General features: G+C 45.8%; 1 protein-coding gene across 3 annotated transcripts; it reads left to right on the top strand.

The window, feature by feature from the left end:
• Positions 1 to 33,306: 33,306 nt before the first annotated feature.
• LOC121293773 (tripartite motif-containing protein 16-like protein) lies at positions 33,307 to 60,179 on the top strand. 3 transcript variants are annotated; one of them, XM_041217082.1, is made up of 6 exons: positions 37,371 to 38,127; positions 42,865 to 42,960; positions 50,892 to 51,125; positions 52,631 to 52,802; positions 54,881 to 54,976; positions 58,067 to 60,179. In XM_041217082.1, exons 1-6 carry the CDS (start codon positions 37,405 to 37,407, stop codon positions 58,630 to 58,632), a joined length of 1,887 nt encoding a protein of 628 aa, XP_041073016.1. In that variant the 5' UTR covers positions 37,371 to 37,404; the 3' UTR covers positions 58,633 to 60,179. The 3 variants fall into 3 exon arrangements, with proteins under 3 accessions (XP_041073017.1, XP_041073016.1, XP_041073018.1); XM_041217083.1 differs by lacking the exons at positions 37,371 to 38,127; positions 42,865 to 42,960 and adding an exon at positions 33,307 to 33,747; XM_041217084.1 differs by lacking the exons at positions 37,371 to 38,127; positions 42,865 to 42,960 and adding an exon at positions 49,880 to 50,070.
• Positions 60,180 to 72,089: the final 11,910 nt, after the last annotated feature.

The following is a 72,089-nucleotide window of genomic DNA, read 5'->3' as shown; positions in this document are numbered from 1 at the left end:
ACAAGCCCATCTCCAGGCCAATTGACGGGGCACCGCTGTAAAACTCTCAGTGAGTGACAGTTCCCCCATAACCCGGGAGTGGGTTCGGAACTCGGACATGGCCCCCGACCTCTGTTTCCTGCCCCTGGAGGGAAAATCCTTTCCTCAATCTGTTCCTGTCTCCACTGAGTGCTCCTGTATTTTTGTGGTTTTAATTGTGATCGCAGAGCAACTAATGCACCAACATGTGCTCTTGACTGAACATGATTGTGTCAATAAGACCCAGTTGAAAGAGAACAGTATAGGCCAAATATCATCCAAGGTGTTGCATGCCTGAAACTTTGCATTCATTAGATCCATAGACCGAACATCAATTAAAGACAACAGTGTTAGCTCCTTCTGTTTTTAGTGATCTGAGCGGCTATCCTCAAAAACTATTTGAAAAAAGTAGATAAAGGTAAAATACCGCTGATGCTGGAAATCTGAAACAAAAACAAAAAATGCTGGAAAAGCTCAGCAGGTCTGGCAGCATCTGTGGAGAGAGAAACAGAGTTAACGCTTCGAGTCCATGTGACTCTTCTTAAGGTTCTTCTTCTGAAGAAGAGTCATACTGACTCAAAACGTTAGCTCTGTCTTTCCACAGATGCTGTTAGGCCTGCTGAGTTTTTCCAGCGATTAGCATCCCATCTGAAAGGTGGTACACCTAATAATGCAGCACTGTCTCAGAATGACACTGAACCACCAACCTAGGTTATATACTGAAGCCCTGATGAACCAACGCCTACTGACCCTGAGGCAAACAAGCTACTAACAGAACAAAACTGGCAATTGTCGCCTACGACACTGTTAGAAACTTGCTTTCAATCAAAAGAAAGGAAAATACAGCTGGAACTTGAAATTCGAAACATCTTTTTTTCATTCAACCATGAGGCAGATAAGTCTGAGCCAGTCTTGGCCAGAGACCAGGAGCCAGAAGCCAGTCTTGCTTCACTACAGTCATTTGCTTTCCCTTTCTTGGGTCTTTGCAAACAGGGAACAACAAAAACATTTTGGCAAGGTCCAACCAGTGCTGTGATCCTATAATCCTGACATAATATATGAATGACCTTCTGAGGAAAGGGATAATACATCTCTTTCAACCTGTGGGCAACATCTCTTAGTACCAGAGAATAAACATGATTCTCGCAGCTGTGTGGAGAGTGTATAAATGAAGATTCTCTCAATTCCTGTTGCCTTGCTTCTTGTTATTCTTCAGCTTGCCAATTCTGTTGCAGTCTCCCCTGAATGCCAGTATCAAAGTCCATGACTAATGGGCTCAGCTGGAGCTAGGCTGTTTTGTTCAATAATGATTCTTGGTTTGGGACTTTCTGAAACTGTTTATGTGATTATATATGTCCTGCTTTTGAATGTGGTAATTATAAGCATCCTATGCATATTGGTGAACTCTCAGGATTTCCAGACAGATACACTGCTGACTGTCATTGTCTTCAAGCTTCTACCAGTTTTACCTACAGCTCCTATTATACTCACTTGAGAAAGAAGAGAGATGTATAAAAGTCTCAATAATCAACAGAGAGTGAAAGAGGATCAGTGAAACAAGAGAGGCCAAAAGTCAACTTTGGATTGTTTAATCTAAAAAGACAATCCGAAACTCAGGTGAGAACTTTTGTTGGTTTCCTTCTCTAACCACCTCCAGCCCTACGACTCTCCAAGATCTCTGCACTCCTCCAAATCAGCCCTTCTGCACATTCCTGATTTCCATCACTTCACCTTTGCTAGTCATTCCTTTAGCTCCCTAGTTCCTAAGCTGCGGAATTCATTCCCTGAACCTCTTCTGCTCTCCACCTTGCTTGACCAAAATGTTAACCTATTCTTTGAAAACTAATTGACTTGGAGAATTTCCAGTGTTTTCAGAGTTCCAGAATATATTTTGGGCTTATTTTGAAATTCATAGAATCATAAAATCATAGAATGGTTACAGCAGAGAAGGCCATTTGGTCCATCCTGTCTGTGCTGGCCCTCTGAAGGAGCAATTCACCTGGTGCCACTCCCCTACCTGTTCCCCATAGCCCTGAACATTCTCCCTTTTCAGATAATAAATAATTCCCTCCTGAATGCCTTGGTTGACCTGCCTCCAGCACACTCTCAGGCAACATTCCAGATCCCTACTACTCGCTGCATGAAAAGGTTTCTCCTCATGTTGTTTTTGCTTCTTTTGCCAATTCCCTCAAACCTGTGCCCTCTGGTCCTTGATCCTTCCATCAATAGGAACAGTTTCTCCCTATCGACTCTGTCCCCTCAAGATTTTGAATGCCTCTATCAAATATCCTCTCAACCTTCTCTTCTCCAAAGAGAACAATCCCAGTTTCTCCTGTTTATCTATGTAACTGAAGCTCCTCATCCCTAGAACCATTCTCATGAATCTTTTCTGCACTCTCTCTAATACCTTCACATCCTTCCTAAAGTGTTGTTCCAGGATTGGGCACATTACTCCAGGCGAGACCAAACCAATGCTTTATACAGATTTACAAAACCTACTTGCTTTAGCACTCTATGGCCCTATTACTAAAGCCCAGGATGCTGAATGCTTCACTAACCACTCTCTTTATCTGTCCTGCCACCTTCAGTGGCTTATGTACATATTCAGCCACGTCTCTCTGCTTCTGCACCCCTTTCAGAGTTATGGGAGTGGGATTTGTGAGGAGAATGCCAAGAGGCTTCAAGGAGATTTAGACAGGCTAAGTGAGTGGGCAAAAAGATGGCAGATGGAGTATAATGCGTGGAAATGTGAAGTTATCCACTTTGATAGGAAAAACAGAAGTGCAGAGTGTTTCTTAGATTGGGAAGTATTCATATCCAAACAGCCTTGGGTGAGCTTGTTCACAAGTCACTGAAAGCTTACATTCTGGTACAACAAGCAAATGGGAGGGCAAATGGTATGTTGGTCTTTATTGCTAGAGGATTTGGAGTAAAGAAGTGTTGTTGCAGTTGTATAGAGCCTTGGTGAGACGGGGCCTAGAGTATTGTGTACAGTTTTGGTCTCCTTGCCTAAGAAATGATATCCTTGCCATAGAGGGAGTGCAACAAAGGTTCACCAGACTGATTCCTGGGATGGCAGCATTTATTGCCCATCCCTAGTTGCCCTTGGGAAGGTGGTGGCGAGCTGCCTTCTTGAACCACTGCAGTCCATGTAGTGTAGGTACACTGTGCTGTAGGGAGGGAATTCCAGGATTTTGACCCAGCGACAGTGAAGGGACGGCGATATACTTCCAAGTCAGGATGGTGAGTGGCTTGGAGGGGAAGCCTTGTCCTTCTAGATGGTAGTGGTCATGGGTTTGGAAGGTGCTGTGTAAGGAGCCTTGGTGAATTCCTGCAGTGCATCTTGTAGATGGTACACACTGCTGCCACTGTGCGTTGGTATTGGAGGGGTTGAATATTTGTGAAAGGGGTGCCAATCAAGCAGTGCTGCTTTGTCTTGGATGGTGTCAAGCTTCTTGAGTGTTGTTGCAGCTGCACTCATCCAGGCAAGTGGGGAGTATTCCATCACACCCCTGACTTGTGCCTTGTAAATGGTGGACCTGACTTAGGGAGTCAGGAGGTAAGTTAATCACTGCAGGATTGTCTTATGAGGAGAGATTGAGGCGAGTGGGCTTGTATTCTCTAGAGTTTAGAATAATGAGAGGCGATCTCATTGAAACATACAAAATTCTTACAGGGCTCCACAGGGTAGATGTAGGAAGGGTGTTTCCCCTGGCTGGGGAGGGGGCGGGGTCTAGAACCAGGGGACAACAGTCTCAGAATAAGGGGTAGGCCATTTAGGGCTGAGATGAGGTGGAATTTCTTCATCAGAGGGTTGTGGAGGCTCAGCCATTGAGTACAGATATCAAGGTAAATGGGGATAGAGCAGGAAACTGGTTTGAGGGAGATCAACCATCATCTAGCTGAATGGTGGTGCAGGCTTGAGAGGCTGAAAGGCCTGCTCCTACTCCTATTTCCTATGTTCCTACGCTTTCTTTTATAACGACTCTCTGCTTTCTCCCTACCAAATTGAATCACTTCCTATTTCTCTTCATTAAGTTTCATCTGCAACTTGTCTGCCCATTTCTCCAACTTATTGATGTAATTTCGAAGTTCTGCGCTATCCTCTTCACAATTCACAATATCTCCAAGTTTCATGTCATCCGCAAGTTTTGAAAATGTGCCCCGTAAACCCAAGTTCTAGGTCATGAATATAGATCAGGTAGAACAGGGGTCCTAACACTGATGCCTGGGGAACTCCACGATAAAACTTCCTCCAGCCTGAAAAACATCCATTAACTGCTCTCTGTTTCCTGTCACTCAGCTAATTTAGCATTTCCAGGCTTTATTTCAGGGCTCATTGGTGTCTCCAAGACCCCTGGATGATTCGGGCCATGTGGACCCTTCCAGGTATCAGTCTTCTGTACCCCTAGTAATGGGGATTGTGGTCTCCGCTGATGGCACCTTCTCTGAAGAGAAAGGGGGGGTGGGGGGCAGAAGAGAGAGGAGGCCGGGTGTCCCAATGCAGCTTCCAGGGGAGGGACCTGTGGGAGGAGAGGCACAGGCACAAGGGGCGCAGGGCCAGCAGGTTGTCCAAGGCGGAAGGGGCTGCAGAAGATGGCACTATCCTGCTGCCAGGGTTTACAGGTGGCGATGCAGCTACTTCAATATGTCTGAGGTGCAGTGCTGAAGGAGGCTCCGCCTCTTCAGGGAGACCTCCATCTGTCAGCTGATGGGGCCTGAGATCAGCTCCAACTATGTGGGTGGACACCCCATGCCAGTGGCTCTGACGGTCACAGTGGCCCTCAACTTCTATGGTTCCGGCTCTTTCCAGGGTTCAGTGGGGGTTCTGTGTGGAGTGTCCCAATCAGCTGTCCACAGTCGTGTCAAGCTGGTGACAGAGGCTCTGTTCAGGCGGGTAATGACATTTATTCATTTCCGGACCGACAAGGCCAGCCAGGCTGAGCAAGCCAGAGGGTTTGCAGCAATTACTGGGTTCCCCCACGTCCAGGGTGCAATCGACTGCACACATGTGGCCATCAAGGCGCCAGCTGAGTACCTTCGCCAACAGTAAGGGTTTCCACTCGGCGAACGTCCAGATAGTTTGTGATGCAGATTCTGCAAGTCTGTGCAAAGCTCTCTGACAGCTCTCATGACACTTACTTCCTGAGACACTCCTAGGTGCTGAGGCTATTCACTGCTCCAGCCCGACTAGATGGATGGCTGCTGGGTGACAAGGACTATCTGTTGAAATGGTGGCTCATGACGCCTCTCCACCACCCAAGAACAGAGGCAGAGCAGCATTACAATGGGAATCACGTCTCCGCAAGGGTGGGTGCTAGAGAGGGCCTTAGGTCTTCTGAAGATTTGTTTCTGATGATTGGACCGTTCGGGGGAGCACCATAATACCCCTCAGAGTGGATGTGACTGATAGTGGTTGCATGCTGCACTTTCCACAATCTGGCACTGGCAAGGGGGGACCCACTGGAGGAAGAGGATCTTGACACAAATCCACAGGCCACAGAGGATGAATCCAGTTGTGAGTCAGAAGAGGAGCAGAGTGAGGAGAACACTGAGGGTGTGGATGCAGACGTCTGTAACCTCCAGGGAGGCAGGGATACCAGGGGCGACTTGATCCAACACTCCTTCAGCCAGGCTGCCAAAGATCTGCTTCCACCTCATTCCAAGGCTGTCGCCTCCATCCCAGATTCTGAAGTGACCTTTTCATTTGAACCCAAAGTCCACAGTGCCTGTGCAATAAAGTTCAGAGCCACTCACGTCCAGCATTACACACTGGCATACCCTACACCAGGATAAAAGGTGAAACATACTCAGGCTATTATGCCAAAAGCAAAATTTATGTAATTTTCACACTCAAAACAAATTAACATTACCATCTCTGGTGTTCATTTCCACACCAGTAAACATATAAACAAAACATTACAGAAGATCTCCCATGTCCAGTCCCACTTGTACTCATGGTGCCTTAAACTTACATTAACGAGTGCCACGTCTTGGTGCCCACCCACCACACCCCCACCCCACCACTCGCTGACAGCAGCTTTGGAGACAGCCCACTAACTCTGCTGTCCTGTTGGCCTCGATGACCTTGGCAGTTGTCCTCTGGCCCGTGGAGCCTATGCTGGCCCCGCCTGGGAGGGAGCTTCCAGTTCCACAGCTGGGATCTCCCCGGTTGGCACAGCCTCATCAGATGCCATGGTCAGGAGCTGCTGCCATCATCCAGAGTGCCCTGAGAGGTGCCCGCACAGATGACAAGCAGCTCGTGCCCCAATGTGAGGTCGCTCTGGACCTCCTTGCTCGCCATTGATGGACGGGCACCTAGCTGGGATACTGGGTGCCTCATCCATCTCCCACACTGACACTGACCACCTGAGGTAATTGTCTGTGTGAGGGCTTTCAGGTCCGAGCGCAACCCCAGGATTCTGGCCCTGGAACTGCCTCTCCATGAGAGTCACCGCTCTCTCAATGGAAGAGACAGTGAGCTCAGCCATGAGGATCAACACAGTGCTCACACTCCACATGGACTTCTCCACAACTGAGACCAAGGCACACAGACACTCATGAATCTCCGCCAGATCCTCCCGCACATCCCACTGGACATCCAGCATCTGTTGCCTAATGGACGATTCCAGAGGCTCATCATCTGCCTTCAATTCTGCATCATCCTGGTCTCCAGCAGTTCTCCGACTGCCGGTGCCCTGGGCACTCTCTGCCTCTGCCTGCACCTCAAGTGAGTGTGAAGTGCCCTCACCGCTGTGCACTGACAGTCTAGCCGTTGATCCAATGCCCACTGAGGTGCTAGTATCTGGGCTGGTGCCTGGTTCAGAGAGCGGGTCTGATGCAGGTACAGCTGAAGCCAGGTGGTCCTCTGGCATCAGAAGTGGCTCTTCAAGGTCCTGTGAATGAGTGCGTGCTGGAGAATCTAAGGGAGAACAATGATATATCATTAGTTTAAGTTATCGCACTGTCACTGTGTATGCCATTGTGAGACAAGGAGATCTGCATCATGGTGCCATCATCTTTCAATGATCAATGGGGACTCCAGGTTTGAGGCTCCATCAGTTAAGAGACTACACAAGAATGTTTACACAATCTGAAGCTCTCACCTCAGTGCACTGCACTCTTACCTTTGTCTGACACCCCAGCCGCTCCACGTTCGGCTGTCCGAGGTGTAGGCACCTCTCCAGCTCCAAGATGTCCTGCTCAAATCTGGTTAGGAGGTTTGGCGGGACTTCCGCCTGTCTGTGACCTCTCAATTTGGTTATGGCTCCTCTTCTCCTGAAAAGACAGAGGAGCGTTGATTAGTCCACTCTCTACCTGCAGCGCCACTGCAGCCTGGCCAACCCCACCTGAGGAACACCTCGCAGGGCACATCAAAGTCATGGCCCTCGAGCCACAAGGCACTCAGGCCAAGAAGCCAGGGCTCGCCCCCTTGGCCAGCTCAGTGTCACTGACAGTTGGCACTCAGACTCTATCACCCCTGAGCTCCATGGGGGGGGATGGCCAGCCCTTCTCCACACTGTTCCATACCAACGCGGTACTCAACCTTCCCGAACACAGCAGGTCATTGAACCTTTTGCGGCACTGCACCCATATGCGCCGCACAACATTGTGGCTGCTGACCTCGGCTCCCAAGCTTTCTTTGTCTGGTCTGGTGGCCTCCTACTGCCATCTCTGGGGACGGGGGTGTCCCTCTTGGCAGCCACCTCCTCCAAGAGCCCCAAAAATGGGGACCGAGTGCCCACCCAACCTGCCCTCCCGCCTGGCGTCTCCAGCCGCTGTTGAGGCCATAGCTTCACTCTCCGGAATGCAAAATATGATTCATCCCTGGCAACCTTCAAGGAGTTGCCTCTGCCAATTTTAAACTGCCCGCTGGGTTGCCATTGGATCAGGCGGCAGAGAGACCCCCAAAACCCGCCCAGACCTTCCTGACCATTGGGAAGACAAGCTTCATGCTGGGCCGGCCTTAATTATCCACCCAGGGTGAAATCATGGCCGTGGGCCGATCGCGATTAGGGGCCTGTTTCCTGAACACTCCCGAGCCCGCCAATCACGTGTGCCCGCCAAGGGTAAAATTCAGGCCCCAGTGTCTGAACTACCTCCTCTTTCACCATGGTGTGGGCAGCACCTCCTTCCTTGGTGAAGACAAATGCCAAGTATTCATTCACTTCCCCAGCCATTCCCCCTGCCTCCCTGCGTGAATCCCCTTTTTGGTCTCTAATCCGCCACACTCACCTTTTTGCTATTTATTTGTCCATAGAGAAGGCTTTGGGATTCCCTTTTACTTTAGCTGATGGTCTCTTTTCACACTCTCTCTTTGCTTCTCTCATTTGCTTTTTCAATTCCCCTCTGAACATTCTCTATTCAGTCTGGTTCTGCTTGGTATTATCTACCTGACATCTGTCATAAGCAACACTTTTTCTGCTTCATCTTAATCTCTATCTCTATTAAAGTAACAAGTAAAACTGGTGAACATTTTATATTGTCAAGGTAAATCAATTAATGTCTGTTTCTACCAAACTTATATTTCCGTTCTAGGAGCAGCATGTATGAATGTTCTTTAAACAATGGTTGAGGCTTTCTTTTGGAGTCGGAATGTGTTTTGAGAAGAGTGCTGATTATTTGAAAAGGAAGGCCAATGTTCCTTAAAGGTGTGTTGAGGCCAAATTTTACATTAGCAAGAACAGGAGAACAGATTGTCATTTTGCCTGTGACCTGTCCATATTACCAGAATTCTGGGAACAGTGAAGGCAGAATTTCTGGGCCACATTGAGGTCAGGAATGGAGGGAGATGGGCCTTGGAAATACTGGCAACGGCCGACATGCCATTTTCCTGACTCTACTCCTGGCACTGGCCATTTTGGTGAAGGCAGGTTCAGGACTCGGCAGTGATACCCACCCAGCAGTGGTATCCATCCAACAGTGATACCCACCTGGCAGTGATACCCACCTGGAGTGATACCCACCCAGCAGTGGTATCCACCCAGCAGTGGTATCCATCTGACAGTGATACACACCCGACAGTGATACCCACCCAGCAGTGGTATCCACCTGGCAGTGATACCCACCTGGCAGTGATACCCACCCGGCAGTGATACCCACCTGGCAGTGATACCCATCCGGCTGTGATACCCACCTGGCAGTGATACCCACCCAGCAGTGGTATCCATCCGACAGTGATACCCATCCAACAGTGAGACCCACCTGGCAGTGATACCCACTTGGCGGTGATACCCACCCAGCAGTGATACTCACCCAGCAGTGGTATCCATCCGACAGTGATACCCACCCGGCACTGATACCCACCCAGCAGTGATACCCACCCAGCAGTGATACCCACCCAGCAGTGGTATCCATCCGACAGTGACACCCACCCGGCATTGATATTCACCCAGCAGTGATACCCACCCGACAGTGATACCCACCCGACAGTGATACCCACCCGACAGTGATACCCACCCGGCAGTGATACCCACACGGCAGTGGTATCCATCCGACAGTGATACCCACACGGCACTGATACCCACCCAGCAGTGATACCCACCCAGCAGTGATACCCACCCAGCAGTGGTATCCATCCGACAGTGACACCCACCCAGCAGTGATATCCACCCAACAGTGATACCCACCCGGCAGTGATACACACCCGTCAGTGATATCCACCTGGAGTGATACCCACCTGGCAGTGGTATCCACTCGGCAGTGATACCCACCCAGCAGTGATACTCAACCAGCAGTGGTATCCATCCGACAGTGATACCCATCCAATAGTGAGACCCACCTGGCAGTGATACCCACCCAGCAGTGGTATCCATCCGACAATGATACCCGCCCAGCAGTGATACCCACCCAACAGTGATACCCACCAGGCAGTGATCCCCACCCAGCAGTGATACTCACCCGGCAGTGATACCCACCTGGCAGTGATACCCACCCGGCAGTGATACCCACCTGGCAGTGATACCCACCTGGCAGTGATACCCACCCGGCAGTGATACCCACCCGGCAGTGATACCCACCCGGCAGTGATACTCACCCGGCAGTGATACCCACCCGGCAGTGATCCCCACCCGGCAGTGATCCCCACCCCAAAGCGGCAGCAGACAATGAGGCTCATTAAGAGCCTTCTCAAGGTTACTGAAAGGAGGCCGACAGAGATTTTCAAGCTGGCCTGTTCCCTGACCTGACACTGGGCAATTTAACCACCTGGAAGTGAGCACCTAGTGGCAGGCTGGAGGGGGAGGCCGTGGGGGGGGCAGGGGAAGGTTGCCAGCACCAACAGGCAGGGCTAATGGCCTTCCCTGCCAGTCTGGTTGTGGGTGGAGCCAATGACCACTCTGTAGAGGGACTCGCCCCTCCCCCAATCCCCCACAGTGGAGGCCTGGCCATGTTTTTTTTTCCTTTAATTTACATTTTTTAGAATGTTGGTGAGGTGTCACCTCCATGTCGAAGCACCCTCTCGGTTACTTACCCTCTACTGCAGCCTATTGCTCCCCTCGAGCTGGACGGCTTCTGATTGGCCACCCAGCTTGGAGGGAGCCTGGTTCTCACCCTTCATTGGAGAGGGAGCCTGAACAAGGCGGCACCTTCCGTGGAAATCCAAGTTCGGTGACCCTGCAAGCCTTGCCCCCGGGTCGCGTTCGGCACCCTGTTTCCTACCTTAACGCAAAGATTCAGCCCTGAGTCTTTCCAATGATGCCATACACTTCAAACTGAATTACATAACATCGATTCACCAAGCACAATGTGGCTGCTTTAAAAAAAATAAGCAAAAGAAAAAAAAGTGTGGGATTAACTGCAGTGTGGATCTAATTACTGTGTTTAACTGTCCTAATTGTAGGAAAATTGCAAAACACTTTCAAAAACCAGGATAAGTTGTTGCAGATGATTGAAAAGAAGCAGCAGTGGGGTCTCACAATGGCCATAGTTCTTCCAAGAAGTCGAGAGAGGCAGAGATGTGCCTGTGCCTTGTTGACCAGCAGCTGTGAATGCAATAAATTGAAATTGAGCCAGGTCGTTCTTTGTTATTTTGGAAGGTCCAATGTGCTGGGCTGGGGGAGGGGTTTGACTGGCCACCAAATTGTTAATTCTGATGAAGTCTGAAAGGATTTAGTGAATTTATTGATTGGATGCCTATCAAGTCTACCAAACTCCTGCCCTAATCCAGTTTAAGCCTGCAGTGTCCTGCAAGCCTTTGATCAGTCATAAGCAGAAAATCCAAAGAGCCCCAGCCCAATATGGCCTGACTCTGGGGAGGATTCAGTTCTACAGTGGCATGCATTGGCTTTTAAATCATTCTGAATTCGCAAACCAGTCTCTTAGGTACAGGGCAGATTTGATGCTTGTTGCTCTGTCGGGTTCAATGCAATGGTGTCGGACGGATGAATAATCAAAGGGGATAGCAGAAAAGCCAGGCCTGTCAATCGGTGGAGGTGAAGCCTGAAAATTAACTTTGATCAGTGCTGGAGTGCCCTGTGCAGGTATCGTGGGCTGTTGCGATTTCATGACAAGTGACTCAAATGCCACTTTCCTCTTCAGCTTGTGTCATATCAGCAGAGAGGGAAAAAAAAATCACCTCCTATGTTCTTGGGGAGAACGTCCACTCTGGAAAATCAATATGAAGTTGGCTGCTTGGTATTATATCTACTCGGCAGGTCTCCACACAAGTTCCTTCCCGTCTGCACATTCGGTTCAGCGCAAACCATCCTGATTATTTCCTCTGCAGGGACAATGGGCAGGTTGGAAGGAGGCTTGTACGGTCAAGTTAAGATCTCTTTGAAAGGGCCTTTCAAAACGTCACCCGTGCACGTTTAAGATAATAAATTTATGGGTGAGAGGGGAAAGTGCTAAATTTGAAGGCAAGTCACTTTATGACCATCCGAAACCTCTTTGTTCCCCTGAGTTTGAGCAATTGCATCTGATTGTGGCTTCATTCAGAAAGCTTCCAATTCTGAAGGAATTATTTTTACACATGTGCCATGACACAGGTGTTGCCACATTCCTTCTACTTTTGGCTTTCGGTGCTTTGAAGCGACTGTTTCTCTTTGTTGACCCAGCCAGGCTGAATTTCCAAACCATTTAAAACAAAATACACAGAGAATTTTAATTTACTTACGCGAGCCTTAATGATTTTTTCGAACCGTTAAGCTGAGGTTAGCGCAACTCGATGCGAATTCCACTGCTGGGAGTTGGCAGTGGACGCATTTTCTGATTCTGTGAAGAATTAGATTTTAATCTTGGAATATACATGACACCATTTTAAATTGTGGGATGCGCAGATTGTGATCCACAGCTATCCACATCTTTGAAATAGAACGCATTTTTAAAACCTGTTCACACTACGGGGAGCAGCTCATGGTTTTCAATATTCGTCCATTCAGGTTTGTGAATGGGCAACTTCACTCAGGAGCCTAGCCCCTAGAATTCTTCTGCTTTATGCTGTAAACATTACCAGGGCACAATGAAAACGAGATGACAAAACAAACAGAGAAAAGCAGGGATAAAATATACACAACGACAACTTAGATTTTTATGGCACCTTTAATGCAGTGAAACAACTCATAGGAGTGTTATTGAACAAAATTTGACACTGAATCATAAGGTGCTATTAGAACAAGAAAGAGATTTAGGAGGAGAGAGAGGTGGAGAGGTTTGGGAGGAATTCCAAAACTTAGGGCCACGGCAGCTGAAAAGGGAAGTGATAGAATGCAGGACATCAAGAGAGCAGAACTGGAGGAGCACAGCTTCTCAGGGGGTTGTGGAGATAGAGGCAGAGGTAGGGCAGGGTGATGCCATGGAAGGGTTTGAAGATAAGGATGAATATTTTAAAATAGAAGCATTGCTGGACCTGAAACCAATACTCCATCCCCACCCCCTTTCTATTTCTTCCCCCTTCCTTTTGTTTTTTCCAATAATTTATATAGATTTTTCTTTTCCCACCTAATTCCATTATTTTTAAATCTTGTATGCCCTGCTAGCCTTTCCACCCCATCCCCACTAGAGCTATACCTTGAGTGCCCTACCATCCATTTTTAATTAGCACATTCGTTTAGATAATATCACCAACTTTAGCACCTCTGTGTTCTTTTGTTCTTTTGTCTGTGACATCTTTTGATGATCTGCCTCTATCACTGCTTGTTTGTCCCTACAACCACACCCCCCCTCCACTTCTCTCCCCCCACCCAACGACCCCCCCCCACCCCACCCCCACCCCACCCCCCCACCATAAACCAGCTTATATTTCACCCCTCTCCTTAGCTTCACCCAGTTCTGCTGAAGGGTCATGAGGACTCGAAACGTCAACTCTTTTCTTCTCCGCCGATGCTGCCAGACCTGCTGAGTTTTTCCAGGTAATTCTGTTTTTGTTTTTGGATTTCCAGCATCCGCAGTTGTTTGTTTTTATCTGAAACCAATACAGGTCAGCGAGCACAGGACTAATGGGACAGGGATACAGTATACACATGAATATCTGTAAAAAAGATGTCTCAAATTCACATATCAGCTTTCATGACCTCAAGATGTCCTAAATTGCTTTACAGCCAATGAAATACTTTTCAAGTGTATTCATTGTTGTAATGTAGGAAATGTGGCAGCCAATTTGCGCACAGCAAGCTCCCACAATTAGCAATGTGATAATGACCAGGTGGTTGTCTTTGTGATGTTGGCTGAGGAATACACATTTGCCAGAACACCAGGGACTCCTCTTTTACATCCACCTGAGAGGGCAGATAGGACCTTGGTTTAATATTGCACCCAAAACATGACAGGTCTGACAATATAGCACTTCCTCAGGACTGCGCTGAATTATCAGCCTGGGTTGTTGTGCTCAAGTCTTTCGAGTATGACTTGAACCCACAATCTTCTGAATTAAAGGTGATTGTGCTACCAACCAATCTAAAGGTGAAACAAGGAGACAATATAAACTGGGATCTGTATAAACTGGGATACAATATAGATTAGGATACAATATAAACTGGGATTTAATATAAACTGGGATCTATATAAACTGGGTTACAATATAAACTGGGATTCATATAACTGGGATCCAATATAAACTGGAATACAATATGAACTGGGATCTGTATAAACTGGGATACAATATAAACTGGGATCCATGTAAATTGGATTCAAATATAAACTGGAGTACAATATAAACTGGGATATAATATAAACTCAGATACAATATCGACTGGGATACAATATAAACTGGGATATAATATAGACTGGGATACAATATAAACTGGGATATAATATAAACTCAGATACAATATCGACTGAGATATACTATAAACTGGAATACAATATCAACTGGGATACAACATAAACTGGAATACAGTATAGACAGGGATACAATGTAAAATGGGATCCGTACAATCTGAGATCTGTATAAACTGGGACACAATATAAACTGGAATATAATATTCACTGGGATACAATATAAACAGGGATTCCTATAAATTGGGATACAATTTACACTGGAATCCAATATAGACTGGGATACAATATAAATTGGGATACAATATAAACTGGGATCCATATAAATTGGATTACAATATAAACTAGGATATAATATAAACTCAGATACAGTATGGACTGGGATACAATATAAAATGGGATCCGTATAAACTGGGATACAGTATAAACTCGGATACAATATAAACTGGAATACAGTATAGACTGGGATACAATATAAACTGGAATATAATATTCATTGGGATACAATATAAACTGGGATCCATATAAACTGGGATACAATATAAACTGGGATACAATATAAACTGGGATACAATATAAACTGGGATACAATATAGACTGGGATTCATATAAACTGGAATACAATATAAACTGGGATACAATATAAACTGGGAAACAATATAAACTGGGATACAATGTAAACTGGGATACTATATGAAATGGGATTGTATAAACTGGGATCCATATAAACTATGATCTATATAAACTGGAATACGATGTAAACTGGGAAACAGTATAAGTTGGGATACAATATAAACTGTGATCTGTATAAACTGGGAAATAGTATAAGCTGGGATACAATATAAAATGGGATCAGTATAAACTGGGATCCATATAAACTGGGATCTGTATAACCTGGGAATCAAAGTGGGACAATATAAACTGTGATCTGTATAAACTGGGAAATAGTATAAGCTGGGATACAATATAAAATGGGATCAGTATAAACTGGGATCCATATAAACTGGGATCTGTATAACCTGGGAATCAAAGTGGGACAATATAAACTGGGATCTGTATAAACTGTGATCGTATAAACTGGAATCTATACAAACTGGAATACAACGTAATCTGGAAGACAATATAAATGGGATCCATATAAACTTGGATCCGTATAAACTGGGTTAAATATAAACCCAGATGCAATATTAACTGGGATACAATATAAACTGGAATACAGTATAGACTGGGATACAATATAAACTCGGATACAATATAGACTGGGATACTATATAAAATGGGATCCGAATAAACTGAGATCTGTATAAACTGGGATACAATATAAGATGAAATATAATATTCACTGGGATAAAATATAAACTGGGATCCATATAAACTGGGATACAATATAAACTGGAATACAATATAGACAGGGATACAATATAAACCTGGATACAATATAAAATGGGATCCATATAAACTGAGATCCATATAAATTTGGATACAATATAAACTGGGACACAATATAAACTGGAATACAATGTAAACTGGGATACTATATAAAATGGGATCCGTATAAAATGAGATCCGTATAAACTGGAATACAATATAAACTGGAATATAATATAAACTGGAATCGATATAAACTGGAATCGATATAAACTGGAATCTAAATAAACTGGAATACAATATAGACTGGGATACAATATAAATTAGAATCTGTATAAAGTGGGATCTGTATAAACTGGGAAACAGAATAAACTGGGATACAATATAAAATGGGATCCGTATAAACTGGGATCTGTAAAACCTGGGAAACAGTATAAACTGGGATCTGTATAAACTGGGATCTGTATGAACTGGGATCTGTATAATCTGGGAAACAGTATAAACTGGAATCCATATAAACTGGGACATAATATAAACTGGGATCTGTATATATTGTGATCTATATAAACTGGAATACAATGTAAACTGGGATCCATATAAACTGGAATCTATATAAACTGGAATACAATATAATCTGGGGAACAGTATAAACTGGAATCCATATAAACTGGGAGAAAGTATAAACTGGGATCTGTATAAACTGGGATCTGTATAAACTGGGATCTGTATAAACTGGGAAACAGTATAAACTGGGATACAATATAAAATGGGAACCATATAAACTGGGATCTGTATATATTGTGATCTATATAAACTGGAATACAATATAAACCGGGATACAATATAAACTGAAATATAATATAAACTGGGAGACAATATAAACTGGGATCCGTATAAACTGGGAAATAGTATAAAATGGGATACAATATTAAATGAGATCCGTATAAACTGGGATCTATATAAACTGGGTTAGGATATACTGGGAAACAGTATAAACTGGGACACAATATTAATCAGGATACAATGTAAATTGGAATATAATATAAACTGGGATTCTGTATAAGATGAAGAAAACAGCATTCCTTATATAGCCTGTTTCCCACATGATGCAGGATTGGCTTTTTTTGAAATCCAATGTTTCTATAAGGTATCAACACAACTTTCAGAACGAAATCAGATAAAAATACCTTAGCATCGGATCACTAATTGTCCAAAGTTCAATCTGAAAACAAGCTGTAACAGATGAATGGTCACAGGCCTGAAACATTATCTCTTGTTCCCTCTACACAGATGCTGCCAGACCTACTGAGTGTTTCCAGCATTTTCTTTTTTTAAGATGTGTACCTTGCTGCTTGGTGCCTGCCAAAGGCTTGAAATAGCTCCCATGCCCCAATTGTGCTCTTGACATGCGAGTAAATGATGACATCTAGAAAGATCAGCACAGTCTTTGATCTTTGTGTTAATCACAAGTCCACACATTAACCGAAAAATACTCTCTTCGTAAAGGTAGATGTAGCTGCAATTTAACATTCAAAACTTTGGCCTTGTTACAGATTCTTATTGGTCAAGATAAAATACAGAGACTTTGTGTTGTGACAGAGGACAGAGCTCGGGTCCATCAAAAGGTCATTTCAACAAAGAGATCTTATATGGACATGTTACATGGTATTGTGTTACATTTCAAAACTCATCTAAATGTTCATAGAAATGAAAATGATTTGAGAGACATTGGGCTGTTGGAAAAGGGGGAAAAAAAACACTTCCAAGCTCTCTGTGAATTTATCAATAACTCCTGAAATAGTCACACCATCTCAATCAACGTCAGCCCAGACTGTCACATGGAGGTGATGATGTAGCTGGGATTAGGGATTTACACAGATTTGAAGAGCCTAAATTTGCAGCATTTTCTTTCTTGCTGCTTCCACATGCAGCTGTGCTCATGAAAACCACTGCAAACCGTGCCCACAGTTGTGGTTAGCTCAGCTTTTGGGAACATTTGACAATTTAATAAAAGCATTTACATGGAAAGTAGCCCAATTCAACAATAGAATTTATCCGCATGGAGTTGAACATCCAACACTTCACTATCTCTCATCTCTGCTGGGAAGTAGAGGCATTTAGATCTGGAATTTGTGATTTATTGAGAAGATTGATGGCGATGTAGAGTGAGAATATAATATAATATAAACTGGGATCCATATAAACTGGAATCTATGTAAACTGGAATACAATATAAACTGGAATACTATGGGATGCGTATAAACTGGGATCCATATAAACTGGAATCTATATAAACTGAAATACAATGTAAACTGTAAAACTTTGCTTACATTGCTCTGCAATGTTTGTGAGGGGCCCTCTTGTGGCCACACCATCACAAGACAGACAACTGGGAAATGGCAGCAATGACAGCAGGTGGCCACAGGATGGGGCTGAATTCACTCGATAACTGGTTTTGCAGCGTATTTAATTGGGATTTCCTGGAGCGAAATAGGGACGCTTAAAACAAGGACAGGAATTTTAATGTCAAGACGTTGCTTGATTGGGAGTCAGTGTAGGTCAGTGAGCATGGGGTGGGGGGTGGGGGGGGAGGAGGACTTGCTGTGAGTTGAGACACGTGCAGCAGATGCCCTCAGGTTCACAGAGGGTAGAATGCAGAAGACCAGCTAGGAGTGAGTTGGAATAGCGAAGTCTAGAGGTAACAAAGGCTTGAATGAAGATTTCACAGTGGGTGAGCTGAGGCAGGTGATGTTACAGAAGTGGAAATAGCCTTAGTGATAAATATGAGGTCAGAAGCTCATCACGGGGTCAATTGTGACACCAAGGCTGCGAGCAGATTGGTTTTAATCTCAGGCTGTTGCCAGGGAGAGGGATGGAGTCAGTGGCTTGGGAACAGAGTTTGGGACGGGGGCTGTAAACAATGGCTTCCGTCTTCCCAAAATTTAATCGGAGGAAATCCCCGTGCATCCAGTCCTGGATGTTGGATAAGCAGCCCTGATGATTTAGCAACAGCAGAGGAGTTGAGAGAGGTGGTGGCGAGGCAGATCTGGGTGTCCCCAGCGTGCAGGTGAAGGCTTTGCTGTGCTTTCGCATGATGTCACAGAGAGGAATAGGAAGGGGCCATGGATCGATGCTCGTGAGACACCAGGGGTAAAGGTGTGGGAGCAGGAAGAGAGGCCGATGCAAGCGATTCCCCAAATCCGATTATTTAAATAAGCATGGAACCAGGTGGGCAGAGTCCCACACAGCAGGACAAGAGTAGAACGGTGGTGGAGGAAGTTGTGTGGTCAGCCATGTCATCAGGGTTGCAGGCAGGTCAAGAAGGACGAGGAGGGAAAGTTTACCTTTGTCACGGTCACACAAGATGTCATTGTGACTTTGACCTTTGATAAGAGCTGTTTCAGTTCTGTGATAGGGGAAAACTGATTGAAGGGATTCAAAAGTAAGAGATTTGGTAATAAAAATGAGTTAATTTCTTTTTCGAACCAATATGGATTGATAGTTACTGTATATCTCATTAGTGGCTTATTTCATCTGTAACATGTTGCCGTTCTTTATACAAACTATGTCACTACACCTGATAACGCTTTGGAAAAAACTTTGAAAAGAATCCTCTCTTGCTTTTAATCACAGACCCACCTGAGGGAGCTGGACCCTGATCCCACATTCACTCCTCAGAGACCAATGAGCTCACAGTCAAAGTCCCCAGAAGCAGAATTGGATGTTGGACAGGAAGGGAGAAGATTCATCATCATTGGGGTGACTCTGGTGCCATAGAAACCAATGAGAACATGGGGAAGAGAGGTGGGGGAAGGTATTTCACTCTAACAACTGCTAGGCTTGTTTCCAGAACGATCCACACATTTTGATATGACAAGATATGATATAGCCAGGATATTAATGATACCTTCTTGCCCATGTATTGGACAGTGGGCTCTGAACGCTGGGTACTGGTAGCTGGGTACCAATGATCAACAGATTTTATCAAACTGTTAATATTTTCCAAAATTACATGGCATAACCCACCGTAACTTAGCTTGTTACAATACAACTAGCATGGCAATCAGCTCATGGCTACAAGTTATCCCACATTTATCCCTGAATGAGTAGCAGGTTATGAAGTTTAGCTGACGAATTAGAAACTTACAGCCCTAAATGCCAGTCTGCGCTTGTTTTCATTGCTGTCTGTCAGCAGGTGCTACCTCAGAGCCTGAAGCTGATATTTTACCCCTCTCCTTGATCCCACACTGAATGTACCACACGTCCCTGTAAGCTGCATTGTGGGGTTCCTTTTCACAGACTTGACGAAGAAGCCTTTCAAACAAAGTCTAATGCAATGTTGCAGTCAAAGCAGCACTCGGCTGATTATAGAATCAAGGAGTCGCAGAGAAACTGAGATCAATAAGGGGGGTGACCTTTCTAGTCAATGTGGCCGGGGGGGGATGGTGGGGTGGGTGGGTGGGGAGGTGGAGGGGATTGATGGGGGCGATAGGAAAACCCTTCCAGTAACTGTAATTATGACTGACTCTGAGGGAGAGAATGAAGTAGTTTTGGGATCATTATTACCGGTCCGAGACATCGCTGGGCATCAGAGAAATGTCTTCTTGACTTTAATGTTTAAATAGATCTTAGATCATATAATTTAACTAGAAAATTGTTCCTTTTTTTTTCACAAAATCCCGTTATCCCATTGTGTTGACCTGTACACTGGATGTAAACATATGGAGGGTTCATTTCCTATGCTTTTCCAGGACAGGGATCACTTTGCCATCGCTGGTGTCAGTTTTTACTCAGTTGGTAGTGCTCCTGCCTCCAATTAACAAAGTTCTGGGTCCCCACTCCTCGGCCTGAGTACAAAAGAATCAAGGTTGACTGCCCAATGCAGTACTACGGGAATGCTGCACTGTCAGAGGTGCTGTCCTTCTGATGTGACATTAAACCAAGGCTCCAATTTGCCTGTGTGGATGGATGTAAAAGATCCCAGGACACCATTTTGTACAAGAGAAAAGGAGTTATTCCCAGTGTCTTGACCAATATTTATCCCTCTATGTGTTCTTGTTAGCAATGCAGAAAGAAGGTGTGGCCAAGTTTCAGGCCCACGTTGACCTTTAATCCTGACACAATGTCGTGTGGTAGCTGCTGGTCCCTTGCAGCAGACGGCACACCTGGTGCTGACTCTGAGAAGACACGTTACTGTTGGGTTCTTCTGTTTATTGCAAACATACCAATACATGACAAGAACTGCCAAAGCAACAATGTGGGTTCTTTATGTGAAGATAAGATTTTATACAGGCAATGTTAACTGGGAGGCTGTGTAGACACGTCTGATCTGTAAGACTGCGTACAGATTCTACAGAGTCATAGGATTATACATCACATCTGGACTCATGGTGGTAGTGATAGACAGCAGTTTAAGATATGCACCTTTAAAGGTACATGTAGCTTACATCACAACAGTTAACACACTCCTCCCCAGGTGAGTTTGCCCAAGCCCACAGAAGTGGTTGGACAACGCTGGCATCTGATCACCCTGATGTGACCTCTATCGTGCAATGCCAGGTAAGGGAGGACACGCCATGACTGAGGTGTTTCTGAGCCTTCCAGTATGGAGGTTAGTCAGGGATTAACATCTCATCGTGATGCCACTGGGAATCTGCTGCTGCAGCCAACGTTGGCGTGAGGAACATCTACCAACAGCGTCTGCCTATGTGGCCTTCGTTACCTAGAGCATCTCACTGGCAACCTGGCCTGTCTCGTCTCTCTGTTTCCCCAAATACATCAACTCAAAGGCTTCCTGGTGGCAAATCCTTTGGTACCAATAAAGGAAGCGTCAAATCAAATAAGTAGTAACAGCGCCTAGCATAAAGGCTCATCAAAGTCTAAGTGCCGGCTGGAAACACAGACAAGCACAAGAAGGACCATTTAAATGACCTCTCACCTGTAGGTCTGCCTGAGGCCCCGAGTCCTCCAACCACCCAATTTAACTGTTGTGTTGGAAACTCAATGTCCAGCAGGCCTGAGGGCCCAGCAATGGCATCCGTGTCTAACTGGCCCCTCCACGTGTTAGTGACATTCCTGGCGGCCAAAGCTGGGCCCAGCCTTAGACAGGCCTGAAACTGGTGGATGGATTACTGCCGGATTTGTATACCTCAAGCAGCCCGCGACTGCCCTCATTCAGGGTGGCAGCAGTAGACAAATCACACACCACCCACCGCACCCCCCCCCAACCCTGTCCCTAGGCTCCACTCCCCAAGCTGAAGTGGAGGTGGCAGAATTTCTTGTCTGAAATTTGCTAACTCTATTTTTGACTTGTTCAGAATATGCTTTAGAATTAGTTACTTTTCTGACAGAAAAGCACAGCTTTAAAAATATGTTGTCACAAAGCAGTTCTTGCTTTAACATAACCGTCTGTCCTATTTAAGAGGTGATGTCAAGTGCCAACAATAAATATTTCAGCTATCCTTCTCCCCTTCATCTCTCAGTTTCCTTCTCCTTATACTGTAGCCTCCTTTGTGGTTTTAAAACTCGGTTCCTTTTTCATTATGCAGTTCAGACAATACATGTGGATTGAGTTACACAGCTGATATTCATTACATCGGGATCCAAAATAATCCAATTGCCATGGTACATAATGAATAAGGCAGCCTGCAGTTGGGTAAATAATTTACTCACGTCCTGTCATTCTCAGACGAGAGGCTGGCTCTGTCCATTTTATCTATAATATTTTAAACGGCGAAAGACTTCTCAATCGAGTATCTATTTTCTATGTTGTGCTTTGGTGGCAAAAAGGAAGTGAGGTTAACCATGAACCAATGTTAAAGAAAATTATAGAATTAACTTTTGAGTATTGCTTAAAGAGAGACATGATTTTTTATCTCGCACCCATCAGGACAGATGTGAGACTACCACGTTTCAAAGGGAGCAAAAATTTACACTGTATGAGAAGAGGGTGCTGATTGGTTGCCATGTTGACCCTGATTGGGAGAGACGTTGCCATAGAGAAATGCACAAGGGAACTATTGTTCTCCCATGTTTTTGCTTGATTCAAAAGAGGCACAATGCCTGGACATTTCCTATTTCCTGCATAGGAACACATGTAGCTTCTAGCATGTGTAAGTGAGCCACATGGTGAGCCTGACTGATAGCCTTAAATTGGTTGTTGGTGTATTCCGTAGCACACTTGGGATTATTCATCAAGTGCTGTCCAATTGCGGAATCACATCTAACGTTAGATTTTTTTGTTCTGAAGAATATTCTGGAGTTTTACTTGAATACCTTTAGAGATCAAAGAGAGGTCATCCAGAGCTTTCCCTCAGAAATTAAATGGGTTGATTGATCAATGCGCAATGCAATCGAGTCTGTCTGGTCTATGGATGGAGCAGGTTCATGTCCTTCCATAAAACCCTTTTCAGAAGGTTCGCATTTCGCTATAAACTCGCCCAGCCCCATAGCCTGTGTAAATACGAGTCTACGTCTTTGAGCTCGGTCTGATTATCTCAAAAATCAGCATTTTGCGGATTTATCTCCGCTCCTTATTTCTTGGCTATAAAGTTCAAACTCTACCCTCAGACAGCTGTGCTTGTTCTGTTGCTCCCCTGGTCACTGTAAACGCTGCTCCAGCTGCTGATCAACATCAGGGGTCTTGCTTTGAAATGTATTGTTTTTATTGGGAATGCTATGGAATCTCAAACCTGCCAGGATTAAAAACAGGCTGGTTGAGTACAGTCAGTACTCTGCCTGTTGTGAACAGCTGAAGGGATGTGCTGTTTGATGGGGGCCAGTCACTGGCATGTACAGCTCATGTACCTGGCATTGACTAGCACCGAAACTCATAGACCACATCACTCATTTGTGTGGTCGGCAGAACATCTTCTTGGCTTGACTGCAGCGTCCTGTTAGTGAAATTTAATTTTCAGTTAGCGGAAAATTTAATTTTTCTAATTTTGTTTTCTTATTTCCTGCCTCCTCTTTAAGTCCACACCATTCCAGGAATAGTTTTTTATCCGATGAGCTGAACTGTTTGAAGAAAACTGAGTGAGGTTGATGCCAGTTGAATTTTACTTTTGATGGCCATTCATTCACATGAGGAGGCTCCCCTTCCTCCCCCTCTTTCCACAATCACCAGAGTTTGGTCAACATTGAGAGTTTCCAGTGCAGGACAATGCAGAGGAAAAGCATCATCCCATCAATTTGTGACACAGCATTTCATAAGTTCCATGTGGTGATGGGGTTGGTGGACCAGGGCGCAGTACAAGCCAACAGAATCTTTTTTGTTTATTGTGAGGGGGATTGAGTACAATAGTAGGGAGGTTATGCTTCGGGTATACAGGGCACTGGTGAGACCACATCGGGAGTATTGTGTACAGTACTGGTCTCCTTATTTAAAGAAGGATGTTAATGCATTATAAGCAGTTCAGAGAAGGCTTACTGGACTAATACCAGGTATGGGCAGGTTGTCTATTGAGGAAAGGTTGGACAGGTTAGGCTTTTATCCACTGGAGTTTAGAAGAGTAAGAGGTGACTTGATTGAAACTTTTAAGATCCTGAGGGGTTTTGACAGGGTGGATGTGGAGAGGGTGTTTCCTCTTGTGGGAGAATCTAGAACCAGGGGCCACTCATTTAAGACAGAGATGAGGAGAAATTTTTTCTCTGAGGGTTGCGAGTCTTTGGAACTTTCTTTCTCAAAAAGCAGTGGAAGCAGAGTCTTTGATAGATAAATTCTTGATAAACTGTGACCAGGGAAGCAACAGTTTAGGGATGGGCAATAAATGCTGGCTGAGCCAGTGACACCCACATCCCATAGAAGAATAAAAAAAAGGGGGCGGTGAAAAGTTATTGGAGGTGGTTGGGAGGCACCAATCAGATCAGCCAAGATCTTATTGAATGGAGGAGCAGGCTCGAGGGGCTGAGTGGCCTACTCCTGCCTCTAATTCGTAAGTATGTCTGTAAGCAGGCATAGAAATAGATTTAGATGTTCAAGTAGTCACAAGCCACTACGTGCTGTACATCAGAGGGTGGGAGTTCTATCTGAAGGACTCCGGGTAAGGGTTAAATGATGAAGATGTGGGGACAGATGGATATTCTGGAGATTTATTTGAAAACATTTGGAGATCAAAGAGAGGTCATCCAGAGCTTTCCCTCAGAAATTAAATGGGTTGATTGATCAATGCACTATACAATCGAATCTGTCTGGTCTATGGACGGAGCAGGTTTGTGTCCTTCCATAAAACTCTTTTCAGAAGGTTCGTGTTTCGCTATAAACTCGCCCAGCCCCATAGCCTGTGTAAATACGAGTCTGCGTCTTTGAGCTTGGTCCGATTATCTCAATAATCAGCATTTTGCGGATTTATTTCCGCTCCTTATTTTTTGGCTATAAAAGTTCAAACCCTGCCCTCAGACAGCTGTGCTTGTTCTGTTGCTCCCCTGGTCACTGTAAACGCTGCTCCAGCTGCTGATCAACATCAGGAGTCTTGCTTTGAAATGTGTTATTTTTATTGGGAATGCTGCCAGGATATTGGACAACTCCAATTTCTAAACATGATCTATTCCGTTACCAAGATTTTACACTGGAACATCTTTTGAAAATACTCCATAGTGCACAGTGTTCACTTTCAGCTGAATGGGTTTAGTTTTAAGCTCAAAGAAATAATTGAACAATTTTTTGGATAATGCATTTATTTTAATGTTCTGGGATAGTATGGATCCTTTAGGAGTCATTAAATTTGCCCAGAAACTTGATTCCTAATTTATCTTTTGTAGCAATAGATTGTGATGACATTCCTACAGTAATATCCCTCGTGTCTGTCATTTGCATTGCCAGTTACTTACACCTTGACTTCTGAATCAAGTTGCCAATGAACTTTGTCATTGGTCAGGTGTTCTGGCCTCCCTTCATAAGAAGCTATTTCCCCCATTCCCTCCAAAGTGCAATCGAGAACCTTAAAAACAATTTGTTCAAGGACTTGGGCAAGGCCAGCACTAATTGTGCTTGAGAAGGTGGTGGTGAGCCACTTTCTTGATAATTGGCGGTGACGGTCTGGAATGCACTGCCTGGGAGGGTGGTGGAGGCGGGTTGCCTCACATCCTTTAAAAAGTACCTTGGTAAGCACTTGGCACATCATAACATTCAAGACTATGGGCCAAGTGCTGGTAAATGGGATTAGGTAAGTAGGTCAGGTGTTTCTCACGTGTCGGTGCAGACTCGATGGGCTGAAGGGCCTCTTCTGTGTGATTCTGTGATTGGCTTGTTAGGCCATTTCAGAGGGTGGTTAAAGGTCAACCACATTACTGTGGGTCTGGAGTCACATATAGGCCAGACCAGGTAAAGACAGAAGATTCCCTTCCCTAAAGCATATTAGGAAACTAGATGGGTTTTTTTTAACAACAATTCACTAACTACAATGAGAGAGGAGCAATAATGAACTAAAATAACAATTGACAGCATGGGGAGAGGGAATATTACAGGGGAGAGGAAAGGACTGGGAGTAAGGGAGTATTGTGGAAGATGGCAATGGAATCTGCTTTCAGTCAGCATGTACAGAGCACTACTTACCAATTATAACGGGAGGAAGTAAAAGATCAAACTATCTGAGTGTGTAAGCAAGCCACAGATGATCAATAATTAACAACAAATAACGCTTCAGGAATGAACCAAATGTAACAGGTAAATTCTCCAATGCCCCAGCTGAGAGTAATGCTTGAGGATCAGAGAGTCAGTGACAGGCGTTGTAGTCTCCGATCTCTAACCACGTGACATTGCTGAGTTTACCTTTGCAATTCACATTTATTCATTTTGCTTTTGTCCACTTGATTAAGCTTAGGTTTCGAGCAAGTGTTTTGCCGTCGTTGGCATCCGCTTAAAATCTGGCCTCTTCCTATCCTGGGATGCAGGGAATATTATGGGATGTCAGATGGCACCAAATCTCACCAGGTCCAAATACTCTTCAAATAAGTTTCATGAGCATATTCGGGGCCTCAATTCACCAGGAAAAAAAAAGTAATGTGAATCGGGATGAAAAATAATGTTTCTCCCACTCTGAGCAAGGCTATGGAATTCGGTTCAAAGCCAAATCCACTGAGAAATACAAATAGACATCACCGCTGAAATTATGCTTCAATTTGATGATTCACACACGTGGAACAAGCCACAGCTAGTGGAAAATTTCTGAGTTTTGTAACTGCCCCATATCTTGCAAGAGCGGAACTGGTCCCAGCTGTCTTGCTTTGGTCCATTTTTTTCTGACTGTTAATCCATCAGTTAAGGCTGCGTTCTGGCTTTTTGCCTTTGTGAAATCATCAGCTTTCATCAGGAAAGCTATGTGGTTCCACAGTGAATCATATCTTCAACCAAATCAGCAGATGTTTAATAGCCTTGAAATCTCCAGATTGTGATAATATCACATCAAGTCACTAGGTTTGATTTTCTGTGCCTCACACTGCAGGTTTCTCAACAGAGCTAGGGGGTGGGAAATGTGTTGGGTGCATTCTGCTGAGTTCCCCTGCCTCCCCCTTCCACCGCCCACCCCACTGCAGCGTTCAATGGTTTGATTGATCTGTGTTTGATTATACAAAAACAAAAACAGAATTACCTGGAAAAACTCAGCAGGTCTGGCAGCATCGGAGGAGAAGAAAAGAGTTGACGTTTCGAGTCCTCATGACCCTTCGACAGAACTTGCGTTCGAGTCCAAGAAAGAGTTGATATTTCAACTCTTTCTTGGACTCGAACGCAAGTTCTGTCGAAGGGTCATGAGGACTCGACACGTCAACTCTTTTCTTCTCCGCTGATGCTGCCAGACCTGCTGAGTTTTTCCAGGTAATTCTGTTCTTGTTTTTGTTTTGGATTTCCAGCATCTGCAGTTTTTTTGTTTTTATCTCTGTATTTGATTATGTTGGTCTTGCTCACTGATCTATGTTCACTGTACTTGATTGCTTAAGCCTGCGGGTGGAGGTGCCCGAGAGTTAAGTAACTGACGCCATCCAAAAAGTTCTGAAAGATCTGGGAATCTGAACGGAGACTATGGGCTGAATTTCACACTGATCGGGCATGAAATTGCTCGAGAGGACGTTGGGTGAGCGTCCTGACATCATCCCATGCTCGTGCAATATTTCAGTTGGTGGGCGCACGCAAAAGCGTGCCAACAATTAAGAGGGCAATTAAGCCCATTAATGGGGCAGTTGTCTGTCATGTATGTAGCCCGTCTAACCTTACGGTTGGCAGATGGGTGAATCGGCCAAGCGGCCTTTGTATTTTTCATTAATCCTCACCCAAGGGCGGGATGAGGTTTCTGGTTATTAAATAAAATTAAAATAGAAATCTGTGAACAGCATTTTTACAATCTACATGTTCAGGTGCCTGATTGTGATGCTTGGATTTTTTTTCCCCTGATTTTAAAACGTTATTTCCTGAGTTTCGGGCCTTCGGCTCCCCGAGGCAGCTCTCTGCCCTCAGGGAGCTTTCTGTTAGCGCTCGCCTGCGCCCCGTGTTGATGTCATCACCCGCCTTCCTCCCGCCTGTTACTTGTTCAGTCAGCGTGAAATCGCAGTTAGTAGTGGATTGTGGTCAACGGTACCTGTCCCGACCACTCCCGGGCCTATCGATCCTTCCCGCTCGCCGACCTGAAAATTCAGGCCCATGTGTGTGGAAATCCCTGTGAGTTCTCAGATATTTTTAAGTACTGTATATAAGTCTGTTGTAGATTTAGAACGAGCGTCACCTCTGCATCTCTGTGAGATAAATCAGATGTACAGTAAACTAGTGAATACATAACACCCACAATTTTACTTAGGATTGGGTAGGATTTTAACTGTTAATATGGAGCCAGATTCCTGGCTGTCTGTGGCAGGATGAGGACACCAGATCTCACAAACATGCTGCTGGCCAACTTCTTGCTGGAAAATGCAAGCGACCCCTGGTTGTCCATCAGCACTTCAGTAAGTTTGGGGACTGGGGTTATGTGGTTGGGGGGGATTGGCTTGTGAGAGTGGGAGTACACTCTCCTGGCATGGAAAGTAGGGGAGGGCAGAGCCCTTCTGGGGCTGGAGGTGCACTCTCGATCTTTGGACCTCAATCACCTTGAATAGTCTCTTCTGCCTTCGATCCTCGTCTCATTTAACCTCACCTGGTTGGGGACCTGCATCAGCTTCTCCTGCTCAGGCTGGAGTTAATATCCTGGTTGAGGCTGTAAGATATCAGTCTGCAAGAGGAACTCTGCCATCTTCATTTGGGTGCCTTTGCTCTGAAGAACAGGTTAAAGTTGAAGATGGCAACATGTAGGCACTAGATTTTTATGCTACCTACCTGGTTAAAATAGGCCCCATTGTTCTGATTGTTCATTGGAAGTGACCTACGCCATGTCTGTTTATATACATGTGGAGTGCATCGGAATGATATTCAAACAATGGAAAGAAAGCATCTGACATATCTTCTGCGTTCCATCAGTACCGAATGTCAGGCCTGCCCTATCCTCCTGGGTGTTCAGCGTTGCCAAGATAGTGAAGTTGGCTCCTTTATACTTTGAAACCCAGCATCACAACTACAGCAGGCATCTGATAACCCGACACAACCCACCACCATTTTCTCCCTGGCAGGCTCTTGGTGAGGACCATTAAAATTATACAAGTGAACTTCAGGCCAGAAAATTGGCTTGGACAGATGCACAGGCCTCAACCAGGATATTAACTGCAGCCTGGGCAGGAGAAGCTGACGTGAGATGATGATAGAAACTAGACGAAGGTGAGTTGAAGTCCAGCTGAATACAAGTTAGCATGGGAAATCTAGGTCAGTGAACTGGAACCTGGACATCTTAACTCAGTTTATATTCAGATAAGTCATGGAGACCAGCTTGTTAAGACCTTTAATGACCCCTGTACCAAAAGACTTGGTTTGTTTTATGATTTAGTTTCCCTCCACAGCTTTTGGTGTATTGCCCTCAATCCGTGAAGAATTGACCACCTTTGCTATTTTCAGTGTGTATCCGAATGGAAGCAGTGCAAGCGTAGGTGTATGTGTGTGCACATCACTGATGGTGCCAACTCGCCATCCCCCATGTTACACTGTTTAATGGAGCTATGCATGGGGTTTTGTGGCTCAGTAGGTTGCACCCCTGCCGCTGAGTTAGACGCTTTGGGTTCAAGTCCCAATCCAGGACTTGTTGGCCATGGAAAGAGTGTTCACGAGGTGGTTCAATCAGGTTAATAATCGGCCTGCTAATTCTTCCAATACTTCCCCACTACTCCCCAAAGGAAGGAAAATGTGTGTGAAGATACGAAACAAAGTCAAGATTAACCCCCATGCTGAGGAAATTGCTCTTTGCCATGTTGCAATATTAAAACTTTACCCATGCACCTTGAATGGATAATTTGAGATCAATTTTGTGTGTTGGAATAATCAAAATAAATACTGGGTGTGCCTTGAGGGTTACGTCTAGTCTTCTACAAGAAGGACACAACAAGATGCACACAGGCTTTATCCTAATGATAGTCCTAATATTAATCACAGCCTTACAGGAGCTCCTCCTGGAATTTTACAAACCCTTGTTCCAATCTTAATTTTTAAATTTTCTTTTTGAGTAAGTTTTGATGAGAGCTGTTCGGACGCAGCATATTGGAATCTGTCATAAGACACTGAGCAGCCTTTAGACCTTGGAGGCTCTTCAAGAATGTGACCCATGCCACAGAATCCACAGGTTGTTCAATGAATGCCTTTAAGCATGGGGAGAGTTTCATTCTCAGCTGTCGCTTCTTTGGAGGAAGGGAAATATCTGAACACGTTGACCCATAACCTCAGAAATTTGGAGAGCCTATAACTGTGACAGACTTTGGATTCAGGCCTGTAGAGCCTGTAACTGTGACAGACGTCAGACTCAGGCCTGTAGAGCCTGTAACTGTGACAGACTTTGGATTCAGGCCTGTTGACACTCCTGCTGCATAACAATAATTCGATTTAAAAAAATGGGCCCAAAATTAATTTCACCAGATGCTTTTTGGAACGTTTTAACCTCGCTAATGCTTCATTGGAATGATGGGGGAGGTTCCCAGAAGGAAACAACAGTTGGGACCAGTACTCTCATTTCCCAGTTTTTCTGGTGTTCCATTTTAAGACCAGTTCAGACCAGTGTTTTTATTTCCTGGTCTTTACTGCTTTTTCCTTCTGGGTTATGGGTTAGGTGAGTGATCCAGGTCAAAAATAACTCGCAGAACTTAAACAGACCCGTGGGTAAGTCTGCAATTGGTCCCTTCCAATATTGGAATATAGACTTAGCAAGAGCTTCACTGAATGGGGTTTTCCTGCTAAAGGATATAAAACTACAGAGGAAATCTCACAAATGTATTGATTGTCTGGTTCTATTACAATGAATGACCCACACAAGTGGGTCAGATTTAACGTCATTCACCAGCAGTCAGCGAATCCACCTGCTGAACTTCTCAATGGCTCGATTCTTTTTTCCTGATTCCACAGGCATCCACTGCCAATAAAAAATAATCACAAGTTAACCACGTGTATGGGGTTGAACAATCGGTCTGTATATCTTATCAAAAAAATATCGGCGGTGAATTTGTTCTCTGCATTGCCAGCGTTGCGAGTGCTACAGAAGCCCCGAGGTCACAGTGCTTCCGGATGCTTCCAGCGTGGTCTACACCGGGAAGGGTGCTCGTCCCGGTGCGTCGTACAGGCACCAGAAGTGTGTGGAGGGCTCAGATTGCGTTTCTGCACATGGTGTGGAAGCCTGTACTGCACAGGTCCCATGAACAGTCCCTCACAGCTGAATAGGTATCCAACTGCATGAGCCCTCCTACACACCCCACCCCCCTCCCCAACCCTCCACGCACCTCCACCCGTGGTCTCTCCTTTTTATTGCAGTTCCCAAGTGACCTGAACCCGCTAAGCGTTTCGGATTAAAAAGGTCCTGGCTGGCATTCGGATCCATGCTAACCCATCAGCCAGTTGTCGCTCAACTGCTGCTACTTCTTCGTTTTCATTCCTCACGTCCTGCAATGCTGTGTTCAACAACAACAACTTGCATCTACATAACAATGCGCGCCGCTGGAGGAGCTTGTGGTCGTTGAGCGGCAGCACCGGTTTGTTCAGAGCCCTAGGCCGTGCAGGTAAGCCTTTCTTCCAGGCCTACGCCAATGTAATTGGAATACATGTCAAAACACTGGCTACAGCCAGCTCCAGACAATGCTGCGCCTGTCATATTCCATGTGGAATGGTGTTATGGGGGAGAGCGTCAGTGGGCGATTAGGGAGAACAAGATCTGATAACACGAGGGTAACAACAAGAACTTATATTTATGTAGAGCCTTCAACATATTGAAACGTCCCAAGGTGCTTCACAGGTACATTGGAAAACGAGGCCTGACTTTACATCACATAAGGAGATATTATGTCAGGTAACCAAAAGCTTGGTCATAGGTGTAGGTGTCTTAAAGGAGGAAAGTGAAGTAGAGAGGCGGAGAGGTGTAGGGGTTGAATTTTGGTGCTTGGGAACTGAAGACACGGCCAATGATGTAGCATTTATAATTGGGCAAGCACAAGAGGCCAGAATTAGGGGAACACGAATATCTTGGAGGTTTGTGGGGTTGGAGCAGATTACAGAGATAGGGAGGAGAGAGGTATGGAGGAATTTGAAAACAAGGATGAGAATTTTTAAATCAAGCTTTTGTTTGACTGGGAGCCAGTGTTCGTCAGCGAAGACAGGTATGATAGGGGAATGGCACTTACCATAAGTTAAGACAAGGGTAGCAGCGTTTTGGATGACCTAAAGTTTATGGAGGGTAGGATGTGGGAGACCAGTCAGGAATGCGTTGGGATAGCCGAGTCCAGAGATAACAAAGGCAAAGGTTTTTGGAGCAGATGAGCTGAGACAGGAGTGAAGTCGAGCAATACTACAGAGCGGGAAGTAAGTGGTCTCTGAAGTAGTGCGAATGTGAGGTCAGAAAATCACCTCGTGATTAAATGTAACAACAAGATTGGGAACAGACTGTCTTAATCTCAGGCTATTGTGAGAGGGATGGAGGTAGCTAGGGGATGGAGTTTGGAGCGATCAGGACTGTAAACAAGTTTCAGTCTTCCCAATATCTAATTACTAATGTTGAACTATTCTCCCCTAATTCCACTGGCCTTGAGAAAGCGAGGTGGGGGCCTGTCTCCCTGAGTCCAGCTTCTGTTCAGACCTGCTCCCTTTTATCACATTCCATCTGCAGACAGAACACTAGTTGAAGGAATCCACCCATTTTCAAATTTGTGCCAACATTCCACTGCAAACGACTTCCTCGCTGCCAGGGCATGTCTGAGATTGTCCTCACTGTCACTAGCTAAGGCCGACTTATCAATCTTGCTTTGTATCTGCAATTCGAAAAAGTGCATTTTATTGCTCAAACCATTTTATTCTGCCTCAGATGTTTGAATAATGCACACTCTGCATTCAGTGGCCCTCCGTGTGGGCAGTGGCTTGGCTCAGAATTAGCAAGATGTATATCCTGTGATTATCACAGGTTAGAGGTCCTACTGCTCTGCTCCAGGAAATGCACCACGTTTCACAGCTGACCGCAAGGGAAACAGAAACCGAAAGCTGTAAAAGCCAGCATGTGATGCGCTAGGACTGTTTTTACACTATCTTGGAAAGACCTGACTGACTGGGTCAGGGCACAGGGTAGAATCATCCCAGATTTGCAGGTGGGAGAAAAGTTGTTTTACCCGCCGGCCACAATGGTGGGTTTTCGCATTCCCGCCTAATTAATTATACAGCCACAGGAGACACGCCGTCTCGCTGGCGGACAGCATCTGATTTGCCCGCCACACCTTTACCTCGCTGTTTCCTCACTCAGGGCGCCACATTTAAACTGCAGCCGCGCGCACTTCTCGATGCTTACAGCCCAGGACTTGCTCCCATGAAGACATGGCCCCAAAAGCCAAGAACAGTACAACCCCCCGCCCGACTCAGTGACACACCCTCGGGACGCCTTCTGGACGCTTTGGAGACCTGCTGCAATGTCATCTACCCTCCCGCTCTGGTTGCAGGATGCCCAGCAGTCTCACCACTCCGGCTTGGGTGGCGGTGGCAGAGGTGGTCAGTGCCAATGCTGCAAACAAGAGGTCGGCCATCTAGTGCAGAAAACAGGTGAACGATCTCACCATGCCGCCAGGGTAAGGCAACCACCTTATCACCCTAAACACACACACTCACAAGCCCATCACACATTCACTGGCATCTCACTCACTGCCAGCTCAAGGGACATCACCACTCACTCTCTCACACACACCCTCACATCTCCATCTGGCCCCATCTCCTCTGGAGATGCCTCCTCAGCCCTCAACATCTTGAGGCCACTTGCACAGATCTACACGTGCCCCTCACATGTACCCTGGGATACCCCCCTTCCCCAGTACAGCCCTCGCCCTGCAGCCTCTTCCCTTGCCTGAGGCCACTTCTCCCCCCTCCCCAAAGCAAGCCCTAGCCCTGCCGCTGTTGAAAAGCCACCCCTGCCTTTTGGCTGGTCCGGTAGGTAGAGACTGGCCCCAGAGCCCCCCTAAAAGTGATGTGGTGCTGCCTGCGAAGCCTGGCGCTGATGACTGTAAGTGTTGCCCGAAGCGAGGGGGGGCAAACAGACCTCAAGGTCCCGAGTGAAGTGCAGCTCGCCAGGTGCACGTCGCTTTTGTACAATGTGGAGCGGACAATCGCAAACTGGCTTCACGGTGGCGTGAAACTGATTTTTGGCCATCTCACCATATTGTCCCCCCCTCCCCCACCCCCCGCCCGCCATGATACCTAACGCCAAAGGAGCCAGAAAACTCCCACCATTGACAGAATGTCCCAGTTAAACAACTGCTTAATCTGATTAAATTCAGCAGGAAACTTACCCAAAAACCGTCAGACACTCAAACCACCAATATCGCAGGTGCAGCCAGGCAAATTTACTCAGAGGGATGATTTACAATTCACCTTTCACCCGAGGCTTGTGCAGGAAGACGAGTTTCTAAGACATCATAAAAAAAACTCTACGGCATCCATTTAAAAAATAATGATGAAACATCCAAAGAAAAGTTTACTCAGCCCTTAGGAACATACGAGCAAAGGATTTAGGAGTAGCCCATTCGACCCTTCGAGCCTGCGCTGCCCTTCAGTACAGAAGGAGAAACCAGTAAGACTGGAATGGAGGGTAACAGTAAAACCTGTCCAAATTCATACCTTAAAATGAAACTCCGGCATTACTGGTGCCAGTATTGCTGATTTATTTTTACTGGGATTGAAAATTTTGAACTGATTTTTCCCTCTGCGTCATTGCTGACCTGGTTGTGCCTCAGGTCCACTTTGCCATCTGCCCCTCCCCTCAACCCTTCATTCCTTTGTCTATCAAAAATCTGTCTAACTCTGCCCTGAATACGTTGAAAGGCCCAGCCTCCTTCTGGGGAGGACAATTCCACATACCGACAGCCCTCTGAGAGAAAAAGATTCTTAATTTTAATTGAATTCAAAAAGTAAAAACTTAGAACACTTCTACAATGTTGGCGACAGCCCTCATCTGTATTTTAGTGGCAAATTATTCAGACCAAAGAGAAAGCAAAACTAATGGCGCAGCAATGCTTTTCTATAATTTTACCGTGTTGGGACTGCAGCTGATCTTTTGGTTTAACATCTCATGTGGAAGATACTGTGACAGGTAGGCGGAGACCTGAAGATTTCCTGTACAGTCTGGTATGAGGAATCCACCCAGTTAGTATTTTGGAGGAGGCTCAGTAGAATGGTACCAGGGAAGCGGGGTGAATGGATTTCAAAAGGGAATCGAACGAGCACTTGAAGAAAATAAATTTGCGGGGCCACAGCCATAGGGTGGAGAATGGGGCTGGCTGGATTGCTCTATGGAGAGCTGGCATTGAGAAGCGATAGAGTAAACTATGAGTGTTCCTCTTGGAGCAGAGAGTTTAAGGGGAGATTTAAAAGAGGTGGTCAAAATTATGATAAAGTAGATTTTTGATGCTTAGCACACCTCCATTAACAAGTGGCAGGAGGAAGAAAATGAAGTAATAATTATAGAAGCTTCCTATGACTTGTGTTGGAATGAGGACCACCTCAAACTAGGAAAGCTTCAACCTGTTCTCCAATCAAGCAAGATATTGTCCTGTTAGTAAAGACTGAAAAGCTTACCCTCAAATGAAGTTATTTTAGCCTATTATAACTCTGCCAATCAAGGCAGGATTTGGGGTGAAATATGGAGAGATGGTGTGGACAGAGAGCGAAGCCTAGATTTCCGATTAGCGTTGTTTCAATGCTGGCAGTGACCCATTTTAATATCAACTGTGTTATCTAGGCAGGAGGGAAAAAGGAAAAGTACAAGTGTATAGAAGTATGGAGGGAGGGCTGCAATCTGGACAGTTAGCTCCTGTCCATCTCACTGTTCCTTTGCTCACTTACACTGAGTTTAAGTCCTTTGTCATGAAGATGTGCTTTATGCACAATAATGATTTTTAATCCATTGGCTGGAAACATGAATGGACTTTTAATAACAAACCTTTTAAAATGCAGATGAAAATGATTTGAACTCAGAGCCAAGATGGTTATCTGACTTGCATTACCGTACATTCCACATTTCAACCCCGTTGAGATAGAGACAGCATGTCTGCAAAAACCGATCAAAGACAATGGACTCAGAGAAATGTGAATGAACCATATTTCCTAATCTGTTAGCACCATGTCCAGATACTTAACCAGGTGGAGACACACCATCGTATTAGTCCGTTGAAGAGGGTGATCACATGACAAGCAAACTCTCTGCATGTTTTAAGCCCATATTTTCTCAGAAGAACTGAGGACAAGCAGCTGAGAACCTGAGAGCAAGATCATTGCTCTCTCTCTCTCTCACTCTCCACCCAACCTCTAAGATTTTGGGCTCTGTCTGCTATTGTTTGACTCTCCCTCCCTGTGCAGCAGACGGAGACTTTACAGAAAGAAGTCAGCTCCAGAAAAACAGGTAGATCATCCACCTGCCGTTTTAAACCACCTCAATGCTGAAAGGAGGAGACCACTGAGTGAAAGCGGCAAAACCACCAGATTCTGCCATCCGAGTCACCAAACTACAGACCGTGAATTCCTTTTAGCTTTAATGAACTCTAATTTGGCCAACCTATCCTTCCCCACTCTGTATTCTGTGTGTGTGTGTGTGTGTGTGTGTGTGTGTGTGTGTGTGTGTGTGTGTGTGTGTGTGTGTGTGTGTGTGTTGATGCATTTTTATTATTTTACTGAAGTACATTAAGGCTAACCTCTTTCTTTGCTAATCTCAAGAAAACCTGCCCTATTGGTTCTTTTATGATCACGGCTTGTAACCAGTTAAGTAATCGCTGAATCGGTAACCAAATCCTTTCCAAGCAAAAAAAAAATCTGCCACAGTCAAATGAGGAGAGGGAAAAGAGAGGGAGCCACTTGATCTCTCCTCACCTGGTCAAAACACTTTTTTACCGTTATGTCGGTTCTTGGATGTTTATCACCGCCTTTTGATTTAAATTTAATTTTAGGGATGCAATACTTGGTATGTTATCTATTTATTTTATTTAAGTCAGAGAAACAAACCTCTGACAGACGCTGAACACAATGGGAGGGTGGGCCTCACAATATAAGTTTGGTTTCTGCACGCTCCTATTATTTATATAGTCTAATTCTTGTTATTCAGGATATTCAGACACAACTATTCTCTGCGATTACATAGAAGTTGACAGAAGGAGTTAACTGCTTCCGGGCATTTTATTGCATACTTCAGGTGTGGTTCATTTAGAAAGCCTGTTTCAAGGCAGTCGCTGACTCATTCCTTGATGGCTGCTCCAGACTCCTCAGAGCTGGAAGAACAGCTCACTTGTTCAATCTGTTTAGATTTCTTCAAATCTCCGGTAACAACCTCTTGTGGACATAACTTTTGCAAAGGCTGCCTTGAGCACTTCTGGGAAATGATCCATATTCACAGCTGCCCACAGTGCAAAGAAACGTTTGACCCAAGCCTGCCTCTGCAGAAGAATGTCACTCTGAACGGGCTGGTGGAAAAGTGGAAAAAGGGCATCACAGAATGCGAAATTGTACAAGAGACTGAGGCGCTGGAACAAAGCCATCCATCTGAATCAGAAGCTAAATTGGAACCAAGTAAGGAGGGTGAGCAAGAGATAGCTTGTAAGCTAGACCCTGAGCCTGAGTGTGAGAGTGCAATAGGAAATGAACAGAGTGATGAGATTGTCACTGATCCAGATGAAGTTGCCTGTGATTCCTGCATTGAAAAGAAGTTAAAAGCTGCAAAGTCCTGTTTGACTTGTATGGTGTCTTACTGTGAGAATCACCTGAGGCCTCATCTCGAAAATGCAGCCTTTAAAAACCACAAACTGATCAACCCAATGAAAGACATCGAACAGGGAAAATGTTGTCTGCACGAGCAGTATCTGGAGTTCTTCTGTAAAAACGATCAGAGCTGCATCTGTAAGGAGTGCGCACTGGAGAAACATGTATATCATGAGATGATCTCGGTGGCAAGGGCAAAGACTGAAAAGGAGGTCAGTGTGAATAACCAATGGAGGGGATGGGAGTTAGAGAGGATGGAAGTCAGAACAAAGTTTCAGTAAACAGCAAAACATGGTTCAGCTGATTATAGAGTTGGGGTGGGGTGGGGGGGGGAGGTTGGGTGTAGTGGAGGGGGGTGGGGGGGGAGGTTACACAGCCTTTCCCTCCAAAACTGGTTGATGTTCAGTAAACCTTGAATCACAGACCCTTTTGTCTGAATAAACTCACCAATAGGTTCCTGACATTATTTTGAAACAAAGTCAATTAATTTTGGATTAAAGGCTTAACTTGAAATTTGGAACCAACTTGAATCAAAACTAAAAATTATCTTTTTAAAAGTCTGAATGTTGCTGCAACTATATGTGTTACTCTTCTTTCCCTAAAAATGTATTCCTGTGATGATAATTCAGAAGGTGGGAGTGACTGTGGCCATGTTTAGTCATTTCATACTCTTTGTTAGTTTTTCCACTTTGTATTACCAGTTTTGTTGGGACATGATTTGTTACAGAAGGAATGTGTATTTGATGCGTATGTGTTGAACTCCTTTCCTTTTTGTGAGGGGATTTGAGAAGGGTGGTTTTAATGGGGTATGCTTAACACATCCAGTTTTTCATCTTTTCGATGTAATATTAAACTTGATGGAGGTAAAATATCTCATGGCATTCTTTTGAAAAAAAAACAGGAAAGGTCTCCCTGGTTTCCCCATCAATATTTATCACAAAACACTCACATTCTTTAATAATTATCTCACTGCTATTTAGGGACTTTGCTGTATGCAAATTGGCTGCTGTGTATCTTCTATTGCACCTGAAAAGTATTTCATTGGCTGTGAAGTGATTTGAGACATCCTGAGTTCATGAAAACCACTCTATAACACTCTATAAGACTGGGTGACCGCTTTGCAGAACACCTTCGGTCTGTCCACAAGCATGACCCAGACCTCCCTGTCGCTTGCCATTTCAACACACCACCCTGCTCTCATGTCCGTCCTTGGCCTGCTGCAATGTTCCAGTGAAGCTCAACGCAAACTGGAGGAATAGCACCTCATCTTCCAACTAGGCACGTTATAGCCTTCAGGACTGAATATTGAGTTCAACAATTTTAGATCATGAACTCTCTCCTCCATCCCCACCCCCTTTCCGATCCCCCTTTTTTCCCAATAATTTATATAGATTTTTCTTTTCCCACCTATTTCCATTATTTTTAGATGTATTTCCATTCATTGTTTTATCTCTACCTTTTAGTCTATTTCGATCCCTTACCCCCATCCCACCCCCACTAGTGCTATCTGTACAAAAACAGAATTACCTGGAAAAACTCAGCAGGTCTGGCAGCATCGGCGGAGAAGAAAAGAGTTGACGTTTCTGTACCTTGCTCGTCCTGCTTTCTACCCTTAATGTCATCTATTAGCACATTTCTTAGATAATAACACCACCTTCAACACCTCTTTGTCCTTTTGTCTGTGACATCTTTTGGTTATCTCCACCTATCACTGGCCCTCTATCCAGCTCTACCTGTTCCCCCCCCCCCACTTAAACCAGCTTATATTTCACCTCTTTTCTATTTTTCCTTAGTTCTGTGGAAAAGTCATACGGACTCGAAACGTTAACTGTATCCCTCTCCGCAGATGCTGTCAGACCAGCTGAGTTTTTCCAAGGCATTTTTGTTTTTGTTTTGGATTTCCAGCATCTGCAGTTTTTTGATTTTATACTCTATAATTCATTCTTTCTTTAGTTGGGGTGGATATGTGTCCGACCTGATTTATTTTTTATTCACTCATGGGATTGAGGAGGGGTTGGTGGGATGGGGTGGGCATTGCTGGCTAGGTCAGCATCTGTTGCCCATCCCTAATTGCCCTTGAGAACTGAATGGCTTGCTTGTCCATTTCAGAGGGCATTTAAGAGTCAACCACATTACTTTGGGTCTGGAGTCACATGTAGCCCAGACCAGATAAGGGCAACAGATTCTCTTCCCTTTTTATGACAATTGATTCATGTTCATCATTAAACTTTTAATTCCAGACTTTATTTTATTGAACTCAAATGTTACCATCCGGCATGATGTTATTTAAATGCCCAGAGCATTACCCTGCACCTTTGGATTACTACCACTACACCACCGCCACTCCCTCATTGTTAACATAGTGCGGAAGTTTGTGTTTTCTGGCACATCATCCAATCGCCTATTCTTTATGCACGACCCTTGGCAACAAATATACCTGAGTTCCTGCTTTCGAGCACTCTTCTGTGATCCTCTTGTAAAATTTGTGTAGGAGTGGACATTGAGCGAAGTCGGGGGGGGGGGAGAATTTTCGGCTCAGCGAGCTGGGGCGGGGCCCGGTCTCCAAGGCGTAAATTGACGTAGGCTGACATCGGGTGTGCGTCCCAGTGTCACTGCACGTCATTTAGGTTTTCAGTTCAGCCGAGTCAGCTGCGCACCTGCCAAACTGTCAAAGACCTGTTAAGGCCATTAATTAACTAACTAAACCTATTGAGAAAGCTGCCCGTCCAACATTAAGGTTTCTGTCAGGCGAAGAACCTAGGCGGCCTTCGCTTTTCTCATGGAACCTCATCCACGGGTGGGATGAGGTTTCATGAAGGGTTTATAAATTAAATAAAGTTTTTCATTAAAGCTCATTGACATGTCCCACCTCATGTGACACTGTCTTACAATTTTTTCTTTATTAAAATTTTTCAAACTTAAATCTTATCTCCCTGAGGCATCTCTGTGCCTCAGGGAGATTTCTGTGCTCTTTCGCACGCATGCGTCACACTGGGTGGGCCTTAATTGGCCCGCCCATGTAAAATGGCAGCGCAGACCCAATCAGGGGCACCAATCAGGTCCACGCCCACCCCCGCCTGCCCCTGCACAACCCCCACCAACTGGGGCAAAATTCTCCCCAGGATTACATTTGGCTGTAATGACTGTTGTGATGTATATGTACCTTTAAGGGTGAATATCTTAAACTGCTGTCCATCACCCAAAGATGGGTGGTGATGTGTAATTCCATGTACACTGTAGACAGAATACAGCAGCAGTCCTACAAGTCAGGTGTGTCTACATAGCCTCCCAGTTACCATTGTATGTATGTGAACAAAGCTTCAAACAAAGAATCCATTTTATTGTTTTGCCAATGCTTGTTGTATTATTGGCATTCTTGCGCTAAATAGAAGAACACAATAATGATGGCCAAGGTGAAAGAAATTGACAGGATATTTGATTTTGGGGGCACTGCTTTGATCCTGACCTCAGTTATTGTCTACATGCGCACCAGTCTTTCAACAAAGAACACTGGAGAGTGCTCACAAGTAGGAACTCTGGCATGTTTTTCTTTTCTGGCAAGGTGATCTGAGATCAGTTGTAAAGCTCGACTTCAGCCTTAGATGAAATCAGTGAACTAACTGGTTCTGGAAAAGGAACTCAAGACCTAATGGCTTAGCACCAGATCCGGTGTGTCCTTGTCAACTGTGTCATGGATGGGAAGGGCTCAATCTTTGCAGTTTCATTTGTTCATGTCGCTAGGTTGGGCATTTGCCAGTAGGACTGAATCTGTGCGTTATGTCCCTGATATTCAATGACATCCAGATAAGTACCTCAGTCCTTGCCTAGAAAGACTCACAGAAGGCAAGGTCATCTTATCCAAATTACTTTGCTTTTTCTGCCTGAAAAGAAAACAGTTTGATGTGTGAATAGTTTTGATCTTTTTGAGCTGGTGCCTCACAGAGTCCTACTTTCCATTGACAGAATTAAATGTGCGTGAGAGGGACCCATGTGTGCTTAAAAGCTGGTCTACACTTTGAGAAACTGATGAATCTTCAGGAAGTACCGAGGCAGCTTGGGCCAAATGTTCAAAGCCTGCTCCACCTAAAGCAGATGTTAGTGACTGACAAATAGCAACGATGAATCATAGAGATATTTTAAACATGTTGCTAATACTATTGGGACATTGAGCATCTTCAACTAGTGTTAGCAATCTGAATGAGCCAAGGAGCTTGATATCCAAATGCAATGCCTTAAAGTAATGCAATACGTCAAGGGGAGTAGGAAGAATCTGAGTTTTTATAGCACCTTATCACCTCAGGATATCCCAGAAATACCTTACGAAAATTCAAAAGGCAATTCTATAGGTCAACTATGAAATTTAAAGTCATTTTCGGCGACTGTATTGAAAATTAAATCTTAGTTTCCTTTATAAAACCTTGGGATCAGACAATAAATGTGAAGGGATTATTCATAACCCCTGCTCCATTAACTCAATGAACTATCTGGAGAATCACAGAGAAGAATGTCTGTTTACTCCAGGAGATTTAGCAGGAATTCCATAGTAATGTACAGTGAGACTGAGATTTTGTTGGCTGTTACTCCATGCTCAAGATTGCTTTCTTCATTAATAAGTAGGGTGTACAATGACTTTCTTGTGTTACTAATCATACATGTTAAGGCACTTCATAAAATGTTAGACTTAAAGTTTTGTCTTTGTAGCCAAACGTTTTGAGAGTTTACTTCCTTGCGGTAACACTTGATATTCCCTACCAATACTGGCTGCTGTCCAAAGAGCAGGATGTATTAGTAAAGAGCGAGCTGGAAGAATTCTGTTGTTAGATCCTACAATGCTGAAGAACTTCCTATGATTCATTGTTTTGAGTTCCCATTAAGATGTTGTTTATCTTCAGTGTATGCATGGTCCATACTTACCAGCTATTTCTGTACTTTTCATAATGATTTTCCAGAATGAACTTCGGGAAACCAAAGCCAACATTGACAAGAAAATTAACGCAGTGGCAAATGCAATTGAGAAACTGCAGAGTAACACTTCCTGCATCTTCGTAAGTCAAACATTAACAATGCAGAGCCTGCCTCTCCTCATACGTCATATAAGATTCTGAGGGGGCTGGACAGGGTAGATGCTGATAGAATGTTGCCCCTCGTGGGGGAATCTAGAACTTGGCAACTCAGTTTATTAATAAGGGGTCTCCCATTTAAGATGGAGATAAGGACAAATTTCTTCTCTCAGAGGGTCATTAGTCTTTGGAATTCTCTTCCCCAGAAAGCTGTGGAGGCGGAGTTATTGAATATGTTCAAGGCTGAGTTAGACAGATTTTGGATCTACAAGGGTTACATGGTGGACAGACAGGAAAGTGAAGTTATGGCCATTATCAGATTGGCCATGATCTCATTGGCCAGGGCAGGCTTGATGGGCTGACCAGCCTACTCCTGCTCCTAGTTCTTATCATCTTACGATCTCACACAGACAGGGTCCATCCATAGCTCAGGCTTATACCACATGGCCCTGTGCACCTAACATGTGAGCAGGTGAGGGAGATTCAATTTTTGTAAAAGGAAGTGTTTAGTTTTCTAGCTGATAAATATCAAAAATGGGCACTGGGTGAGGGAAAATCCCCAATACAAAATTCTGAGAACGTTTTCCTGTTTAAATATGGTGGGAGCATCTTTCTTCCTGCAGCTTTTCCTTGCTCCTGTCGTGAAGGCGCTGCTGGGATCTGATTCCATGGGTACGAATTGACCCCAATAACTTTACCCAAGTGCCCACATATGAGCCAATTGAAATTCAGCATTGACAAGCTATTTTAACATGCAAGCCATCAGAACCAAATCTGATCCTACTCATACCCAACTTCCCTACAAGCATTCCAGCACCAAGCATTGTAGAGCGATTAGGAGCAGGAACCCCTCCTTCACTGGCCTGGGAGAACTATGGACAGCTGCAGTAATGTTACCTTGCTGAGACCAGCTGGTGTATCATGGATCGAAGCTGCTACCTTTCTGAGCCACACAGCTCAGTAACTTACTGGACAATCCATTTACCAAGAGAGTTTTACCAACTGTTCAACAGTTTACAGTGTAAGTTTACAACTCTGCTTGCAAAGACTCCTAGAGGAGCCGAGTAATGTAATAGATTTGATCATGAGTAGTTTGCATGATACGTTTTGACATATTGAAGAGAGAATTAGACCAAATCTCTGATTTATAGTAGTAGTAGCTTCATTTCTCTTCAGAATCCATTGTGTCAAATAGTTTTCTTTGATTATACTTTCCTGAAGGCTATAATTTATACTGGGGGAATAGTTCCACAGGCTTTGGCAGACATTTGGTGCCTTGTTGAGGCAGCCAGTCTTCGAGCGAGCCCAGGCAGTTATAAATTTAATTCCACATTTGATTTCCAATTTCTATTGAGTTTGCCGAGCTGTGGCAGCACTAAGGGAAATGGCTTTCCTGTCCTTGGCAAGTAGAGTAACTCCTCCCACCGGCCATTTTACTTCATCTCACTTCTCAATCCTGCAGTGCTGCCCGAGCTAACCTGTGTGCTTAGGCTGCCCATAATCACTGTTTTTCAGGCAGGAATTTCACTGCAACGTAGGCCTGAATCTCCTGGTCAGCATGCAGCTCCGTGCCTCAGGGAGATTTCTGCCCTCCTTTGCGCACTTGCGTGAAAGATCGCAGGCCCCGACTCTCCCTCCTCCTCCCCACCTCCCCCCCGCCCGACAGGCAGCGCTGAGTGCTTCCGGGTGCGCATCACACTGGTCGGACATTAATCGGCCCCACCCCCACGTAAAATATCAGTGCGCAGTTAACCGCGGGCAATGATCGGCTACCTGCCTGCTCCACCCGCTCCCACCCAGCCTGCCCAACAGGGAGAACATTCTCCCCTCAGGATTATCAACAGAAGGCAAAATATTGTAGATGCCAGAAGTCTGAGATATAAATGGAAAATGCTGGGAATATTCAGCAGGTCAGGCAGCTTTCGTGGGGAGTGAGAGAGAGTTAACGTTTCAGGCCGATAACCTTTCAGTTCTGATGAGAGTTCATTGGCCTGAAATGTTAACTTGGTTTCTCTCTCCACAGAGGCTCCCTGACCTGCTGAGTGTTTCCATCATTTTCTGTTTTTATTATAGGGTTATTAGATCCTCCTCTCTCCCCAGATGATTCTGGAGTCTCCAGGAATTATAAATTAAAATTCTATAAACTGCTGCAAGCAATCCAGGAGAAAAATCATGCAGAATTCTCAAAAGGAATATTGAGTGGCGAATCAGATTGATCTTGTTACCATATCTCCTTTCTCAGTGACTGTCTCCAACTCCGACTTACCCCACGTGGATTTCAACTGAAATTCCACCCCTCATGTTTCGAACCCACCCAGGATTACAGGTATCTCCAGGACATAAAACATTTCTCGGACTGCTGTTCCCGTCACATTCTGAGATCCACACTCAGTGCCATGTGCCGCCATATGAACACACTCGACCTCTCCCTCCAGCAGCACCGCAGTACCCTTTTTCAAAGCTGCGCGTGCCCCCAGTCTCATTTTATTCTTCGGCTCATCCGACGCCTCAACAAGAAACTTTTTCTCTTTCTCTCAAGTGCTAAGGAACGCAAGCTCCAACAACTCATCGACACCAACACCCATCTAGGACCCTCCACCCCTGCCTGTCCCTCCGTCCCCACCCCATCTTCCAATCCCAGCCCCAGCCGTGTATTCACTATACCCCCTGACATTCCCCTCTCCGACGCTGAACGTTCAGTGCTCAGCAAAGGATTCAGTTTCATACCCTTACGCCCTCACCTCAATGAATTTTGGGCTCGGCATGATGCTGAACTCTTCTTCCGCCGTCTTCGTCTCCGGGCTCACTTCTTTGGGCAGGAGTCCTCTCCCCATTCAACGGATCCTTTCACCCACCTCCAATATTCTCCCTCCACCTGGACCCCTCCCTCTGGATTCTTAACTTCTCTTGATCTTTTCATTGAGAACTATCGGCGCGACATTAGTTGTCTCAATTTCTCTGCTCCTCTCACCCATTCTAATCTCTCTCTCTCTGAACTTACTGCACTCCATTCTCTCAGGTCCAACCCTGACATTGTCATCAAACCCGCTGACAAGGGTGGTGCTGTTGTTGTCTGGCGCACTGACCTCTACCTCGCGGAGGCTGAGTGTCAACTCGCAGACACTTCCTCCTACCTCTCCCTGGACCATGACCCCACCACTGAACATCAAGCCATTGTTTCCAGGACTGTCACTGACCTCATCTCCTCTGGGGATCTTCCTCCCACAGCTTCCAACCTGATAGTCGCCCAAACTCGGACGGCCCGCTTCTATCTCCTACCCAAAATCCACAAACAGAACTGCCCTGGTAGACCGATCGTCTCAGCTTGCTCCTTCCCCACAGAACTCATTTCTCGTTATCTTGACTCCCTTCTCTCTCCCCTTGTCCAGTCCCTTCCCACCTACATCCGTGATTCCTCTGACACCTTACGTCACATCAACAATTTCCAGTTCCCTGGCCCCAACCGCTTCCTCTCCACCATGGACATCCAATCCCTCTACACCTCCATCCCCCACCAGGATGGTCTGAGGGCCCTTAGCTTCTTCCTCGATCAGAGGCCCGAACAATCCCCATCCACCACTACTCTCCTCCGTCTGGTTGAACTTGTTCTCACGCTGAACAATTTCTCCTTTAACTCCTCTCACTTCCTCCAAATAAAAGGTGTGGCTATGGGTACCCGCATGGGCCCCAGCTATGCCTGTCTCTTTATGGGGTATGTGGAACATTCCTTGTTCCAGTCCTACTCCGGCCCCCTTCCACAACTCTTTCTTCGGTACATCGATGATTACTTCGGTGCTGCTTCATGCTCTCGTCGGGACTTGGAAAAATTTATTAATTTTGCTTCCAATCTCCACCCCTCCATCATTTTCACGTGGTCCATCTCTGACACTTCCCTTCCCTTCCTTGACCTCTCTGTCTCAATCTCTGGTGATAGACTGTCCACCTATATCCATTACAAACCCACCGACTCCCACAGCTACCTCGACTACAACTCCTCACACCCCGCTTCCTGTAAGGACTCCATCCCATTCTCTCAGTTCCTTTGCCTCCGTCGCATCTGTTCCGATGATGCTACCTTCAAAAACAGTTCCTCTGATATGTCCTCCTTCTTCCTTAACCGAGGTTTTCCACACACGGTCTTTGACAGTGCCCTCAACCGTGTCCAGCCCATCTCCCGCGCATCCGCCCTCACGCCTTCTCCTCCCTCCCAGAAACATAATAGGGTCCCCCTTGTCCTCACTTATCACCCCACCAGCCTCCGCATTCAAAGGATCATCCTCCGCCATTTCCGCCAACTCCAGCATGATGCCACCACCAAACACGTCTTCCCTTCACCCCCCCCCATTGGCATTCCGTAGGGATCGCTCCCTCCGGGACACCCTGGTCCACTCCTCCATCACCCCCTACTCCTCAACCCCCTCCTATGGCACCACCCCATGCCCACGCAAAAGATGCAACACCTGCCCCTTCACTTCCTCTCTCCTCACTGTCCAAGGGCCCAAACACTCCTTTCAAGTGAAGCATCATTTCACTTGCATTTCCCCCAACTTAGTCTACTGCATTCGTTGCTCCCAATGTGGTCTCCTCTACATTGGAGAGACCAAACGTAAACTGGGCGACCGTTTTGCAGAACACCTGCGGTCTGTCCGCAAGAATGACCCAAACCTCCCTGTCGCTTGCCATTTTAACACTCCACCCTGCTCTCTTGCCCACATGTCTGTCCTTGGCTTGCTGCATTGTTCCAGTGAAGCCCAACGCAAACTGGAGGAACAACACCTCATCTTCCGACTAGGCACTTTACAGCCTTCCGGACTGAATATTGAATTCAACAACTTTAGGTCTTGAGCTTCCTCCTCCATCCCCACCCCCTTTCTGTTTCCCCCTTTCTTTTGTTTTTTTCCAATAAATTATATAGATTTTTCTTTTCCCACTATTTCCATTATTTTTAAATATTTTTAAATCTTTTATGTTCTCCCCACCCCAACTAGAGCTATACCTTGAGTGCCCTACCATCCTTTCTTAATTAGCACATTCATTTAGATAATATCACCAACTTTAACACCTATGTGTTCTTTTGTTCTATTGTTGCTGACATCTTTTGATGATCTGCTTCTATCACTGCTTGTTTGTCCCTACAACCACACCAACCCCCTCCACTTCTCTCTCTCTCTCTCTCTCTCCCTGCCCCCCACCCCCCCCCACACACCTTAAACCAGCTTATATTTCAACTCTTTCTTGGACTCGAACTCAAGTTCTGTCGAAGGGTTATGAGGACTCGAAACATCAACTCTTTTCTTCTCCGCCGATGCTGCCAGACCTGCTGAGTTTTTCCAGGTAATTCTGTTTTTGTTTTGATCTTGTTACTACTCCCTGTTTGGTCTTTTACAATCCTGGAGACTATATTCTGCTGAAATGTCAAAGCAGAGTCCTCTCCCTCTTTCAGCTATCTTACTGGTGTTCTGATAACTGCTACGTACAGTTACTGTTAGTGACTCACTGCTGTTAGCAAACAAACGTAACTCTGGCTCCTGATGAACACTTCTGGTGTATATCCAATCACAGCAAGTGGCTATAGGTGAAAACAGGTACACACCATCCAGAATTAAAAGCAGAAAGCTCTACAGATCTGGAAGCATCTGTGGAGTGAGAAACAGTTAACAATTCGAGTCGAATAAGAGTCTTCTCCGAAACTGAAGGGAGGTAGAGATGTGATGAGTTTTACCCTGTTGCGAAGGTGCAGGCAGAGGTAGAACAAAATAGGCAAGGCTTGGGAAAGGGTAGATGGTAGGAGAGATTAAATAGCGAAGGTGTCACAGAATAAAAGAGAAAGGGATCAGTAATGGTAGTGGTGAAGAATCAAAGCCCCTCCTGGGACAGAAGCGTTCAATACTTTAGTCAGTCTCTATGGAGAGAACAGACAGTAAATGGGGGCAATTTTCACTGAATACTTTAGGCAATAAATAGGAAAATAGGTGGCCAAGACGGAATCTTAATATAAAAACTTAGTTTAGCAGGAAACACCATTTGGTAAAGGAGTTAAAGCCAGCAGTAGGAACAACTGTCACTTAAAATGTCTGCTAGTGTGACATTTTGATAAATATCACTTCAACTAATGCCCTCTCCTCATGACCAACTGTTTGGGATTAATCATAGTGTTGATGGTGAGTACAAGTGCTACTTAAAGGGGTATCCACCGCTTAAAGAGATACCCACCATTTCATGGCCAGTGATGCTGGAGCTGTGAAGAGGTGTGTGGAAGCACACTGGGAGACTGTCTGAAACACTTTTTCAAGACTTTACCAACACTTCAACAACTTCTATTCTGGAAATTATTTGGAGGCCTTGAGGAGTAAACTCTGTGTAACTCCACCTTATTGGACAGCTTATAGGAGTGTGGTGATTGAAGGTATAACCTTTCCTACTGCCTATCAGGGGTTACGTGATTGTTCTTGATGAATGAGCCCTAAGTGCGGGTAATCCGGGAGCGGAGCTTCCCTGGTTGAAGTACTCAGCTTCTAAAGGAGCTCTGTAATAAAGTTATCTGTTTCAAGTAGGAATCTGTCTGGTCCGTCAAGTCATTACATTTGGCGATGAGGGTAAAATAGTTCCGACACTACACCTCACCTTGGGAATGTGAGTACATCAGATCTTAAGAAGAAAGACAAGAATACTCACCATTCTTGCCACTCTTCAGCAGAACCGACCCTTATGACACGTCTATGGAAGACTAGAGCCAGTGTGTAGAGCATCTTGGCTTTTAATCCGTGGCAAACGAAATTACCACAGAGGAGAAGCAGAAAGCAATCCTTTCGAGTGTCTGTGGTAGCAAGACATATAACCTCATCTGCACTCTGACGATCCTGAATGTGCCCAATTCTAAATCTTTTAACAGACCTTGTGAAGACACGTTTTCAGTCGAAGCCATCAGTAATCATGCAGTGGTATAAATTTAACTCCAGAGTAAGGGCGTTTCAAACAGAAACCTGTCCGGTATGTCGTCATTATAAGGAGGCATCAGGAGAAAGGAAGGAATAGGGGGAGGACATGATGGAAATTGGAGCAGCATCGACTGCTGAGGGACAGAGGGTCAGAAAGGTGAGATTTACTCCTTTTCCATTGCAGATACAGGACATCTCTCCTCCTCTGGGCCTCCTCCACAGGATGTGTTCCTCGGTTCCTGAACCATTCTGCTATGAACCATTGTGTGCCAGCCAGATATGTTCAGTGGAAGTGGCTGTAAGGAGCCAACATACACTGATCCCTGAAAATTGCATCTAATCAACACCCGAGTATTAAACCTGTAGGTTTCTGGTTTAGTGCCTCCAGGCAAATTCAAATTATGGTAATTAGCAATTAGCACCAAAATTGCATGCTAATTCCAGACTTTCCAACAGGTCAAGTCTTATTAGCACTGTCATGAGCACTAAAATCATCACCAAACGCTTAAGTGAAGCAGTCCAGATCAACCCCAGGCAGAAAGGGTTTCTGGTGGCGACTCCTGGTTGTAATGAGAACATGACGGTTCTCAGTAACATCATAAAAGGGGCCAAACGCAACAGGAAAGAGCATTAGTACTGTACCCAGTTAATGCCTGTTTCCACCCTTTGGCCAAGATAATCCTCACTGTTTCAGGTCCTCTGCTGAGGGGTTCCAGCATTTTCAATTCTTGCATCAGATTTCCCGTGCCTACAGCTTTAAAAAAAAATTTGGTCCACTATTTGGGACAGTGTGTCCTAGCCAAAAATGATTTTAAGGCCTGTTTTCATTAATTCAGTGGGCATTCACTTAACCTGGGCACTATGCTTTCGAGTCACATTTCCTAGATCAAAGTAGTGCATGTTCTAAGGGAGATGTTAACAGTCTTTGATATTAATGCGTTGATCTCCTTATGTGTTTAAGTACATTGTCTATTCTAGAATTCGGTATCTGAGGTGAAAATCAACATTGAGAAGCAGTTCAGTGAGCTCACAGAAGCGGTTCAAGATGCACAGAGAGAGGTGCTCGGATTTTTGGAGAACGAACAGCGAGCTTCACTCAAACAAGCTGATGGGATCCGCACTCACCTGGAAACCAGTAGTGCACAGTTGAAAAAGACCAAGCAACAAGTGGAAGCACTGATGAAGCTGGGAAACTCGGTTCAGTTCTTACAGGTGGGTGACGTTATGAGTGCAGCCAGAAGGTTTACAACTTTCCTATCGCCATGACCGACCACTCATTGCAACAGTTTGGGAATAACACCCGTGGTAAATTCTTCCTTCTTGAAGAATGTTGGGGATGGGGTTGAGGGTGTTTGTATGTATCTTCATACAATTCCATCATCATCACAATTAAAAGTGGGGAAATCCTGGTCAGCAAATCATACAGGAGGATGAAGACGGACTACAGCTTAAATGTTATTTAGTGTACCGACTTGCTTAAAAGTGAAATACATTTTTAATTAATTTACGGGGAAAGAAAAGCTTCAATTTATACAGCTCCTTCCATGACCTCTGCACTTCTCATCGTCGCCAGTTGTTATGTTCTACTCATGAGTCGCTTTGCTCTCGAGCTTTGGTTGCACACGTGTGTACAGCTAGTGAGGGGACATACTGAAAATGCAGAGACCAATAAAAGATGAAGCATATGCTGTTTATTTGCACAGATAACAGAGCACTAACATGTTGTGTGCTTCTTCAACCAGACCCTACTTCTAGACAACTATTTAACATGTAGTCCACACTACACAGTGATTGGGTCGTACAATTTTGCTTTGCAGTCAATGAAGTACTTTTAAAGTGTGGTCACTGCAATGTCGGAAATGTGACAGCCAATTTGCACACAGCACGTTCTCACAAACAAAAATATGGTTATGACCAGTTAATCTGATTTCGTTATGTTGATCCATGGAGAAATATTGTCCAAGACACCTGAGATAACTCCCCTGCTCTTCTCTGAATCAGTGCAATGGGATCTTTTACATCCACCAGGGAGAGCAAGAAACGGGCCCTGGTTTAACATCTCATCCAAAAGACAACACCCCTGGCAGTGCCACACTCCCTCAGTATGGCGCTGAATGTCAACTGAGATTTTTGTGCTCTAGTCCTGGAGTGGGATTTGAACTCATGACTTTCTGTATCAGAGGCCGGGATTTTCTGGCCCTGTTGCGGGTGGGACCTGCCGGGGGCGAGGCTGTGCCCCGGCCAGCAGTCCATTGACTTGCGGCGAGACCGGAAGATTCCGGCAGCGGTCGGGTGCAGAAAATCCCGCCCAGAGACAAGAGCACTACGAACTGAGCTGCAGCGGTCACACCAATAAAACACTGACTTAGACCTGTTGGGCTGAATGGCCTGATTCTGTTCTGTAAAATTCTGTGTCATACGTGCAGTAAAAAGCTACCTAATTTGTACAACACCTAGAGAACAGCTTGTCACTACATACATTATATTATAAATAAGCCCTTTGTCCGCCTTCTTAAGATCACTAAATGATGAGGGGTTCATGGAAATTTAGAAACATGAATAAGAAGGCATCTTTAAAAAAGGGCTCACCAGCTAAACCTGTAAATATCCCAAACGGTCTTGAATTCTTAACACGTTCGTATCCATTGATTTACATTCACTATTGATTCAGCATAGCTAACACTTTTCAGTGTGTTATGGAAATTATTATTATTTAGGAATTTTGTGAATGGAAGAAAAGCAGACCAGATGATAAGCTGCCCAGTGTGTACATCGGGTTGATAGACAAACTTGCTGGAATTAGTGTGGCTGTTTCCGAATCAACAGAGAACATTAAACAATTACTACAGACTTCCTACAAGGAGAAGCTGAAGGCTTTTTCAAAAGAAGGTTTGTTCATGATTGCTTTTTACTGTTCACTGCGCAAAACGCAATGCCCACTGATTGCTAATTATTGCATTAACTGAAACCCTATTCCCCAAGAAAATCTGAATAATGTTCTGCAACAAATAATGTCTTTTACAGCCAGTTGGGCCAGAATGTGCTGGAGCAGGGCATCTCAGGGTGCGGTCGCTTAGTTAGACTTTTTCCTGCACTATTCAGCTCAAAACCTTTTAGCCCACCAAGTTGCTGGAAGTATGAGTTGATAACAGCATAGTGAGGGCAACAGGGCATCTGAGACATGGGTGAGAAATGAAACCAACTGGGCAGCCCAGAAGCTTCTACTAGGTGAGCTGGTGTTGTACAAGGGGGAAGGGGCCTCCTTTGGTTGTCCCCTCTGCCCATCAGAGTCCTTCCCCACCCCCTCCTCCCCCCAAGGTCATTATTCCCCTTTCACCCTCCTCACTGGCCTTGCAAACCCAGCCTCCCACCTCCCTCACCCCCTCTTGCCAGCCAGGCCCTGCTGATACCCTGGACTTACCTTCATCCCAGTGTATCCTCTTAACCATGGAGATTGAAGGATTGAGAAAGAGACAGTGGAAGGAGGAAGCACTAGAGTTGAGTGAGTTATTGAAGAAAAATAAATAGAGAGAAAGAAAGATTGGATTAAGAGAGAGATGAATGATACAAGAAATAAAAATAAGAAAGCAAAATTAAAAATTTAAATTTCACATGTTGTAAAATGTCCAGCATCAATTCTGAGGGAATGAGATCCCACACTTAAAAAGAAAATGTTCACCTTCTAGACTTGCCCTATATGTTTTCACAGGACTTACATTCTAAAAGAACTTTTTTAAAGTGAAATATTGCTCCCTGGAATCATTAAAAGACTAATTTTGTCAAATAGGAAGGGTAGCATTCTAACTGACCCACTGGAGAGGTCAGATCTGGTGCTGTGCACACAACTACTGAGATGAGAAACATGGGGCCAAATTGTCCCATGTCTGGCTGATTTCTGGGTGGCAAATTATGGTGGGGTGTCGGGCGCCATCTTCCTGGAGGGGGGCAGTTAAGAAGCTGTCTCCGGGAGCGCCATCCAATTAGGGATGGCGGGATGCCTGATGCTGTGGGAGGGCCAGTAGGAGTGCCTGTATGGAAGACCAAGCGGCAAACCCACTGTGAAGGCCATTGCTGCTGAGGTAAATGAAACAGGAGGGTGGCACAAGATGGAGGTGCCATATTGTCCATGCCCAGCACTATCTGGTGGATCTGGCTGCAGGTGAAAAGCAAACAATTGTGAGCCTTGGCCTGTGGATGCCCTGGAGGTTGCCAGTTCTGTCCTTTAAAGTAACCACTGCATATGAATTCATGGTGTTCCAACTTCCTGCCGCTTAATGGCCAGTTAAGTGTTGCTCCACTCCCCCGCTCCTATTTTACCCAGGGAGGACAGGGTGGCCCAGGCCTAGTGGACAGTCCAGAAGCTTCTACTAGGTGAGGTGATGTTGGACAAAGGGGGAGGGGCCTCCCTTTGAGGGCCCCCTCTGTCCATCGGAGGCCTTCCCCCCCCCCCCCCCAACAAGGTCATTATCCCCCTTTCACCCTCCCCACTGGCCTTGCAAACTCTGCCTCACACCTTCCTCACCCCCCCTCACTAGTAATGCCAGCCAGGCCCTGCGGATACCCTGGACTTACCTTCGGTCCAGCCTCCATAATCTCCTCTTCTTCGGGGACTGGCTGTAGTTACTGCAGCGGCCACCGCTCGAAGGTGGCACTGCTGGGGCCACAGAGCTGTTGGACAATCCCATTCGCCAGCAGCTCTCTAAAGGCCTTCCCAGATGGGGGCAGAGGTCTTGCTGTGAGAAAATTAACACCATACTGAGCGTAAAATGGCTGTGATGCAGCTGGCTTTTTCATAGGCAGGTTCCTGTCCAACTTTTTAATGGGTGTGGGGGAGACACGGGGAACAAGGTGCCTCTATAAAACCCAGCCCAATATTTGAAAACACAATAGTGAACAATGAAGCAAGGCCAAATATTCAAAGCAGGTTTGTGTAAGGCATTCATGGTTATTCCCTTTTGCTTTTTTAGAGAAACTCGGATTCAAGACAACAGTGGCTGTGATTTGTGCTTTAAAACACCACTTGAGAGAAAAGCAACCAAAGACAAGAAGTGATTTTCTGAAATGTGAGAATCTTAGCTTGACCTTGAGATTTGACTAAGCATTTAACCCGATAAATTGTATTTTACTTTTCTACTTTTAAGAAGTGTTTTAATCAATGTGGTTGATGGAGAATGTCACTGAGCCTTTACCTTGAAAAACATGCAAATTTTATCTGGTACCTGTCTAATAAGTCATCTTTATCATTAATGCATTAACCTTTCACAATTTTAGACATTCTCTTTGACTCACTTGCAGTTCAACTGGTTAGATTTGCATTTACAATGCTTTACAGGTACAGACATCTCCAAAAATGAGAACAGCTCATTTGAATTACTTGCCCTATATCATTTGAGGTTTGCTGAACTCATCATATTATTTATGGTGCTTGATAAAGGCTGAGGTGTCACCCAAATCAAGTCAGAAAGAAGCAGGATTTGTGTATTTGCCAGGATATCAGTGGGGATTTTCCTGGCTTTGCACCAAATGGATTGCCTTGTTTAATGAATCTTGGAAAACTGGAACTGTGAGAAAGGTTGGTTGCCTGTAACCATGCCCAAAATGATTGAACTTGGTTATGAGGAAGTCTATTGTTGTTAGGTGACCGCACAAGAATATTGGAATGAGGAAAGTTTGTTCACTCCATGGAGCTCACTGTGTCATCTAATCTGATCATTTTCACCTCCATAATACTCATTAACCTATATCCCTTTATTCTTCTGAATGAAGAAATGATCCAGTTGCACATTTACTTTCTACATCAGTCAGTTCCCAGAAGAACTGGGAACTCATTTAATCTTTTTTGACTTGACTGACAGTGCATTGCATTGAGATACATCATCGTTACAGATGTAGACAGGCTGTTTGATTTAGAGCACAGAACATTAGGTGGAAGGTTATTCACTGCAGTTTGAGTTAAAGAAGTTATTCTGAAGCTAGTTAGGTGTAAATAGAAGGACAAGGGTAGTATGTAGGTGCAAGGGAGCACCATGACCTGCAGGATCTCCTCCAAGGCACACACCATCATGAAGATTGCCGTTCCTCTACAGTCAAAATCCTGGAACTCCCTCGCTAGCACTGTGGGTGTATCTACGCCACATGAACTGCAGCGGTTCAAGAAGGCAGCTCACCACCACCTTCTCAAGGACAGTTAGGGATGGACAACAAATAACAGCCTAGCTAGCAACACTCACCTCCTGTTAAAGTATAAAAGAAATAGTTTGTTATCATGAAAATGCAGGAGGCAATTGAAGATGGATTTTACAGAATAGCTGCTCCCCTCAGTTGGCTGGGGGATTTCTGTACATTGTGAGAGAGGCAACATTTGTGTGTTTCCTGGGTTACAAGGAATACAATGGGAATCTGCAGAGAAGATAACCAATTTCCAATCGGATATTTTATGCAGTGTTGAAGCAGCATCTACGAATTTTCCTGGGAGTTTGTTCCGTGTATTCACAATTCTGGGTCAAGAGAACCCTTTAGTTCTAACCTGCAGATTACTGCGTTAAAACATGTCCCTCGGTTCAGTTCTGATGAAAGGCCATCTCAAGCTGAAATGTTGGGCGAGATTTTCCGGTCCTACCCATGGTGGGAATCATCGCAGGCTGGATGGAAAATTTGATGAACCAGCCAAAGGCCTGTTGGCTTCAACTGTGAGACCGGAAAATTCCAGTCGTTAACTCTGTTTCTCTCCACAGATGCTGCCGGACCTGCTGAGAATTTTCAGCATTTCCTGTTTTTACTTCAGATTTCCAGCACCTGCAGTATTTTGCTTTTGTATTAAGTGTCCTCTTGTTCTGTGCTGTGACTAAATCAAACAGCCTGTGTACATCTGTAACGATGATGCATCTCAGTGCATTACACTGTCAGTCAAGTCTATAAAGATTAAATGAGTTATCTTTGCTTTGTGATGCTGAATGCCGAGATATTATTTATTTTGTTCATGTGGTGTGTGAGGTCATTTGTTAGCTAGATTCATCAGGCTGCAGGATCAGGTATTATACAACTCAAGGTTAAATTTTATAATGTTTTCTGATAACCTAAGACTTGAGTTTGAATCTATTCTAGCCAAAGGCATTTCTCTGTCTCACTTTTCTTTCTCTCATATGTACCACGAGATATCTGTGTCAACAATGGATTCTCAGTCCCTATGGCCATGAGTTTAGGGCTGGAAAGCGTCCAGAATTCAAAATACTGAGGATGCTGGAAATCCGAAATAAAAACAGAAAATGCTGGAAATACTCAGCAGGCTTGTCAGCATCTGTGGAGAGAGAAACAGAGTTAATGGACAAGATTTTTCCCCTTGGGGTCAAAATGGAGTCACAACCCCACAGTGTGTGGGGAACAATCACCCGGCTGTGATTTTCCCCGATTTCGACAGTTAGTGGCCAGAGAGCGGGCCTGCCAGCCAATGGAGAGAGGACAGGCTCTGGAAGTTGGGAGGCCCTCCAGCTCCGAACGAGCAGTGAGCTACCTTGTCAGGTAAGAGAGAGAGAGAGGGCACCTCCACTTTTTAAATAAAAAATAGACTCGGTAACTGGGCCGCCATTTTGGAGGGTGGCCGCAGCTGTGACCAGGGAGGTGGGCTGGGCCTCAAGGCCTACCTGGAGTGCTGGCTCCGATGTCTGCTGCCAGGTAGCCTCCTGGAGGTTGACTTGAAAATTCCAGCCCCCCCCCACTGGGAAAATGGCCCCGGGTTAGAATAGTGCCAATGTGTAGGCTGGCAGCGGGAATTTTCAGGCTAGAGCTTCTGACCCTTTGGGGCTAAAGTTCCTGCTAATGTCCTTTCTTCAGAACTGGCCCAGAGTTTAATCCTATCTTCTGGGGATGGCCGATACAGAGTGGAAGTGACACACTAATGACGGAGAGAGTCCCCTGCTGAGGTTTGAGTGAATGCATTTTTGGAATTACATAGAAAGAGGGAGAGTTTGTCTCAGGACTTAATCTCAGTTTTAATTGATCTGGGATCCTAATTTGTACCTGTTATCTTCAAAATTTTAAGCTAATGTGGACAAAATATTTCTTAAGCAGTGTAGAATTAATTTCAGATTTTATTTGCAAGTGCGATTTCATTGCTTTACATTCCACTATGCTTAAACGTCTGCCATTATTTCCAGATTTTGCTACACTGGCCTTTGACCCAAACACAGCCCACAGATACCTTCGCTTGGTCAATGATAATCGGAAGGTGTCCAACACTTCACCCTGGCTGCAGCCTTACCCCGATCACCCTGAGAGGTTCGAACACTGGCGGCAAGTGCTGTGCACAGAAAGTTTCTACATGGGCCGATGCTACTGGGAAGTGGAGATCCGCGGAGAGGGGACTCACGTTGGCATGACTTACAAAAGCATTGATAGAAAAGGAGCCAAGAGCAACGGCTGCATCACAGGGAATGACTTCTCCTGGTGTGTCCAGTGGACAGGCAAAGAGTTCTTGGTCCATCATGGTGATGTGGAAGTGCTGGGGAAGGCTGAGAAGTTTAGCAGGTTAGGGGTGTACTTAGATTATCAAAGCAGCATCCTTTCATTTTATGGTGTTCATGACACTATGACCTTGATACACAAGTTTGAATCTTCATTCACTGAACCACTTTATCCTGCGTTTTACCTTTCGAAAAAGGAAGCATCAGTTTCTCTGCTTTTACTAGTTGAAGAAGCTGCTGTCAATACAGAAACTGCATAGAATCAACTTTGGGGCTGCAGAAAATGATGCAGTATTCACCCCCCATAACCCCACCCATTCAAGTCCACATCATACATCATTAGTTCACATTCCCCTCACCAGTGAGAATAGCAGTGGTTCAAAGAGGAAAAGGTCAGTGAAATATATTACCGCAGCAGTTAAGTGATTGATGGGAACATTTTCATTCTTTGTTTCAAGTGACATTTCTCTAAGATCAATCCCATCTTTTCTAATGTAACATAAATGATTGGACATAAGAACGTAAGAGGCAGGAGTAGGCCACACAGCCCCTGGAGCCTCCTCTGTTTGACATGCACTCTTTCCGTTCTATTACAGCTGTTGTACTTAGGGTATTGGTCACTCAAGATTCCAGCTTTTCATCCTATCCTTAATTGCTAAAGTATCTGCTCTGTTTTGTCTCTTCATTTGCTGTGTAGTGATGACAAGCATTTTGCAACTAACTCACACACTAAGTAACCGATTCTTACTATTAAGGTGTAAAACCCAAACTCTGGTGCAGGCGAGTCTGCATGTTATCAGTGCCAGCCCCAGGCTGGGTAAATGGGGAGGGTTAGTGGCAGGAATGGCATCTGGCTATAAAACCACCCCCGACAAATCCAGAAAAACTGATTGATATGAAGGCGATCAAGTGGAACCAACCGACCAAGCAACTGTTAAGGTGTAAAAATGAATATTTTTTAGAATGTGAATAAATGATAAAAAGGGACTAAATTCTCTTTTTCTCACTTTTCCTCCTCCCCCCACCTTGTTTGGGTTTTGTTTCCTGGGCACCAGTCACGCTTTATCCAAAAGACCATTATTCATAACATATTGTTGGCTGGCTAATCGAGTGTAGGGAGCATCATAAACAAACCTGATCCCATTTGGACCCAATGCTGATATGCCTTCACTTCCAGCAGTAGTCACCAGATAGCGCTCAGGCCTGCAAACCCTGACTGATCTCCTCTTCCGCAGTACAAGAAGTACTGGGACCATTGAGGCGCTCCTACCTTTACCCAACACTGTAGTCATCTATCAGGAACGCCAATCAATTCTTGCTAACTTATCGCTCTAGTTTATAATAATTCTAGGCAGGAAGGGCAACTGACCAATGCTTCAGCTAGTTTGACACTCTCTGCCGATACAGAATGGAAATGCCGGCTTATATGATTTTGATGTCGGCTGCTTTTATTTCATAGGCTTCTGCACTGATTTCCTTAACGTGTTTTCAAACATCAAAAACAACAGAGCAAAACCTTCAATAGACATGCTTGCTGACCTGCAACTGAAACCCACTTGTGAATTTGTTGAGACTGAATAAATGACATATTTTGATAAATTACCCTTTTTTGATAAACAGAAGGAACAGAGATGAATGCTGAACCAGGGTACGATTATGTGTTGGAGCACCTACTGAGGCTTTGTAATTAGTCGAATTGCACGTTGTGTAAAAATGAAACCTCTTGGTCAGTGACTCCATGGAAATCACTGCTGAATGTTTTAACTGAGGTAACAACCTACTTGAAATAAATATTTATTAAAAGTTACTTTTTTAAGACTCATTTTTGACTGTTAACTCTTTACACTGAATATCTTTTTGAGCTTTCCTATATCCCCATTGCTCTCCCAACTGGTTTTCACAAATTAAACTAGATTACAACATGGATTTTGAATGTGTGTGCTGGAGCAGCAGAATATTTCAGAATTGACAGCATTCTCTGATTATTTTAGAGGAGGTGATGACATAGTGGTATTGTTGCTGGACTGGTAATCCAGAGGCCCAGGGTAATGCTCTGGGAACCCGGGTTTGAATCCCGCCACGGCAGATGGTGGAATTTGAATTCAATAAAACTCTGGAATTAAGAGTCTAATGATGACCATGAAACCATTGTTGATTGTTGTAAAAACCCATCTGGGTCACTAATGTCCTTTCGGGAAGGAAATCTGCCATCCTCACCTGGTCTGGCCTACATGTGACTCCAGACCCACAGCAATGTGGTTGACTCTTAAATGCCCTCTGAACAAGGGCAGTTAGGGTTGGGCAATAAATGCTGGCCTATGTGATGCCCACGTGAATTAATTAAAAAAAGTGAGTGCTTGCAGTCTACATGACTTTACAGGCTTGACCCTTGCCTCACGCCATGAACATATATTTACACTTTCCTGTGGAGGTTTCACTGGAGACTGATCCCAAGTGTGGTTTTGGCTGATTTCTCTGCCCTGATATGGGTGCGTAAATTCTAGCACCGTGAGGATGGCTTGGGTTAAGATCGGTTAACTCTGTGCAGACCATGAATTAAATCTGCAGCCTTCTGGTTTGTACAGTAGCTGCTCACAGTCTTTAAGGCACACATTTGGCAGAGTTGAGTTAGGAATGTGTTTAGAAAAACATGAACTATTGAGTGCCAATGTATTCTTTAACAAGGGAACATCATTGACCACGGCAATCAGAACAATTGGACTGTTTAAATCCTGCTGCATTTGATCGGAGAGTCACACTGGCTATTTTAGTGTTTTCTTATCATTTTCAACACATATTAAGCTTACATGAAGAAAACAATTTGTGTTGCAGCTGAATGTGTTACTATATGATAAGGGTTGATATCCCAAGGTGTTATTAAGAACAAGAAAAGTGTAAAAATAATTGTATATTTTAAATAATAAATACAATATATGTCTGTGTACTTCTCCATTCTCCACCTGTCCGGACTATGTTTAGACCTATTGTAATTTTATATAATAACTTGGAAACAAAAGCTGGGATTTTCTGCTCTGGAGACTAAGTGCTGTGGTGGGTATGAAAAGCGGTGAGTTTTCTGACACCAGATGGTGGCACCAGATCATTATTTATGCATGAACGTGAAGCACATCGTATCTTGTGGCAGGGTGGGCTGGGATTCGTCCGCCCTCTGTGACCTCATCGGGTTCCGTATTTACACCATACCCGTGCACACCGTTCACGGTCTGCGGCCCAGGACTGCTTGTGGTGAGCAACGGCCCTGAAAGGTAAGAAGCCGACAGCCCCCACGTTCAGCAACAATGCGCTGGGCGCACTTCTGGATGCTGTGGAGGCCACGCTGGGAAATCCTTCACCCCCATGTTGGCAGAAGGAGGTCCACCAACCTCGCACACCAGCTTGGGAGCAGATCGCCAGGGTGGTCAGTGCCAACGCTCCTCAGAAGAAGACTGGCGTCCAGTGCAGGAAGAGAGCGAATGATCTCATTTACTCCATCAGATCAAATCAACCTTCTCCTCATTCTCAACTCGCACTCTCACAAGGCCCATCAGTCACTCGCAGGGTTACAGTCCACAGGGATCTCACACACTCCTGTCAAAAGGGACATCACCACCGACTCCCTCACACAAACTTTGTCATCTCTTCTCACATCCTGTGCAGCTGGTGTCCTCAGCCCTTTAACAGGTCCACCGAGCACACACAGAATTCAGGCATCCCTATCATCTGCCTTGTCTTCCATCCTGCTCACAGTCTGTCCACTTGTCTTTACGCAGGAGAAGATCGCCCACAACAGAAGGGAGAAGTCCCAGACCGAAGTGGGGATGCCTGAGCTCAGGCCCCTCACCCAGTATGAAGAGTGTGCGGCAGAGCTGGCCGAGAGTGAGACCGGCATCCGCCATGCCAGCGAGGACCCATCGTTCATCCGATGAAACTGTGAGTGCTGAGCAATGTTGCTGACGATGCAGCCAATCACGCATTAGTGCTTCTCTCTTTTGACAGGCACCAGCAATAAAAGGAAGAGGCTCATCGGCAGCCAGCCTATCAGCTCCCAGCCCCCACACCACCTCAGAGGATGATCCTGGATGCAGTCCCCTCATAGTCTTCACCCACACCCTCCACCAGCCAGGGACACACACACCTCGGTGGAGCCTGGTTTTAGAGCAGGCTCAGGGTCACAATCTGGTGAGCACAGCACAGAGTTGGGTCCACAGCAGGCGGAGGGACATCCAAGGTCACCGACACTGGACTGGAGGCCAGGCCCCTGCAGAGTCCGAGTCAGATGACGAAGCTCCGGACTTAGCCCTCACACAGTTGTTGCAGCTGCAAAAATAGACATGGGAACATCTGGCAGGGTTGTCAGACGCTGTCACCACATTACACCAGACGATGGAAGAATCCGTCTGCGTCCAGTCTGATGTTGTTGCACCAACATGCCAGTGGACCAAAGTCAACACTTGTAGGATGGCGACCGCCATGGAGACCTTTTCCCAGGACATTGCGCCTGATATTGGCTGGCACCTGCACTCCATCGCTCTAGCCAAAGGTGGGATCTATCAGTGGTTAGGCAAGAGGGGGACGGGATAACTCAACCTCACTCCAGGTGCCCCTTCTCCTCAACAACTCAAACAGGGGCCCTCGGGCACCCATAGGGAGGAGGACCATCCGCTGGACACCCCGTGGAGGTGACTCTGGGAGTGTCCACCCGATCCCAATCCCCTCTGCCTGTCAGCTAATCATCTGCAGCTCCTCAGGCTGAGGAGGGCGCACCTGCCCAACAGCAGGAGACCCAAAGCAGGCTGGGCCCTCCAGGCCTCGGCCTTCCAGAGGACACCCGCCAAGGTCATCACAGACAACAGGGCCTAGCCGTCAGCAGCCTGCCTCCACCTCTGCTGTGAATGTCGGAGCTGCACCAAGACATAGCGGCAGGGTAGGAAAAATTAAGAACTCCTAAGAGCACAAAGGCAGCATTGGGTGTCCACAATCTGTATAGAATCTGCACAAATGTAAATAGGTTTTGACTCATTCCGCTTCTCATGCTCTACTTGCCTCTTCCATCTGATGATATGCTCCATGGTCCATCAAGTGTTACAGATGCCCACACCCCCCCACCCACCCCCACCTCCCAGATGTCCCATCATCTGCCTCTGCTCTATGGTGCCTAGAACCATCCCATTACAGTGCCTGACTATACTCTGTTCAATATTGACATGAGTGAAGCGTCTGCCTCTAAGAAAGTTGTGGTTGGCCAAGGCATTTCTGAGACGTCCTTCAGAACTTCATTTAACGTTGCCTCATGAGTTTATAACCTGGAGGCTGCTTTAGTCCCTGAAGTTTCTGCATTGTAGAGTGCTCAACGTGGATCTTACAGGGTTGAATAGCACTGCCCATGAGGTTAGTGCATCTTTCATCGGCCTCTATGTACTTTCCATCAGCCTTGAGTGAGCTTCACATATGGACCCAAACTCGGAGCTCTTCTGCACTCCTGTTCACCTGCAGCATTACCTCACGTCCACGTGTACATCTGAACCTCACCCCAACATTAGCCCCACCTTCCCCCTCCATGATTTTGAGCTATGAGCCTTGCTGACAGATGTTGAGCCTTGCGATTCCTGCTAGATGGTTAAAACTGCGACCCAGGAGTGTGTGCAGAGGCTCCAGACACCTGACTTGGACATGGGAGGATGCAGCTCTGGGCTCGTGTCTCGACACATTTGCCCTCTGCTAGCTCTGAGATGTTCAAGCAACATGGTAATGTGTATGTGACCATCGCATCAATATGCCTGGGTTCCATGTGCATTTATCAGGATGTTGGAATGAAAATGTGGAGGTCCGAAATGGGATCAGAGTGAGGCTTCAAGACATCTGAAGTGTGCTCTTAATTATCAACAAATAAGGTCCTTAAGGCACAGTTGGAGTATCTGCATTTTCTTTCGGGCCTACGACTAGGAAGCACGGGACACTGGGAGATCCAAAAGGAGACATGGTCATGAGTGTTTGATAGATATCAGACTATACTGCTCCTGAAGCTTTCACACTCCACTGAAAGGTGAGCTGAAGGGCAGCTTCGCATCCATCACTGAGAGTTAAAGATGACTGCATCCTGAAGAGAGATCCAGTGCTGGGGACTGTATAATGATGAGGCTTGAACACTTGTCTTGCATGAACGATTGGCTGCGTGGACAAACCGCAGTGTGGTTTCAGGATCAACCTCACACATGAAGACGAGAACCACTGAGTGATGGTTGTCCTCCTTGAGGTGCCTTGCCAGACTGCAGGCATACTGCCACGAGAGCACTGAGGATTGCAGTGCTGTTCCTGCCTCTTGAAGGCTGCCATAGGCAGAGGAATGTTGGTGAGATGCTTGAAGAGGCTGCACCATCTCAGCTCTGCTCACAAAACACCATGTTGCAGTTATTATCCCACGATAGACAGGTCACATGCTCCTGAGGCCGGCCTCTCAAGTATAAAGACATCGTGAAGCAAGATTTGTGAAGTAACTCTTCATTCAGAAATGGATGTGCTGCGTTGAGATGATTAGGATTGCAACCAGTGTGGTAAGGTGGACCCAGCATGGGGGGCATTGGTGAAGGGGGCTCCGATGAGCTATTTGTCATCATTCTCCTGGAAGCTGGTGGCTATAAGCATGTCACATGCATGCCTGGCTCATCTTGCCCTTACTCCTCTGGAGCCTCAGCTTCCTTGCCCTCGTCAAGCTCAGTCCTCTCAATGTCGTCATCATTGAAGGAGACGTGCAGGTCCTCCATCTCTCATTCTGGCAAGACACCCCCCTTTTGCAGTGCCACATTGTGTAGAGTGCAGCAAACCATGATGATGTGGGAGACCCTCTGGGGAGGGTAACGGAGAGGGCTACCTGACCTATCCAGACATCGAAAACACCTTCAAGATGCCGACAGTCTGCCCAATCAGTGAGTGTGTTGCAGAATGGGCGGTGTTATATCTCTCCTCTGAGGCATCTCGTGGCTGCTGAATGGGGGTCATCAACTATCTCCTTTGTGGGTAGGCTTTCCCAACAAGGAGCCAACCCTCGATGTGCTGACGGCTCTCAAAGATCTGTGGCACCTGAATTGCCTCCAGGCGTATGAGTTGTGGGAGCTTCCAGGGAATCTCATACATACCTGCAGTATCTGCTTGTGGTGGTTGCAGACCAGCTGCAAATTGAGAGAGTGGAACTCTTTCCTGTTGATGAATTGTAGCGGCTGCTGCCAGGGAGCTCTTAAAGTCACATAGGTGCACCCTGCATCTGTGGGAATCTGGAGATCACTGCAAATCCCGCTGCTCTGACAGCCTGGCTGGCCTCATCTAGGGAGAACCGGATGTAATTGTGCACCTTGCTAAATAGGACGCCTGTTACCTCTCAAATGCATTTGTGAGCAGATGCTTGAGAAATCCCACAGAGGTCCCCAGTGGAGCCCTGGAACAAGACACTTGTGAAGAAGTTCAGAGCAGCGATCACCTTTAGAGCCACTGATAATGGGTGACCTCCTGGTGCCTGTAGCATCAGCTCCTTCTGGAGAATGTGGCAGATGTGAAACACCATATTCCTAGACATGTGACTGCATCTATGGCACTGTCTCTTTGTTCATCTAGGTGTATGAGAAGTGTCTTCTGTTACACCTTTGGTCTTGCCAGATGCTTCTGCTCAATGGATCTATCAGCCCCAGCTTCTGGGTCAACAGGGGGCCTCGCTGGCCCTTGTTCATCACAGGGAGGCTCTTTCCTTAACCCAGCCTGGTGGCGATGGACCCTTCCTCTCCTCCTTCTTAGTAGCTTGATTGCCAGGATGAAGGCAATGTTGTCTGTTCAATCCGTGATGCACTTGTGCTCGTGTCTGTGGAAACATTGAACACAAACGTGAATGAACGTAAGCCTGCAATGGTCAACGTCCAGTCGCTAACTAGGAGTCATTGTGGAGCCCATGGGTCACTTTCATCCCAGTCATTACATCCCCACAGAATCCCTTGGAATGCTATTACAGCTTCTGGATCACCGGTAGGTGACCCAGCCCCCCAAACGCCGCCCCTCCCAAACCCCACCCCCCCCCAAACGACACAGGCTTGACAGGGCTTTGACACAGCGGCTTGGATCTGACTGAGTTTTGCCAGAAGGTCACAGAGGGTCACAGTCAAGGCACCTTCAGGCTTTATCCTTAGGATTATACAACAGCCCCAGCTTGCCCTCAAACTGGGAGAGTTTTATGGGGGGAGGGGCCTTCAAAATTGTAAACTGCCAGCTGAAAGCTTTCGAGTTGCAAGGGCCGTGAGGCATATGTATTTTCAGTCGGTTCCGTCGGACACTGGGGGCTTCCCATGAGAGGGACAAAGGTTATCGGGGGGTCAGCAGGAATGTGGGGTTGAGGCCACGATCAGATCAGCCACGATCTTATTGAATGGCAGAGCAGGCTCGAGGGGCTGAGTGGCCTACTCTTGTTCCTAATTTGTGTGTTTATATATACGACAAAGGGTCTTTGAAAGCCAATCCTAAAATGGCCCCAATTGGGTTTATATTCTCGCGAGACTGCACAACATGAGTTAAGGCGTCACATTGACTAATTTGGCATTTGTTCCTCTCGTGCCTTAGCAGGTGCCTCCCTCTCTGTTTGGCTAAGCGGGAATTAGTTGGGTACCTCTTCAATCAGCCCACAAGTGGAGCAGTTGACTCCTCCCACAAGCCCTGACAGTCCTCCCCTCACAATTCTTTTCATAGCTTGTTTTTCAACTCCTGAGCAGTCTTGTCAAGGTGGGTGTGGAAAGTTTGTTTCCTCTTGTGGGTGAGTCCAGAACTAGGGGGGAGTAAAGGCAAAATACTGCGGATGCTGGATATCTGAAACAAAAACAAAAAGTGCTGGAAAAATTCAGCAGGTCTGACAGCATCTGTGGAGAGAGAGACAGAGTTAACGTTTCGAGTCCGTATGACTCTTCATCAGAGCTAAAAAGTAAAAATGTTGAAATATAAACTGTTTAAGGGGGTGGAACAAGTGGAGCTGGATAGAAGGCCAGTTATAGGTGGAGGCAAAAGAGAGATTGCAAAAGGTGTCATAAGCAAAAGGTGGAAGGGGTGTTGATGGTGGTGATACTGGCTAAAGGAGGTGTTAATGGCGACATTAAGAGTAGAAAACAGAATGAGCAAGTGACAGGTGGCCCTAGTGGGGGTGGGGTGGGGGAAAAAGATCAAAATAGGCTAAAAGGTGGGGATGAAACAATGAATAAAAATAGAAATAAATATTTTAAAAAATAATTAAAATAGGTGGGAAAAAAATATATGTATAAAAATTTAAAAATAAATATTTGAGAAAAGGGGATCAAAAAGCGACTTGGACAGTCTGTCCTTGGACTGCGAGAGTTCATGTTCTGAAGTTGTTGAACTCAATATTCAGTCCGGAAGGCTGTAAAGTGCCTAGTCGGAAGATGAGGTGTTGTTCCTCCAGTTTGCGTTGGGCTTCACTGGAACATTGCAGCAGGCCAAGGACGGACATGTGGGCATGAGAGCAGGGTGGTGTGTTGAAATGGCAAGCGACAGGGAGGTCTGGGTCATGCTTGCGGACAGTATGAAGGTGTTCCGCAAAGCGGTCACCCAGACTGCGTTTGGTCTCTCCAATGTAGAGCAGCATTGGGAGCAGTGAATGCACTGGACCTAACTGAGGGAAGTGCAAGTGAAATGCTGCTTCACTTGAAAGGAGTGTTTGGGCCCTTGGACAGTGAGGAGGGGGAAAGTAAAGGGGCAAGTGTTGCATCTGCTGTGATTGCATGGGAAGGTGCCTTGGGAGGGGTTGAGGTGTTGGGGGTTATGGAGGAGTGGACCAGGGTGTCCCGGAGGGGAACAGTCCCTACGGAATGCCAACACAGGGGTGGGGGAGGGGTGAAGGGAAGATGTATTTGGTGGTAGCATCATGCTGGAACTGGCGGAAATGGCAGAGGATGATCCTTTGAATGTGGAGGCTGGTGGGTGAAAAGTGAGGACAAGGGGAACCCTATCATCGTTCTAGGAGGGGGAGGAAGGTGTGAGGGCAGAGGCGTGGGAGATGGGCCGGACACAGTTGAGGGCCCTGTCAACCACCACGGGTGGGAAATCTTGGTTATGGAAGAAGGAAGACATGTCAGAAGAACTGTTTTGGAAAGTGGCATCATTGGAACAAATGTGATGGAGGCGAAGGAACTGAGAGAATGGGATGGAGTCCTTACAGGAAGCAGGGTGTGAGGAGCTGTAGTTGAGGTAGCTGTGGGAGTTGGTAGGCTTGTAGTGAATATTGGTGGACAGTCTATCACCAGAAATGGAGACAGAGAGGTCAAGGAAGGGAAGGGAAGTGTTCAGAGACGGAACATGTGAAAGTGATAGAAGGGTGGAAATTGGAAGCAAAATTAATAAATTTTTCCAGGTTCAGACGAGAGCATGAAGCAGCACCAAAACAGTCATCAATATACTGGAGAAAGAGTTGTGGGAGGGGGACTGAGTAGGACTGGAATGTTCCACATACCTCTTAAAGAGACAGGCATAGCTGGGGCCCATGCAGGTACCCATAGCCACACCTTTTATTTGGAGGAAGTGAGACGAGTTTAAGGAGAAATTGTTCAGTGAGAGAACAAGTTCAGCCAGACGGAGGAGAGTAGTGGTGGATGGGGATTGTTCAGGCCTCTGTTCAAGGAAGAAGCAGAGAGCTCTCAGACCATCCTGGTGGGGGATGGAGGTATAGAGGGATTGGATGCCCATGGTGAAGAGGAAGAAGTTGGGGCCAGGGAACTGGAAATTGTTGATATGATGTAGGGCATCAGAGGAATTGCGGATGTAAGTGGGAAGAGACTGGTCAAGGGGAGAGAAAATGGAGGAAGAAATTAGTTCTGTAGGGCTGGAACAGGCTGACACTATGGGTTTACCGGGACAGTCCTGTTTATGGATTTTGGGTAGGAGGTAGAAGCGGGCCGTCCGAGGTTGGAAGACTATGAGGTTGGAAGCTGTGGAGGGAAGATCTCTAGAGGAGCTGAGGTCAGTGACAGTCCTGGAAACAACAGCTTGATGTTTGGTGGTGGGTCATGGTCCAGGGGGAGGTAGGGGTAGAAGGAAGTGTCTGTGAGTTGATGCTCAGCCTCTGTGAGGTAGAGGTCAGAGCGCCAGACAACAACAGCACCACCCTTGTCAGCAGGTTTGATAACAAAGTCAGGGTTGGAGCTGAACTAGGGGGCACTATTTTAAAATTAGGGGTTGCCTATATAGGACAGGTATGAGGAGAATATTTCTCTCTCAGAGCGTTATGCGACTTTGGAACTCTACCTCAGATGGTGGTGGAGGCAGGGTCACTGAATATTTTAAAGGCAGAGGTAGATAGATTCTCATTAGGCAAGGGAATCAAAGGTTATTGGCGGGGGGGGCGGGGGGGTAGATGAGAATGTAGAGCTTGAAACACAAACAGATCAGCCATGATCTTATTGAATGGCGGAGCAGGCTCGATGGGCTGAATGGCCTACTTCCACTCCTATTTCGTATTATTGTATGTCATTGGGTCAACTTGAAAAATGGTGGTGCTGAGGTTTAACTACAAGACCAGTTTTGAGGCCCCCAACCCAGGTTGAAATCCCTCCCACTGTGCTGGAGGAGCATCAAGTCCAGGTTTCCCTCCTTCCAATCAATCTCCTTCTTCAGCCGCTAATCCTCGATCCCATCATTATAGTCATTGAGACCCCTGCCCTCCCAGCTGAATCAATTGATTTGATGTCCTGATGCCCCATGTAGACCTGACCCCTCCCCATTTTGAGTCCCATTATGCTGTGACTTACAGACACCCTCCCATGAGACCATCGCATTTCTAACCGCCCCCCCCCCACCCCCCCCACTGCTTTACACTTATAAAAATTCATTCGTGGGATATGGACTTCGCTGGCTGGACCAGCATTTATTGCCATCCCTAGTTGCCCTTCAGAAGGTGGTGGTGAGCTGCCTTCTTGAACTATGTGGCATAGGTAAACCCACAGTGCTGTTAGGGAGGGACTTCCAGGATTTTGACCCAGCAACAGTGAAGGAACGGTAATATATTTCCAAGTTAGGATGGTGAGTGGCTTGACGGGGAACTACCAGTTGGTGGTGTTCCTATCTATCTGCTGCCCTTGCCCTTCTAAGTGGTAGTGCTTGTGGGTCTGGAAGGTTCTGCCTAAGGAGCCTTGGCGAGTTCCTGCAGTGCATCTTGTAGATGGTACAAGTTACTGCTACTGTGAGTTGGTGATGGAGGGAGTGAATGTTTGTGGATGTGGTGCCGATCAAGCAGGCTGCTTTGTCATGGACGGTGTCAAGATTCTTGAATGTTGTGGGAGCTGCACTCATCCAGGCAAGTGCAGAGTATTCCATCACATCCTGACTTGTGGCTTGTAGTTGGTGGACAGGCTTTGGGGAGTCAGGAGGTGAGTTACTCATCACAGGATTCCCAGCCTCTAACCTGTTCTTGCAGCCACAGTGTTTATATGGCTAGTCCAGTTCGTTTCTGGTCAATGGTAAACCCCAGGATGTTGATAGTACGGGATTCATTGATAGTAATACCATTGAATGTCAAGGGGCATTGGTTAGACTCTCTCTTGTTGGAGATGATCATTGCCTGGCACTTGTGTGGTATGAATGTTACTTGCCACTTGTCAGCCCAAGCCTGGATATTGTCCAGGTCTAGGTGCATTTGGACATGGACTGTTCAGTATCTGAGGAGTCGCGAATGGTGCTGAACATTGTGCAATCATCAGCGAACATTCCCACTTCTGACCTTATGATGGAAGGAAAGTCATTGATGAAGCAGCTGAAGATGGTTGGGCCGAGGACACTACCCTGAGGAACTCCTGCAGTGATGTCCTGGAACTGAGATGACCGACCCCCAACAACCAGCGTTGCTAGGGCTCATTGATGCCACAGTCGGTCAAATGCGACCTTGATGTCAAGCGCAGTAACTCTCACCTCACCTTGATGTTCCCCACCTATAGGCTGCAGATGCCTCCCCTGTGACTGTGCCACCTGCGGCCTAGTATCAAGCCACCAACCCCAGGACTGATGAGTGTGAGGGACTGATGACACCCTGCGCACCATGTGGGCACAGGACTGACAGACCCTCCCCCTCCCTGACTGGGACCAGCACAGGCGCAGCCCTCTAAATTGCAGCACCGATCCACAGGACTGACTGTGCTTCATGGTTCCATTGCTACCCATTGCTCTATTGACCAGGACTGGCTATGTTTTCCGGCCCTGACTAATTTCAAGCCCACAACCCGCCCCCCCAAGTCAAGTGTCTGTGTGCTCTCTTCCCCAGTCTCCTGCCTGCCAGTCAAGCCTTTGCCCTCCAGCCTCTTCAACTCCCTCTGCCCCCTCTCCCCCCCCCCCAGCCGCCTTCCCACTGATCTTTTATGGTAAGCCTTTGCTCTGACCTCTTCTTGAATTCCTGCTGTTCTTGCCTGTGCAGCCTTGGCATGGAGCCAGAGAAGCCGTGAGTGCAGCGCAATGAGAGGTAGAGGAACATACCTTGAGGTCACGAGTGATGTGGTGCCCGCCAGGTGCACGGCATTTATCCGGTTATGAATACCCACCAGTCGGATTAGCCGTCGCCTTGGCCATTTGATCTGAAGTGGAGGAGTGATTCTGGTGAGCTGCCTTTTTAATGAGTATTCGAGCTATTCAAATCAATGCAAGTGTGGTTCCCAACTGCATGAAATTTGGGGGTGGAAAATTGCAATCTATTTTT

This window comes from Carcharodon carcharias, chromosome 22 (genome assembly GCF_017639515.1).
Source record: "Carcharodon carcharias isolate sCarCar2 chromosome 22, sCarCar2.pri, whole genome shotgun sequence".
Lineage (NCBI taxonomy): Eukaryota > Metazoa > Chordata > Chondrichthyes > Lamniformes > Lamnidae > Carcharodon > Carcharodon carcharias.
Note: the sequence above shows the minus strand (reverse complement) of the source record. Positions and strands in the feature narration are given on the sequence as shown.

Coding starts and splice junctions, on each gene's coding strand:
- LOC121293773 (XM_041217082.1), top strand. CDS start 37,405: ATGGCTGCTCCAGACTCCTCAGAGCTGGAAGAACAGCTCACTTGTTCA. Junction 42,961..50,891: donor GTAACACTTCCTGCATCTTC/GTAAGTCAAACA, acceptor TGTCTATTCTAG/AATTCGGTATCTGAGGTGAA. Junction 54,977..58,066: donor AAGAAGTGATTTTCTGAAAT/GTGAGAATCTTA, acceptor CATTATTTCCAG/ATTTTGCTACACTGGCCTTT.